At 39.4% G+C, this 72,089-nt stretch overlaps 2 protein-coding genes across 3 annotated transcripts; both read right to left on the bottom strand.

Annotated features, from left to right (window-relative positions):
- Window positions 1-15,406: 15,406 nt before the first annotated feature.
- On the bottom strand, window positions 15,407-32,528 carry postna (periostin, osteoblast specific factor a). Of its 2 annotated transcripts, XM_086308866.1 has the most exons (23): window positions 32,231-32,528; window positions 30,735-30,833; window positions 25,941-26,005; window positions 25,678-25,835; window positions 25,410-25,574; window positions 25,148-25,294; window positions 24,881-25,022; window positions 24,024-24,236; window positions 23,800-23,934; window positions 23,465-23,613; window positions 22,943-23,079; window positions 22,202-22,332; window positions 21,900-22,030; window positions 21,452-21,554; window positions 21,296-21,363; window positions 21,157-21,202; window positions 21,032-21,067; window positions 18,254-18,634; window positions 18,115-18,144; window positions 16,582-16,626; window positions 16,288-16,374; window positions 16,166-16,201; window positions 15,407-16,083 (listed from the first exon to the last, which is right to left on the bottom strand). In XM_086308866.1, exons 1-23 carry the CDS (start codon window positions 32,347-32,349, stop codon window positions 16,028-16,030), a joined length of 2,679 nt encoding a protein of 892 aa, XP_086164992.1. In that variant the 5' UTR covers window positions 32,350-32,528; the 3' UTR covers window positions 15,407-16,027. The 2 variants fall into 2 exon arrangements, with proteins under 2 accessions (XP_086164992.1, XP_086164993.1); XM_086308867.1 differs by lacking the exon at window positions 16,582-16,626.
- A 3,548-nt stretch (window positions 32,529-36,076) lies between these two features.
- On the bottom strand, window positions 36,077-71,672 carry trpc4a (transient receptor potential cation channel, subfamily C, member 4a). The gene is made up of 17 exons (XM_086308865.1): window positions 71,434-71,672; window positions 71,082-71,131; window positions 67,605-67,834; window positions 66,480-66,698; window positions 58,507-58,647; window positions 56,883-57,059; window positions 55,311-55,511; window positions 46,831-47,176; window positions 45,400-45,539; window positions 45,109-45,309; window positions 44,873-44,994; window positions 44,345-44,540; window positions 44,057-44,248; window positions 39,974-40,015; window positions 39,467-39,556; window positions 38,164-38,873; window positions 36,077-37,880 (listed from the first exon to the last, which is right to left on the bottom strand). Exons 3-16 carry the CDS (start codon window positions 67,761-67,763, stop codon window positions 38,193-38,195), a joined length of 2,907 nt encoding a protein of 968 aa, XP_086164991.1. The 5' UTR covers window positions 67,764-67,834; window positions 71,082-71,131; window positions 71,434-71,672; the 3' UTR covers window positions 36,077-37,880; window positions 38,164-38,192.
- Window positions 71,673-72,089: the final 417 nt, after the last annotated feature.

Here is a 72,089-nt window from a genome sequence, read left to right as displayed (position 1 = left end):
ATGAAATTCATTATAAGAGATGATGGTTTATTGATTGTTGTATGAAACATGGCATTAGTTACTTGTCTTTGTTATTTATGTATTTATTTTGTCACAGCAGTAGAATACTGTTTCATTTTCTTCGGTGAATGATAATTTATGTTTTTGACCTTGTTTAGGTCAGGTTTTTTTTTTTTTCTCCCGCGATCAGCCCTGATCAGCACGAGATGGCGAGCCACCCGACCACCGCTACGTTGCGGTAGGAATCGTAAACCTATGGACTGAATTAAACTGTTGACACATGACCTATCACAGGTCCATGGAACTGAACTAAATCTCATACTGGACTACACCTCATCCCACCTCCTTTTGGAACCTAATAAGCTGTTTTGTATTGTCAACATTATTTTTGTTTGTGATATATATGCATATTTTGGTTATTATTTTGTACATCCGTCTATACATTTCTCATAACAAACATAATATATATATTTTGAGCTCTACTTTGGCTTCCTGTGTTTTATTCACACACTCAGGCTCCATAGTCGAAATGAATTTTGATAGCTCATTGTCTATGAAGCTGCAGTCAGGCGCCCTGGTCCTTTAACCGCGTCACACTGGCAATGTCTTTAGTAATGATAATAACAATGACAATTTTATTTATATAACACAAATCTCATTTACTCTACATGGAGGAAGATGGCATTAAAACTAGAGCAGGGCGATATGGCCAAAAATATTTATCACGATATATATTTGAAAATTTGCGATAACGATATAACCGACGATATAATTGATGCGAGACAAAATACAACTCCACAATATTACTAGTGCAAAAAGACAACCTTCCATTTATTTTCACTTAAACAAGAAGCTGGTTTTTATGTACATTAAAGCTTTATAAAAATGTAACAGTGCAAATGCAAATTCCTTGCTGAAAGTTTAACCAAAAGGCATTTCCAGTAGAAATGGGCTGACATATCCTGAGCATAACCATGTATAATATCCACTGATGTTAAAAAGAGGTGCTTTGCAACATTAAACTGCAGTGTGCAGTAGGGCTGGGCCATATTATACCGTTCACGGTAATACCGGTATAATGTTAGGCAACGATAGGAAAATGAAATATCGCGATAGAATGGGAGTAAAACGCGCATGCGCAGTGCCTTTGTTTTCATACGCACATGGCCGATTGTTGAGTGAAACAGATGAACCAGAATTGGTTTGTAAAAATGGTGCAACTTCCGTGATGTGGAACTGGTTTGGTGTTTGTCCGTCAGATACACAACAAAGCACATTTGTCGGACTAAGATGCTCTTAAATCTGGGAGTAATCTGGGTCCTAAACTCCGTATACTTCAGGTCAAACAACACTGCAGCATCACTTAGAGTTAAAAACTGTCTAAATTCTTTCATCTTTAATAAAACGATCAGCATTGCTGCTTTACCAGGTGTAACTATAAAGTTTAACTTCCAGGCATCCATGAAAACAAAAGTTATTACATTTAACGGAGTTAGAAGTTAGCAGGAAGCTAGCGGAAGTTAGCTCGCTAGTTTCGCTAGTTACCTAAGCATGATATTGCATGTTCTGACTGAGAGATTTCTGAAAAAAATCAAACGTACAGCTCTGCTATCACTTCCAACATAAATGAAGACAGGAAACTAAACAGCAGTGACGTTTGTAGGGTTACTGAAGTTGGGCTAGCTGGTATATAATGATGTGCTACGTGATCGCTAGCGACACAGCTATGTTAGCATAACATAAACAGTGAAGCTGGAGGACGAACACTAACACTTTTCCACTTATAAAAGTTAACGTGAAGGTTCTTCATGGTTAGAAACAAATGCAATCGCATGGCAGGATGCTGTAAACGGACCAAACTTCAGTCAGGTGAACAACTGAGATAATCCATCCACAATACGAGGTTAGTCATTACTATACTGCAACAACATGGGAATAGAGCAGCTGCCAGAGAATTCAACATTAATGAATCAATGGTACAGAAGTGGAGGAAGCAAGAAGAATGAGTTTAATAAAGTTTGATTTATCTGACTGCTTTGTTTCGCTTAATGTGCCTTATAATCCCGTGCACCTTATGGTCCGAAAAATGCGTACTGCACACTGCAGTTTAATGTTGCAAAGCACCTCTTTTTAACTTCAGTGGATATTATACATGGTTATGCTCAGGATATGTCAGCCCATTTCTACTGGAAATGCCTTTTGGTTAAACTTTCAGCAAGGAATTTGCATTTGCACTGTTACATTTTTATAAAGCTTTAATGTACATAAAAACCAGCTTCTTGTTTAAGTGAAAATAAATGGAAGGTTGTCTTTTTGCGCTAGTAATGTTGTGGAGTTGTATTTTGTCTCGCATCAATTATATCGTCGGTTATATCGTTATCGCAAATTTTCAAATATATATCGTGATAAATATTTTTGGCCATATCGCCCTGCTCTAGTGTGCAGTACGCATTTTTCGGACCATAAGGTGCACGGGATTATAAGGCACATTAAGCGAAACAAAGCAGTCAGATAAATCAAACTTTATTAAACTCATTCTTCTTGCTTCCTCCACTTCTGTACCATTGATTCATTAATGTTGAATTCTCTGGCAGCTGCTCTATTCCCATGTTGTTGCAGTATATTAATGACTAACCTCGTATTGTGGATGGATTATCTCAGTTGTTCTCCTGACTGAAGTTTGGTCCGTTTACAGTATCCTGCCATGCGATTGCATTTGTCTCTAACCATGAAGAACCTTCACGTTAACTTTTATAAGTGGAAAAGTGTTAGTGTTCGTCCTCCAGCTTCACTGTTTATGTTATGCTAACATAGCTGTGTCGCTAGCGATCACGTAGCACATCATTATATACCAGCTAGCCCAACTTCAGTAACCCTACAAACGTCACTGCTGTTTAGTTTCCTGTCTTCATTTATGTTGGAAGTGATAGCAGAGCTGTACGTTTGATTTTTTTCAGAAATCTCTCCGTCAGAACGTGCTATATCATGCTTAGGTAACTAGCGAAACTAGCGAGCTAACTTCCGCTAGCTTCCTGCTAACTTCTAACTCCGTTAAATGTAATAACTTTTGTTTTCATGGATGCCTGGAAGTTAAACTTTATAGTTACACCTGGTAAAGCAGCAATGCTGATCGTTTTATTAAAGATGAAAGAATTTAGTTTTTAACTCTAAGTGATGCTGCAGTGTTGTTTGACCTGAAGTATACGGAGTTTAGGACCCAGATTACTCCCAGATTTAAGAGCATCTTAGTCCGACAAATATGACAATAACGACGGCCGCTTGCATGTTCTGCAAAAAAATGTGCTTTGTTGTGTATCTAACGGACAAACACCAAACCAGTTCCACATCACTGAAGTTGCACCATTTTTACAAACCAATTCTGGTTCATCTGTTTCACTCAACAATCGGCCATGTGCGTATGAAAACAAAGGCACTGCGCATGCGCGTTTTACTCCCATTCTATCGCGATATTTCATTTTCCTATCGTTGCCTAACATTATACCGGTATTACCGTGAACGGTATAATATGGCCCAGCCCTAATTAAAACATATGTAATTGATCTCATGTCTGCAGGCAGGTTGTTCCAAAGTACAGGATCACAATAACTGAAAGCACTTTCAGCACACTGGGATGTTATTCTGGGAACAATTAAAAGATCTGAACACGATGCCCTGAGAGTCCTGCAAATATGAAATAATTAAAGCTACTTGATATGAATGCAAGTAATGTAACACCTCTGTGTAACTTGTTGTCTAAGTATCAAAGACAGTTTATTGTTTCCTTTAGGACTCCTGTATTACATCAAATTGTGAGAACTGGCAAGTTGATTACAAACCAAGAACACATGTAACTCATTCTGCCAGGATGCCGTAAAAGCCAATTTGTCATGGTCCTGGGTCGGTGACCCAGTGTTTTTGGTTGTGTACTTTTACTTTTGATAGTTTTTGTATTATGATTGTTGTGTTCCCTCTGTTTGGTGTTTCCCTGCTTGTGTATCCCCTTAGTGTAGTAGGTCTCTGTGTTTAGTCCGCGTCTCTGAGTCTGTGTTTCCTGTTTTACGTTGAAGGTCTGTCTTATGTCAGTGTGTTCTGTTTACGTTGCCCCTGCCTCGTCAGCTGTGATGTCTTCCAGGTGTGTTCCCCTCCTGTTTCCCATCCCTTGATTCCTGGTGTGTGTATTTCAGGGGCTGTATCCCAATTTAGGGTCTGCAGCCTTAAAGTACGCAGCCTCAACGGTCTTCAAGGGCCGCGTACTCAAAGACCGCTGAGGCCGGAAGTGTGAGGCTTGTGAAATGGGACAGTCTAGCCTCCGTCGCGCTGCCCAGGTTGCCTAGCAACCATGATAGCTGGAAACGTGTGGTTGACAGAAATGAAGGAGAACATATTTTGTTCGTTTGTTTGTTTCTACATGAGCTTTGTGTGATTTAATAAGTATCTGAGGCTGAGACCACAGGACTGTAAAACATGATTATTGGGCTTCATTTCTGTACTGAACAGTCATTTAAGATTAGCTAGTAAATAACAAATAGTTAATGTTGTTCATGAGACTAGAGTCAGTGTAAATATGATATGGCCAATATTATAGTTATTATATTAATCATTATTAGTTATTACAGCAATGAGTTTGAACTCAAATCAAATCACTTCTATTGTCACATTACATGTGCAGGTACACTGGTACAGCACATGTGAGTGAACTCTGTGTCAAATACTGAGCTTCAGTAAAGATTCAAGTTGCAGCTATTTATGTCCTATCACCTTAAATCTTCACTCAAAGACACACAAGTATCTTTGACAGTGTGTATTATATATGTATTATATATAAGAGACAAATGTTGTTCCTTCAGTATGTTGGCATTATTACATTTGGCTCAATGCTTACATATATGTGTAAAAACAAAAAAAAATAAAAATAAAAATGCGAGCTGTGATAACTGTCTGATAGAATGAAGAGTAGACTGATATATGAAATATTCCTTTATTGGGTGAGAAAATCAGACCATGTCATAACTGCTTTAAGTCATACAGAATAGATATCAGAGCCTTAAACAGGCTGACTTCTGCTAAATGGGTCAAACTGGGCAGAAAGTCTACAAACACATAACATCCTTATAGAATATGATGTAACACTATAGATCAACTTAGCTCAGAATATATAAAACATATAAACAATTACAGCAATATGATGCAACAAACACAGCAGTGCTACTAATCCAAAATACTCAAAGCTTCATAGAAGTGGAACAAACATTTATTTTTAGGTCCATTCTGCTGCTGATACATACTTTAGGTTTCTGAATATTACACTTGTTGCTGCCTTTCATAGTGTGTAACTTGAAGGCCCTGAGTACTTTTTCCCACACTGAAAACACTGGAATGATAAAATGATTTGAACATAACCTAATAAGACTGATTCAGGACAGACAATTAGTTATTTTAAACTTTTCTAGCAGTCCTTTACAAACAGGGAACAGTCTGTCTATTCTCTCCATCTGTCAGCTGCTGCTGGCTCTTACTCCTCCTCTTCCTCACACACTGCTGAGTTTGTCCTTGTGGATCGTCAGGGGTGCAAAGCCTCACAGATGATGTGCAGCAGTGGGTCCCTCAGTCTGTCCTCACTCTGGACAGACACACTTGCAGTTGTCACACATGGAAATCAAATGTGTGATAAGCTGCAGGATTCAAACACAAGTGTAACTTATAAATACATGTTCATACTTTTATTACACAATCAGAGAGAAAGAAAAAGAGAGAGAGAGTGCAGGACAGACAGACAGGTGACAGTCTCAGGTGCACACACTGCTACAAAACAGCACAAAAGAAGGAGGATTTAGTGTGTGTGTTATTACGAGTGCTAAACAAGAAGAATTCCCAGATGGTACAGTGGACACATGGGTGACTCCTGTGATTAAAGCATCTTTCTTTCAGCTTAACGAGTGAACCGTCAGCTCGTTCAAACACACGTTAAAGTCCGTTTGGCTCAACACCACCGAACAGAGGCAGCAATATAACATAGCTAACATTAACAGTGCAGTGGATCCTGCTTGTGCCGTGATATTCAGGACTGCAAACCGAGCAGCATCACTGACTTTCAGCTTGTTGTGTTTGTGGATATATGACTGACTTTAATTATCCACAAAATCATCACATTCTCTGTAAGATTAAGGTCGACTATATATATATTTTGAAGTAGAGGCTTTAAACCCAAGTTAACGCTGCAAGTACAAACGTCACTAATGTCACACAACTTTGCCGACATGTGGCCAACAGTAACGTTTTAATGTTCTTCGTTATTAAACATTCGCACATAAATAAGTGACATCATATTCAGTACTTACTTTTGACAGTTCACTCTTCGGCCGGTCCCTTCTGCCGTATTTTGCGGCAAAATGAAATACACCCACCACCGCGCTATGAATTGTGGGATATATGGGACCACGAAGCGTGCACTGGACCACGCTTGATATTTGGGGAACTCGACGGCGCAGTTGGAGTATGCAGTTGAAGTACACTTCGAATTGGGACAGCCATCGTCGCGTGGCGGTGACGTAATCGCACTTAAAATGCGTCCTTAATGCGTGCAGACCCTGAATTGGGACGCAGCCATAGTGTGTGTTACCTCGTCCTCGTTGCTGGTTTGTCTGCGTCTCTCCGTCCGTCTTTCTGTGTATTTCCCCGTACCTCCCTGCATCTTGGTTTCTGTTTAGTTCTGTTAGTTTTCCAGTTTAGGTTTTCTTAGTTTCATGTTTCACCCGCGTCATCCCTGTTGTATCCACCGCTGTTTAATAAACTCACTTGCACCAGAGCTGCCGCTTCCTGGGTCCTAACTAATTCACACGCTTGCCCCGGCAACCCGTGACACAATTTTTATGAAAGACCTGGAGAGCTGGTATGCACTGTTTGTTATTCTTTTTATTTATCAATTCAACTTACATTATCCTCTTATTTAAAATCAATACCAGTGCAGAAAACCCCCTAAAAAGATGATGATGGAAAAAATCCATAATTTTAGAAAATAGTGTGTATTAAAACTAGTGCTGTCAGCGTTAATCTCTCGTCTCGTTATCTCGTTTAACGAGATTAACGCTGACAGCGCTAATTAAAACCATTACTGTTACCTAAACAGTTCAAAAACAGATGCCTTGAAATAATCAGCAATTATGACCACAGCTTTCTGAGAGTTGTAACATATTAGCCAAATAGAGAAGGTTGTATCACAACTGATTATTTCAGTGAGTTACATCAACGAGTAATTGACGTAACTCAAAGTCAGCTGAGGTATGAGAGAAAAGAAAGAAATAATCGCAGATCTACCCAATGAAACTGTCATATAAAGGGATAGAGGGGATTTCCACTTTTTCTGATCAAATGAAAAACAAAACACAAATTAAGGCCTGTGTCAAGTTACATTTGCTCACTAGCCAAATAGAAATACAGAAAAACGGAGCCCCCTAACCTACTGTGTAATCAAGAAGTAAAGACAAGGAATTTATGCAATTGTTTCTTCAGTATTTTAATGACATGGGGATACAGGCAGGGTGGTATATTATGTCTCACAGTAAGAAGGTCCTGGGTTCAAACCTGCTGCCTACCTGGCACCCTTCTGTGTGCAGTTTCCATGCTAGACCTACCCCAGTTTCGGGTCTCTCAGGGTGCACTGGCTTCCTCTCAAAGTATAAAGACATGCATGTTAGTGGGTGATTCTTTAGGTGTGAATGTGACTCAGGTTTGTATCCCACCTCTTGTCCTATTACAGGTGGGGGCAGGCTTCGGCCAACCCTGAATTGGATAAGTGGAAGAAAATGGATGGATGGTGATACAGGCTAAACCAATAAATACAACTAAATAAAACAGTTGCAGATTACACAGTGTGCAACAATGGCAAATAAAGTTAATACCATTCTAATAAAATGAAAATGTGAAAAAAATGCTAATCTAGTTTCAATTTCTCCAGCAACATATACAGGTAGAAATTGTGAGGCCTCCCTTTTAAGAAACCTCTGGATCTGAAAAACCTCCAGCTCGCACTGGAACAGTTCCTGAAAAACCAGGCCAACATGAAATGCCAAAAAAATTGTGGCCCCCCTTATTTGGATTTTATTTCTTTTTATAACTCATCCATCTGGATACTGGAGTTAGGAATATGGCAGCTTTGATTGAAAGGTGTCCCAACAGAGGGCCTGTAGCTGATTAATGCCTCCTAGCCCTCACGACTGTAGACTGGAGTCACTGGAGTGAATCACTCCATCGCGTTTTTGCCGTTTGCTGTTGTAGTGAATGAAAGTCTGTTGCTTAGCATTATGTCTATGCATTGCACCCGTATTGTTCTTCTGCAAATACAGTGTCTACAATTTTCAAGATACGATGTTCTAATTTTATGCAACAGTAGATACCAATAACAACTTGAGTTGATTTAATTTAGGTGAACATCGGGTCAAAGTCGGTTCGCATTTTTCCTTGATCCTCATTGTTAGCTGCCAAGGTTAAAGTTGACCTTGAAAAAAACTTCTAGAAACCATATAGAGTAATATATCTCATGAAAGGGGACAGAGAAAGCTGTACACACAAGTGTAATTTTTTTCAATACGAAGCCCGACAGTGTTACAATTACAGCACAAAGCTTTGCAAAATTGCATGCTGCATGAATATATCTTAAAATCTGATGTTGTAACGGCTTATAAAAGCCAATGATTTCAGGGAATTCTCCTCCACTTGTATGTGTAAAGATAAAAAATTATTATGTAATGCTTCAAGGTCATAGGTTATAGGTTTGGCATCCGGAAATTGTTATAAAAGCAGGCTGACGTCAGCATGTTGTCATAACAACATTCTAAAACATCACAGTTTCAGTATAGCCCTTGCCCTTAGGGGGGAGTTGCACTCTCTGAGTACTCTTGTTTATGCTAAGGAAACTATTTTTGAAGTGATGACATAAATCAGCCTTCAACCTCTAATCCAAATTTGCCCACTTATGGGAAATGCTAATAATGAATGATTTCAAAACATCCAAAATCCATGGGTAATGTCTATTACCTCAATATTTACATTTTATACAGTCCATGGTGGTTTTCCACATAATTTTGGTAAAAGGAACACGTCAGTTATTCCAGACATAATGAATAACACTTTTACAAATGCGTGTGTTTTATGTTTTATGTGTGCATGTGGGAACGGCTCACATGCATACATAAAACAGGTGCTGTGCATGTCTCTGTATTGCCACTGCTATCAGCAACTGAGATAGCCAGCACCCAACCTTCCTTCCTTCCTTCCTCTGTGTCCTCATAATACTTACACAATCTGTTGCACTTTTCCTGCCCGACTCCCTTGTGATTCCTTGGAAAATTGTTCTTGTGAGCATGGCTGGTAATGGATGAGCTCACTGTGCATGTTCTGTGTTAGAGGCTAGTCAAGGCTTAGATGTAAGATCAAATAAACTTTCATTCTACACAGTAAAGGTAGATTTAAATGAGAAAATTGCCAAATTATAAGGAAGTTTTCAATATATCTATATCAATATCCATCTAAATATATATATTTAACTATCTCTTTCTCTCAAAATAAAAAACAACAACAAACACGTCCATGAGAGTTTCAAGTTTCCGTTCCCTGTCTTGTCACTCAGCTCACACACAGAGAGAGCCTCTTTGGCTTGTGCTCTCAAAGGGCATCTCCAAGGCCTGACATCATCCTCTCCACAGTCACACCAATCACATTAATTTCACCCTCTATGGAGGAACTACTGGCCAGGAGCACAAATGGCTCCAGTGATTCTGCACAGGAAATTCTGCTTTACTTAAGTTTGAAGCTTGCACATGTTACTGTCTGTTGAGTCTTGGCAGTCATAGCCATCCTTCAGTGATGTGGAATTCTCCCAGACAGACCACAGCATCCATTCTCCAAAATCTGCTGGATCATGTGGTTTAATGCTGCAGCACCTGCAGTGTTTATGACTGGAAATGTTTCTCTACTCAGTGTTGTTTTCTTTAAATGATTATAGTTTAAATTCATTTTTTGTTTGAATTACAGTTGGGGCTGGGTATTTCATTTTTGGCCTGATATTCTTGGGTACACGAAAAACATGTATCTTTTAGATGCTTTGGAAGACTCAGTTTTTACTCTTCTATATTTATTTGCACCATGATAAATTTTCACAATCAAAGATATTCCTGATGATCTGTTTGCACAGTGTACAGTACAGATGTACTGTATGCATTTTATACTTATTTGCTATTCACATATAATATGGCAACCTTATACATATCCAATGTTATGACATTTCATATCTCCTCTACTACCAATCTATGATGTTTATGCCATAAAAGTGAAGACATTTCCTTTTGATGTTTTCTTAATTTAAATTTTTCAAGTTCTGGTTTGACTCCTCATTTGTTAAAGATACCACCTGTAAACACTTTACTTTAATGTAGCATAGTAGTCTTTGTATGTAATATGTAACAGCAGAAAGAAATCACATAGTATGATTAGTAGCAGTGACATATTTGGAGTCATTTGTAAATGCTAGATGTCACAGTACATTAATCTTAAAGTGAATCCTGGATGCCACTTTGCTGTTTGTCTCTGCAGACTATCCTTGAGTTCCATAAATTTTAGATCTGCAGCTATGGTCAGCTGGTTTTAATTTAGAGTTGGAGCATCAACAGCAGAGCTGTCTGGCATTGATGGGGAAGAGTGTACGGATCCTTTGGGTCAGAGCCCAGGAGATATAGCGCAGTTTCAGTACATAAAAATTTGGCCAGAATTTGTCTACATGATGGAAAAAAATTGTACAGGGATCAATGCAGGGAGCAGTGCATGTGGCACAAAAGTAATAACGATGATATATCTTTGCTAATCAAGCAATTAAAAAAAACACATTTTGGGGCTGATTTATTATGGATGATGAATTAACATAAGAACCAGATTTAAGAGAAACATTGCCTCATTAAATTATTAAATTAAATAATCAGTTTTATTACTTTGCAATTATTCAGGGCTGATTTTGTTTTTTGTTAATTTATTATGCTCTTTTGTGTATGCAAAGTTTGATCTTCCTCTATCTAACTTTCAATATTAAATGTGTTACACTGAATCATAACAAAGGAATTATAACAAATGCAATATGTGTGTGTGTGTATATATATATATATATAACACCCAGCACGCCACTGCGGGCGGTTTATCCTTCAAGCTCGGGTCCTCTAGATCTGCTGGAGCCACTCTCCTAGCTTGGGAGTCACCGCACCTAGCGCTCCGATTACCACGGGGACCACTGTTACCTTCACCCTCCACATCCTCTCGAGCTCTTCTCTGAGCCCTTGGTATTTCTCCAGCTTCTCGTGTTCCTTCTTCCTGATATTGCTGTCATTCGGAACCGCTACATCGATCACTACGGCCGTCTTCTTCTGTTTGTCTACCACCACTATATCCGGTTGGTTAGCCACCACCATTTTGTCTGTCTGTATCTGGAAGTCCCACAGGATCTTAGCTCGGTCATTCTCCACCACCCTTGGGGGCATCTCCCATTTTGACCTCGGGACTTCCAGGTTATACTCGGCACAGATGTTCCTGTACACTATGCCGGCCACTTGGTTATGGCGTTCCATGTATGCCTTGCCTGCTAGCATCTTGCACCCTGCTGTTATGTGCTGGATTGTCTCTGGGGCATCTTTACACAGCCTGCACCTGGGGTCTTGCCTGGTGTGATAGACCCCAGCCTCTATGGATCTTGTGCTCAGAGCTTGTTCTTGTGCTGCCATGATTAGTGCCTCTGTGCTGTCTTTCAGTCCAGCTTTGTCCAGCCACTGGTAGGATTTCTGGATATCAGCCACCTCCTCTATCTGCCGGTGGTACATACCGTGCAGGGGCCTGTCCTTCCATGATGGTTCCTCGTCTCCCTCCTCTTTCTTGGGTTTCTGCTGCCTGAGGTATTCACTGAGCACTCGGTCAGTTGGGGCCATCTTCCCAATGTATTCTTGGATGTTCGTTGTCTCATCCTGGACTGTGGTGCTGACACTCACCAGTCCCCGGCCCCCTTCCTTCCGCTTAGCGTACAGCCCCAGGGTGCTGGACTTGGGGTGAAATCCTCCATGCATGGTAAGGAGCTTTCTTGTCTTTATGTCAGTGGCCTCTTCATGGTTCCCATTTGCCTGCGGGATCCCCAGGTACTTGTAACTGTCCTCTATGTCTGCAATGTTGCCTTCTGGTAGTTCAGTCCCCTCAGTTCTGACTACCTTCCCTCTCTTTGTTACCATTCGACTACACTTCTCCAGTCCGAACGACATTCCAATGTCATTGCTGTATAGCCTGGTAGTGTGGATCAGTGAATCGATGTCTCGTTCACTCTTGGCATACAGCTTGATGTCATCCATGTACAGGAGGTGGCTGACAACTGCTCCATTCCGTAGTCGGTATCCGTAGCCAGTCTTGTTAATGATCTCACTGAGGGGGTTCAGGCCTATGCAGAACAGCAGTGGGGACAGAGCATCTCCTTGGTAGATCCCGCACTTGATGGTGACTTGTGCTATGGGGAGCTATGGGGGAAACACCAAGACGTTCTCAAGCCAGCCAAGAGATATAATCTCTCCATGATGTCCTAGGTCTGCCCTGGGGCCTCCGCCCAATGGGACATGCCCGAAACACCTCACACAGGAAACGCTCAGAAGGCATGCTGGAACCACCTCAAGTAGTTCGATGTGGAGGAGCAGTGGCTGTACTCTGAGCCCCTCCCTTAGAAGTCCCCTCCCGAACTTCTCAACCTATCTAAGGGAGAGGCCAGCCACCGTTTTGAGGTAGCCCATTTCCACTGCTTGTGTCCGGGATCTCGTTCTTTCAGTCACTACCCACAGCTCATGACCATAGGTGAGGGTAAGGATGCAGATTGTGTGGTAAATCAATGATAAACTTTGCTTTTACACTCAGCTCTCTCTTCACCTCAATGGACCAGTACAGCTCCCGCATCATCAATCCATCTGTTGATCTCCCGCTTCTTTCTCCCATCACTTGTGGACAAGACCTCAAGATACTTAAACTTCACCACTCCACCACCTCTCCAGGTGCTGAATCTCATTCCCACCACTTCACAGTCAGCTGCGAACCGTTCCAGTGCGAGCTGGAGGCCATCACCCGATGAAGCTACAGAACCACATCATCTGCAAAAAGCAGAGATGAGATTCTAAGACCACCCAACTGAAAGCCTTCCGCCACTTGGCTACGCCTAGAAATTCTGTCCATTAAAATTACAAACAGAATCGGTGACAAAGGGCAGCCCTCACTGAGTCCATCATCCACCGAACCCACGGAACGAATCCATTAAATTGCCGGCTATGTGGACCAAGCTCTTTCAACGGTTGTATAATGAGCGAATGGCCCGTAGCAATGGGCCAGACACCCCGTACTCCCAAAGCACCTCCCACAGTACACTCTGAGGGACACGATCAAATGCCTTCTCCAAGTCCACAAAACACATGTAGACTGGTTGGGCAAACTCCCATGCACCTTCAAGTATCATTGAGAGGATAAAGAGCTGGTCCAGTGTTCCACGGCCTGGACGAAAACCGCATTGTTCCTACTGTATCCGAGGTTCAATTAACAGAGAGACTCTCCTTTCCAGCATCCTGGCATAGACTTTCCCAGGGAGGCTTAGGAGTGTGATGTCCCTATAGTTGGAACACACCCTCCGGTCACCCTTCTTAAAGATGGGAACCACCACCCTGCTCTGCCAAGCCAGGGGTACTGCCCCTGATCTCCATCCAACATTGTAGAGGCTTGTGAACCAAGGCAGCCCTACGACATCCAGAGGCTTCAGAAACTCACCCCAGGGGCTCTGCCACCAAGGAGTTGTTTAACTGCCTCAGTGACCTCGCCCCCAGAGATAGGCGAGTCGTCCCCTCGTCCCCAGACTCTGCTTCCTCCACGGAAGACGTGGGAGTTGGATTAAGGAGTTTCTCAAAGTATTCTTCCACTGCCTAACAATGTTCCCAGTCGAAGTCACAGCGCTCTACTCCACACAGTGCAGGTAGAACATTGTTTTCCCCTCCTGAGTCCTCTGACAGTTTTCCAGAATCTCTTTGAGGCAGTCTGAAAGTCTTTTTCCATGGCCTATCCGAACCTCTTCCACACTCGAGTTTTTGCTTCAGCCACTCCCCGATCTGTGTTCTGCTTGGCCTTGGGTTACCACCATGACAGGCACGAGCCACCTTGTGGACGCAGTGGCTTCAGCAATAGAGGTGACTCAATGTCCCAAGTCTCCCCCGGAATGCTGTTGAAACTCTTCCCGAGGTGTGCGTTGAAGATCTTGCGGACCGGGGCCACTGCCAGGCTTTCCAAGCACACCCTCACTATAAGTTTAGGTGGGCCAGGTCTGTTATGTAATAACAATAACAATAATAATAATAATAATAATAATAATAATAATAATGTGTCTCTGTTATTATCATAAGTAATTATCCTCATAATAACAATATTCAGTATTTTTCCATGTCTGTGAATGAAAGAAGAGAACAAAAAACATGCTGAAAACACAGAGTAAGCTGCAATTTGTTTTATCAGGGCCTTGTGATGTTAAGCAACCATTCCTTGTGCAAACTTTAACTTTTCAGAGGCAAGTTGCCACCAGTCATTTAAATGATATTACTAAAGAGCTACACCATGGACAGAAGCTTCTTGCGTAATGGTGATTCTCAGAAGCAAAAGTAAACCAGGAAAACATGAGGTCAATCAGTGCATGTGCTACAGTTAAGACACTCCTTGGTTGAAATCCAAAAGTGAAATTGGTCCAAAATTTTGCTTTCAAAATATTTTGAATAATTTAGTCAGATAAAGATCGTAAGATATGACAGCAAAGTCATCACAGCTCAACAGGTAGCTGCCAGGGCTATTGTCAGATTTGCAGATGAAGCATGCTTGATACTACAATTCTTGAAGCTGTTACCTGTACATTAGTAGACACAATCAGGACTAAGTACACAATAATAACTGTGTAAAACTTTTTTTTTGTTTCTTTTTAACCTGCATGTTATACTCATATTAACATATTAAAAATATACTGTAAGTGATAATACTTTGGATAATGTAATAATATACATGAGATATAATTGTGAACATTTCTTATTTAAACCATTTAAAAAATAGTAAAAACGTTATTCAGTTTTACATTTGATTTCAGGTCTATGGACTCTTATGAAAATTAAACTTAGGTTTATAGACATCTGTCTGAGGAAGTGATAGCTCATCTGATTTAGTGTCAATACTCTTGAAAACCTTTTGATTGCTTTATGCTTTTTTGGGTTTTTTTTCACCAGCACTTTACTTTCAGTATATTCATATACACGATGTAGCTCTACAGACAGAATAGCCATGTTAGATAATGGAAAAGTAGATGAAAGGAATTTCTTTAGTCATAATCTGCATTGTATTCACACATTTATTGGTCACTTGTTTGTAAGGTACAAACATAGGATTGTAAAGTCTGATTGTGTATAGACATACACGAGTCAAGTTCCCGATCAAAAGTATGAAACATCTGTCGATCTATCGCCATCATGATAGAAAAAACCCCATCGTGGCATTTTAAAATGATCATGCCATAATTTACAGAGGTACAGTAGAAGATCTACCGGTAGCAAAACACTATTTAAAACAGAGCACCATATGACAAAAAACAACAAACCAAAAGAATACAAAACTCTTTTGTACTAATCTGTTTGCAAAGTGATATCGAAAAAACAAACAAACAACAATTCTCGTACAATATACCTCACCTTTCACCCTATTTTGCCCCCACACTAAAAATCACTATTCCTTACACACCAAAATTAGGGAAATAAAGAGTTTAATCGTATGGCTATTACACGAACTGTGCCTCAGATGGAATAACAAACAAACTTAATGGTTCTTTGGATTAAGAAATGGCTAAATTAATTTAATCTCAATCTGCGGTTTTTCAATCCACCACTGCTCGACCAGGAGCGCTGGAGATGCATACAATCCTTGTGGTGAGCCCTAAGCATTTATCTTTCTGCAAGATTCACTCCCTTGGCTTATGGTGACGCCTGACCAGCCTTGCCCGCCTCTTCATTCCAGCTGAAAAAGACGAAGCAGAGCGAACAAAATGTATTAAGAAGATAAAGGCTGTGAATGCATCAGCAAGTAATTATACTGTTACCTGGAGCTTTCCTGGCAGCAGCAAATCTACCTCCTTCTGCGAATTTAAGAGATAATATGGTTAGTTTGTATATTAGAGATATACAGACAAGTATGTCACAAAATTAAAGTCAAAGCACTTACCTTTAATGATTCTGCTAATTCTCTCAGACTCCTCATCGATCAGACTTGGGTCTCCGTGGATTGTAGTGATCCTGGAAAAGTCTGGGCCTGAACGTTTGAAACAAAACCATTACATCTAAAATCCGAAATCATGTTCTGAGTCAAATCAGTTTTTAAAAAAGCTTCATGATTACTTTCCTACCTTGAGGTATCCACTTGCACTGAATATAGATTTATAATCATGATCATTTTAAGGAAATTAAACATTTGAAATAAACCTATTTGGTATAAAGTGTTTATGGGAGGACACATTACCCTCAATGATCTGAGGCTCGTTCGCCGTGGTGTGTCTGGCTCCACCTTCAGACCGGCAGCGGAGAAGGGTGTTGAAAGTCATTTAACGACTTAGCAACTGTACAAGTACTGACTGACAAATGGACAGACTGACAGGCACATACACCCCATAAAATACTGTACCTCCTCTGCCACCACCAACACAGAGTCAAGCACACATGGGTAAGCTTATGAACATACACAAATTGCACACAGACGCACAGTACCATTAGCCCAAGAAATAAGCTGCAAGACACCAGAAAAGCAGCTGAAAGATCACCTGCTATTGTACCCAAAAGACAATGGCCCAATGGTCTGATAATATAATAATATAATTTGCACACTGCACAATTCTCACACATACATGCCACAACATAGAGGATGTGCAACCTCCCCTAAGAAACAACAACATCTATACTAGGATGGAATTGGATGTCTATCCAGCAGATGGATTGCAAAAATGAACCTATGTTCCTTGCATGCTTGCCAAAGATTGTCGTCATATTCTGTGCAATCCCATGAACCAGGCTGTTAAACAGGGCTTTCCGAGCACAAACAAACACAAAAACAATAAAGAGCAGTTTGATGTATCCAGTCCGAAATGAGGACTAATTCATTTTTGTGTAAATCTTGCTCCAGTCAACACTTGTCCGTCTTTTGGGTACCTCAGTCATGAGCCTTACTGCTGAGTTAATTGCTAACTCCTCTCTCCTTTAGTGTTTTGCTTGTATGTTTTATCTCTAATTCCAAACTCAAATTATGATCCAGCCATCTAAACCGTCATCAAACAACACCTCCCTGTCTGTTTAGTTTGTTGATTATGTTGATTAGTCTGTTGAAGGATCACATTTCCTTCCACCACTACAAGACACTTTGAAAGTGTCTTGTAGAACCTTGCAGCCCAGTTCCTGTGATCTCTGTCAGGATTTGAGTCTGCCATTGTTCACCCCGTCGAACACAGCAGTCGTGGATGCTTTCACAAATCTGAGAAACTGAGATGACAGGTTCAAGCAGCAATGGCGGCTTTGACTGCCACTTAGCCAGCCAGAGAAGGACTGGATGTAAACGATCCACATCCCTGGTTTCATTCTACCGGCAGTCAAAATCCAAACTTCAGGCCTTACAATAAAAAAAAAAAATGTTGAAGACCATGGCTGAACAACTGTGCTCAAAAGAGCCAAGTCAATGCATGTGCTTTACAATCCCTTCTCTCTTCTTCTGGTCATCATTATTCTTAAGAAATGCAGTATACACCATAGAGGAAGAGAGAGTAGTTACTGAAGATGAGGCATTCACAAAAGGATCAACTCAAGACAAAGAATGGTGCAAACAGTATCTGACTTAGTAGCTGATCACCACACAAAAATGTGATTAAAGGTGAAATTAAATCTGCATTAAAAGAGAGTGACACACAGTGGCTAATATCATCATGCAGATCTGTTAGAAGGTGCATGAACGCTCTAAGATTAATGCTACTACAGTCTTCAAATCAGTAAACATGCAAAGGAAACTCACCTGTGCTGCCATCTCCACCAACACTAGCACCTGTGATTCAAGGCAACATCATCAAATCTGTTCCAAAAACTTTGTTAGCTTCAAATTTGATCATCTATGATGGAAAATGAATGATATAAGCATTTTTTATGAAAATTACCATCAATAACTCTTGTAACTTTAGTAATAGAAGGCTGTCCCTCAATGACCCTGGTGACTTTGGTCTGTGTAGGGTTTCCTTCAATGACCCTGGTGACTTTGGTCTGTGTAGGGTTTCCTTCAATGACCCTGGTGACTTTGGTCTGTGTAGGGTTCCCTTTGATGACCCTGGTGACTTTGGAAGCTGCAGAGTCCCGTTCTATGACTCTGGTGACTTCGGTAAGTGTAGGGTCCCCTTTGATGATCTTGGTAGTAATTGAAAAGTTCGTTTTGATGTCTTTGAGAAGTGAAGGGTCCCCTTCGATAACTCTTTTTACGGTAGTGATAGATGGTTCCACTGAAATAACCCGGGTAACATTGCGGATCACTGTTGACTCAGGAACTGTAGAGAGGGAAAGGTAATTTCAGCATCGGTCAAGAATGTAGGGAATAAGGGTGTAACTCCCTCAAATTCTTTATTATGGAGGAGTCTGAAGGCACATTATGTGTAGTTTTCCAAGCAGATAAGAACATGCATTCAAACCAAGAAGATGGCATGAGCATGGTAAGTGATTGCAGCACTGAAAAAAGGAGGCCTTAATCAGTCCTGCACTTACACACTTTGAGAAATAATCAGGACTGTATGAGAATTTTTCACTTTTTTCTTTAGTTGGTTTAGAGTCTTTCAGCTTTAAAAACTACTGGCTTAAATTATAATAAATGAGATGTGACATCTGACAAAATATCCCCATCTAACCCCAGAACCTTCCCCAAGAAACGTTTGCCAAAAATATCACTTTTTGTGTGTGTGTGTGTGTGTGTGTGTGTGTGTGTGTGTGTGTGTGTGTGTGTGTGTGACAGTATATGTACAAGAGCCAGCTGAAAGGTGAAAGATTTCCATTTTTATCAGAAGGCTGCTCTTTGGCCTGAGGTTGCTTGATAAGTGCCCTTTTTAGTAATCAGAGCCAAGATCATGTCCAGTAGAGGGTTTTGATACAGGCGACACGGGCGGTTGCCCGGAGCGGCATCGTTGTGGGGGGCGGCAAAAAAATAAATAAAAAAATTGCTCGTACTCATGCTGCCCCGACATCATGCCAGCGCATACTGGGGATGGCATAGGCACCGATCGGTTTTCTATTGCCCATTTGCTGGGAGTAAGGGCGCCCTCCGTTTGCTAGGTGCGCCTGCTGCTTGCGGCACAAGGAGGACAGGGCGGGGCGGTGGGGGGATTCTCTGGCTGGCTGGAGCAGCATCTAATAACCAGCTCGCAAAATAAAACGAAATAAAAACAAACCAACAAACATGAAAACACCAGACATTATGATACAGACTTACTATTTGCGCCGATGGTTTTTTGAAATTCTGTATGCGAGACGTGAGTGCGAGAGCCCTCAGTGCGCCTGATAGTACAGTATATAGAGAGACGAGACGACGAGGCTCCAGTTACAGCAGTGCAAGTAAACAAACAATAAATATAAGAAGAGTAAGAAAAAAACTATACACTAGGGATAAAGGGATCAATAACAATTTAAAATTTATATTTTATAGTTTGATGATTTAAAGTCTCACACACAACACGTCGAAAGGGGAGGGAGACCTGCTGCTTCCAAATAGACCACATTTCATTCATAATGTTTTCAGTCCAAGCACATATGTATTCATGATTTGAATCCTGGGTTGTGCAAAATGGCAGAAATACACCCTAGACAAAGTGAACTAAGGTGTAGGTTTATTAGGTTATGTTGTGGTGATCCTCGGGTTGAGGGATGGGTGTTCATACTGCAGTGCAAAATTAAAACCAAGATGGACAAGAAAAGTTCAAAGCCATCAGGTGCTCAGTTTAGAAAAAAGAGAAAAGAAGAGGAGGAGAAACGAGCAAAAGATGCAGGTAAGCAGATGTGTCATTGGATAATGGCAGGTCATCCTGAAACAATCAGAATCAAAATACTTTATTAACCCCTAAGGAAATTATGTGGGTTACAGTTGCTCCAAGAAGAAATGGTAAAAATAGTAACAGTAACAGACTAAACTCCAAACAATACATTATATTACAGATTTTAATATTAATTAGTCGTTGTCAATTGTTGATTTGTCCTGTTCTCATTGTATAATGAATTATGATGGCTGTATGGTAGCCGTTTGCATACTATGCATACTCTCTCTCTCTTCATGTGTGTGTGTGTGTGTGATTTTATAAATACTTCAAGAATGATAAAGTATTTAGCTTACGTAGCTTAGTATGAGGAATAGTTAGGATTCTCTACCCAGATGAGTAATCGCACATCAATTGTATAATCACTGTAAAGTTGTATTTTTAGATTTAGTTATTGTAGCCCTTAAATCTTATGAACATGGTTTCTTAAAAGATAAAAATGAAAATCCCCTTGAGATCTGAAAAACCCTTTGTTTTCTGAACCCACCCAGCAAAACAATGGCCTCTACATAAGTATTACCACAAAAGATCCAAGCAAAGACTGATTTTTCCTTCTTATATTCATTTGTTTGATTAAAAAACATACAAATATAACAACAAATAATATGTCTTAAGACCTACAATCCCTGTCTAATATACAAGTAAGAGTGTCCAGACTTTTAACTGGTACGTACTTACTTCTCTGAGAAACCTCCTATGAGACATGAATTATTAATGTCATTGCAAGACAGATTTCACTTTATGCATATTTGTATTGTTGAGCAAAGAATATGCATTTGTTTTAAAGGAATGTCTGTTATTTATGATCACTGCAGATTGTAAATCAAATAAGTGCAGACTCAAGTCCTTTGTGTAGTTAGGTCTTACCTTCAACAAAATGAGTAGTTGTTGTGATAGTCCTTTCTGAGAAAGTAATAAAATTAGTTTTAGGTTCCTGCTCAGGCAAAAATATCTAAACATAATACAGTGATAGTGATATTATGGGAACTTACTGATGAAGGTGAGCGGGATCTCAGTGTAAGAAAATCCAGAGACAAACTAAAAAACAAAAAGCATAACAGAATGAAAGCTTCAAAAGTCAACCAGTAAAACCTCTACACAAATACACAGACAGGGTTTCCCCTTCACTACCTTTATCTGAATGTACTTAATCAGCTTCCTCAGGAGGATCAGGAGGTCCTGACGGCCCACAGGAAGGTCTGTAAGTAATACACGTCACATTTAATATATATCAAACAAGCAGAATGCAACCAGGCATACAGGTGAACACACAGCACACGTTCTTACCCCCTGGATAAAGAACATTCTTCACAATATGGATCACACCGTTTGTTGCCATCAAGTCACTGTGTGGCACATCCACAGAGTTGACATGGATAGAGCTGTCTACCTGGTAAAACCAAACACAATTAAACGTTACCTTCACACAAATTTAAGAATATTTAAGTCATTTAAGAAGAATGCAGTGTGAGAGCTGGGAATTCCATTTATTAACGTTACTAATATCCTACAATTGTCCAACATGCAAAACTGAGGCAAATCACACTTTGAGCTGAGTTTGAAAAGTTTTTCTGCCCGTGGGCTGAATTTTAAACATTAATCTAAGAGTGATTTCATGAGTTTCATTAGCTGATACATCTGAAACTAACGCTCTATGACATTCCCAGAAGGATTTAGAAACTCGTTGCTGGCTTTTTTATTAAAAAAAAAAAAAAAACTCTAAAAGATGACATACAGATTTAACTTGCAGGTTCTTGCCCTGGAAGGTTTTGAGCAGATTGGTAACTCCTCCCTCTAATCCTCCATTGATGAAGGTCCCATTACTGAAGTGGTACAGCAGGATGTTTCTCAGAACAGTTAGATCACCTGTCGGTGTCAATATGAAGGAATTATAATTCATACTTTGCACAATGTTAAACAATGGTTTTTTCTCATTTCTGCATCAAATAGTTCCCTATTAGATGAAGATACATTGACAGCATTGCTGGGTTTTTCAAAAGATAAGTGCATATGTGCTCACTGCAGTGGGGTACTCACTTTTGAGCAGAGCCATGTCTTCCTTGCTGAGGTCGACAAAGGCATCGTCCGTTGGTGCAAAGACGGTGTAAGAGCCTTCCTGCTTTAACAGATCATACAGACCTGCTGTTTCCATTAACGACAGGAATTTCCTACAGTCATTCAAATAACAGAAAGAAAAGAAGAAAATCAGGGATGCAGGAATAAAATAGGCACAACGTTTAAGAGCAATGTACAGTTTAAGTGTTTACAATAATTGGTTAGTGGAAATCAGGTGATTTTAATGGTCCACTGGAAGTATATTTTCACCACAGCCTTAGTGTTGTGGTTCAGACAGAAAGAAATTTATATTCTATATTTGTGTATTTCCACAAGCAAAATGGTTCTAACTGCAATAACACAATGAATATCAGAACAGATAAAAAAAGGTTTCCCTTTTAAGCCGGGAGGATTATAGTGTTAGCAGGGAAGTTCAGGCAGAGGGTTTGAATGAGATTTGCATTCTCGTGTGGTCCCACTGAGTCACAGATTTGTTTTCCTCAGTTCTTCATCACCAACCTTTACTGGTGCCTTTAATTACACAGTGAGAAATGTTCTGCTGAAAGTGAATCATCAACAGCATCAGAAAAAGATGTTTTATTACGCACACAAGCAATGTGCGATCACTGTTTCCATCCCCACTACTGGAGATAAAAATCTCACTTGACTCAAAGAGAAATCATTTTCAGCAACAAGTATTTTAGAATGATACTTTGCTCTTACTTGAAACGTCCGTCAGCAATCAGGAGCTCATAGATAGTTTTCTCAGGTGGTTTGATAAGAGACCTCACAGAATGGAGCATCCCATTGCTCCCCTCCTTACTGCCACGGACCATACATGTGTTTTCTATGCACACAGCCTGTCAAAAAAGGAGCATTCATAAAGTTAAGCCACAGGTTTAAAATTCACTGTACAAATCTGGTAACTATTTGCTTGTGTGGAGGAGGGCTGTAAGCCTTTCTTTTTTTTTGATTGTCATCAATCACAATAAGACAATGTTTCTGTGGAAAAATTAAACCCAGCTGACTCTAATATGCTATCTAGTGGAGCAGAAACACACTTCATCTGCCAAAAGCTGGAGTAATTAGATGTTTACAGATTTTTAAAGACAGCAACAATATACCACACACTTGGTAAGGCTCACATAAATCAGACTAAGTTACTACTTTCTGTGGTTTCTCTCTTTTTCTTTCAGATTTCACTTGGTTAATGTAACAATACACACACACACACAGAATTCTCACAGTGCGGTAAATGAAGACTCGTAGCAGTTTTCCAGCGATTGTTTCCAGCGTCTGTTCGTTGTAAAGCTCACTCAGTTTCATTTTTGTCTTCAAGATGTGGTTTTCCAAAATGAGTCTCAGCGTGTTTGTGTCCATTGACATCACTTCACCTGACAGAGAGAAATGTCAGAGATTTAAATAAGATGGATAGTTTTAGATCCTGATCAAATAAGGCAAAATGCCTTGCAATTTAAAAGTGTGGCATACATTATAATATTTTTGGTTTGTAAAAGACAAAATATTATAACCACAAAAAAGTGCTACTTTTCTATAGATAAGAACATGTTTCAACTCACTAGTGAAGGCATTGTTGAAAGGAGCTAGGAGGGTGTACTCTGTCTTTGGACCCAGGGATTCAGCTAAGGCCAGTTCAGACAACTTGCTGCTGAAAGTGCTCTGGGAGGTTTCCAGTAACGATTTCACTTCCTTGGCTGACATGAACAATACAAAAAAGATATGCCTGTGACCCATTAAAAGGAAGACGCCAAACGATTTAAACAACTTCAAAATGTGTTTGTACCTGAGTCTGGGATCAGCATCTGGTCTATCAGGTGGATGACGCCATTGGTCGCTACAATGTCCTTCTTCAGGACCATCTTGATGCCGTTCACAGTCAGACTGTCACCGTCACAGCCAATCTCTATGCTGCTGCCTTCTGCAGTCTCATACATGAATCCTACCATGATTGCTTCTGCACACTGGACACTCTTTAACAGGTGGTAGTTCACCAGGGCTGACAAGGTTGGTCAAAGTGTGAAAGAGGCTAAATTAATTACATTTAATTGAGTAATTAAATAAACATAAACACAAGTTGAACATAGGTTTGCAACTCAAATTACACACCTAAAGTATCTAATTATTATGTGAAGCCTGTGCTGTGATGTGTTATTCAGGAATTACAGGTATGCAGATGAATCAAACATCAATGTTCTCTGTGCTCATTATTCACATTTAGGCATGTATTTATGCCACAGCTGAGCCCGACTATCAAGCTAAGCCAACAAATTTAGCCTGCAAAAGCAATGCATTAGAAACAGAAGCAAAATTTGTATTGTATTTTATTCCAAGAAGAAACCTGTCACTGACTTCATGCCTGTATTCATGACTCAGCAAATAAGCAGATAAGCTGTTTTTTGTGTGGTTTTTGGATTTGTCAATTCAAAAACAAGTTCAAAGTTCAAAGTCCACTTCATATCAATTTGTCTGCGGGCCTACTATGAGCTGTGTGAAGCTGCCGCACACGCTCATAGTAGCTCATAGTAGCTCATAGTAGTAGTGGCCCTTTTTTTTTAGCATATTTACCAGGCCACAGGAACAATGTGAAAATGTTATGGTTGTACTTTATGCTCTCATTAAGGCATCACATTTTTACTGTACCTTTAACAACAGCTGGGTCTTCCATGATATTCTCCAAGTAGTCTGGGTTCATTTTGTCAAAGGCGTCATTAGTTGGAGCAAACAAAGTGTATTGGCCAGGCTCACCCAGCTTGTCCATCACATTGGAAGCTAATGCGATAGCCTGGGGAACAAGACACGATGTAAACATTTTTCTAAGAATCAGATGCTATAATGAGTTGGATAAAAGTTACTGTTTGTTAATGGTGAACTGTACAACTGTAAACTTTTTTGAGAATAGTTTCATACACTAAAAGAAGAAAGGTCTTCATTGAGCTCCAAGTGACCCTTGATGGTGTTCCCCACGGCCTTGATTACCCGATCGATGACATGCACCACACCATTTGTGGCCAGCTGGTTAGCATTGAGAATCCTGACACAGTTCACTGTAACAACCTTAGGAAGTAAATATTTTATGAAGATCAAACAATCAATGGCTTAATTGACTCTTATAGATATAATTGTAATAATCATGCAGCATTGCGCTTGTCTACACCGTTCATAAACTGACCCCATTTGGGTAGTGGTTGAAGTGCAGTCCCTCTTCATTGTACATGGAACTGACAGTCATGCCATTCTTCATGTCTTTGGTGAGGACACGGTGGTTTACCATGTGGTAATGCAGAGCGTTGTAGAGTTCAATGTTCACATTGTTCTCTAGTGCAGATCGTTGAGCCTTTAAAAATCACAGTGTTAGTTTCATCAAAGTATAACTGTGTTTGAGCAGACATTATTGTAAATGCATTTCTCTCTAAGGTTTTAAACACAGGTTTACTCACAGGGTCCAGCTCATCCCAGGCATCATTGCTAGGTGCAAACAAGGTGAAGGCGCCTTTTCCCTCAATTTCTTTTCTCAGTTTAGAGACTTCAGCATATCGCTGTGTGGTTGTAGCCTTGACAAAGCCCAGTGTACCATACACATGGTCAATGGGAGCCACTGGTGGTAAGGTTGAGAGTTGTGAGAAACCAGAGGAAATATTCATATTGAATATATTGTAATTTTTAGTTGATTTTGAATGAATCTGTTGAGCCATCCACCTACCTGCAGTGCATCCTTTCGTACCCTCGAGTTTCATATAACCTGGACAGCATTCATATACAACCACCCTGCCAAACCATTAAAAGAGCAGTGAGTTATTCAATAAGTAGATAATCATTAAAAACATAGATTAATTTAATCCAGATATAAAATGTCAAAAATAAAAAATTTAATTGTTCAGGGTTGTGCATCTTTATCATATAAATTTCAAACAGAGCAAGAGTCTACATGACTCTAACACAAGGTGATGAACCGAAACAAAACTATACCATCTCAACAAACTAAAATAAATGAGTCATTGAAAAAAAACCTGTGCAGCTGTGAGATAATGAGGAGCCCTGGGAATGAGGGCATTGAAAACAACAAATGAGGAAGTAACTCTTGACACTGGCTGACCTGAAAACCACATAGTAAACTTATGAAAAAGTTTGACATGAATTAAACATAAAAAAAACTGTCAAAAAACCAACAAGTTAAGCAGACTGGAAAGGAGAAAAAAACATTTACATGGTTTGTGTTTCCACAAGAAAAGTGACAAAGAGCTCAAAAAGTCCCAAGAGGAGGTTAATCGAGAAAAATTTGGTGACTGGGAAGATCTCTAGTAACTTTTTTTCTGTCTTAAAAAGAAGAAAGAAAAAAATTACAGGACCATGTGTAAGCACTATTATCAAAAAACAGACTGTTATCTGTTACATTTTTATGGACAACTCTAAGTTACTTAGTTTCCTCTCTTCTTTGTGGTACACTGCTGTCAGACGTCTCACTTGTCAAGTCGAATCCTGTAGTCTGTAAATTTTCCAGAAAACATTTTCACAGATTTTCATTCTTTAATTTCACTTCTAAAAAAAACAGACGGGTGTCTTCATTTAGATTTTAGGTGGAAATAAAGGCTTATCAAAACTTGTAAAAGCGTAACTCAAAGAAATGTGTCATGGACCTGGATCTGGTGACCCAGGGTTCATGAGTGTTTGTGGACTGTTTTTTTTTTATGGGTTTGTCTTGGGCTGTTTATGTGTGGTGCTTGTGTCCCTCTTTTCCTTCTTTGTGTGTGTTTGTGTGTATAGGCGTTTATATGTGTGTGTGTGTATCCGGATCACCGTCAGGCCTGGTGAGTGTGTCCCCGCCAGGCTGGCCACACCCGAGGAGGATGATGGCACACACCTGCTGCTGATCAGCCTCGTCTGGGGGAGCTACTTAGAAGAGTGGCTGAGCTTCCCGTGGATGCTGGATCGTTGCAAGACTTCCCGTCAGTTTCCCAGTAAGTCAGTCGAAAGGGTGAGTCTATCATAATTGTGGGCTTTCTAACCAGCAGCAAAAGCCTGCATGCATTCATTGGTCAGCATATTTATGTCTAACTGCCTGATCAATTTTTCATAAGCACTTTTTAAGTATGTTTAGGGTTAGGGTTAGGGTGATTTCTACAAGAGGATTGCAAAGACAAGAGGGCAGCGAGCACGTTGTATGGAGGCACAAAGGGAGCAGAGACACAGAGCACGGACACTGGGGAACGCGCACGGGATTGACTGTCATGTTATTATTTACTGCACTGTAAATACTGCACTGTAAATACACTCACTGTCTGCATCCAAGAGTCCCTTGTTTGGGTCCTACTTTCCCCGTTCCATGACAAAATGCAAGATAAGCACCAGATAAGCTGTGCTCATAACAGGAGCTCAGCTGGCACTCTTTTGCATTGGCATGAATGAAAGAATGAGGTGTGAGAAGGCTAATATAATGAGACACAGGACAGTACTGTAGCTCTAATGTGAGAAGTTTTACTGAGAGTAAACAAACCATAGATGGTTTGACAGCATTTGATTAGGATTAGTCCCCAGTTAACGAACATTTTCTAAGACAAACTAGGAAGTGAATAACCTGTACTGGGGTTTAATTTGAAACACTTCCTGAGTTTTCAGCTCCGGAAATTAGTTTCGACTTTTTCTTTGAGCTCATTACACTTTCATTACATTTTGCAGAACTTGAGGTTTTCCTGCCTTTTTCTCATGGAAAAATTGTATTTCCACATGTGCACATTAGTTTTTCATGATTTACAGTAAACCAGTCTATCAATAGTTTGCTTTCTATTCAGGAATCGCCAGTATTGATAAATTACGCCAAAGCAATACTTTTTTAAAAAATAGCTTACTGCAAGTACACCAACCTCAACCATAGCTTCTAACTGCATAAAATGTAACATAAAAATGTAATTCTTACAAACAAACAAGCAAGGAACACAACCACAGTCAGTATGCAAGTAGATTCAAGTCCCCTCAACTGAAAACCTTGTTCACACACAATCACACATGTGCATGTACACACACACTTTCTACAAAGATTCAAGCTTGGCAAAGTTAATCCATTTAATTAGTATTTGTGTGTTTATAGATAAACGTCTCTGTGTGTGTTTGATTCTGCTGAATGTGTTGAATTAGTCATTTTGTGCAAAGAGGCATGTTGCTTATAGAGCAATCCCTCTTTGCCTTGACACTAATTTCGGTAATATAAAATACATAAATACCCCTCCACGACTGGCCGTCAGGAAGGTATGAAGTCATTGCTCCCCAGCTACGCTCTGACAGGATAATAGATTCAACAGAGACCTGAAACAGAATTAGCCAGTGCACTGTAGCCAAGCCCCTGGTTGCATCACAGCATGAAACAACTCAATGTGGCTTCCAGAGGAGCAGATGTGCAAATATGGGGCTTTGGTGCACGCATACACGCACGCACGCACGCACGCACGCACGCACGCACGCACGCACGCACGCACGCACGCACACACACACACACACACACACACACACACTGTACTCATACAAAGGCTTTAGGTGGGGTTTTCTGGCACCAGATAAAGACATTGGAGTGTTTTTTTAAATCCTCTGTAATCACTAATGAACAGTCTCTGTTCCATCCTCATCCGTCTGGTCTTAATATTGTGTAGAAGAGCTTTTTTTCTATAGATGGGTGTGGACTTCATCTAAATACATCTTTAAGAATCTGACTTTTACAGTGGTTTGTTATAAAGTCCACTTAATTTTAATCACACATCCTGTGCTTCCTGCAAATAGTTTTCTTTAACAGAAAAACCGTTTCTTTCATCCAACAGCTCAATTCAAATGAAATCCTCAAAAGATCCTATGGTACCATTATATCAAGAGAAACATGAGCAATTCCCAAACTATGTTAGGTTAATAGTTAATACTTTTAGGTTGGTATAGTGATCTGAAACTACACATGCTTTTAACCCGCGGTGTAAGATCAAAGTTTAGTTTTGGAAATATGTTCAGGATGCTCAACAGCAACAAAACCATTTGAAAAAGATTAAACGTGAAAGTGTGTGTGACTGACCCACTAGCGCTGGAAAAGAACAAAACAACTAACCAAAGCAAAACAGGGTATCTCTCTGGGTGATCCAATCTATCACCAGTGGTGCACTGCAAAGTGAGACAGATGAGAGGAGAATATACTGAACACTTCCAGCTGTTTAGCAAAGTGCTTTCTGTGGGAAAAACGTACTTATCTTTGATGTAGATTTTGCTGTTTGTAACACTACAAACCTTTTGCATGAACTAACAAATTAAGTTATAAACCAGAAAAAAGTTAAATGCATTGAAATTTATTTTTTCGGCTAACAAAATCCTATTTTAGAAATTGTTTAATTTAAACATTTTAAATATGCCATATTCACATTACATAAAGATCTGACAAAAATAATTTGTAAATAGCCTAATGGGACTTGGTAGTGATGTAATGATGAGGCCAAGCAATTGTGTTTCTTATCTTAGAAACCCCTACTAGCTTCTCGTAATCTACTGTCACATGTTTTGACCAGTAATTCCTGGTTGTTTTCATGTCTACTGCTGTACTGTTTTGGGAGAAAATGACTCACCCCTGAGCTCACACCCCATTTTCAGCCTTATCGATACTGCAACAGGTGCTCCAGTTGACTGCATGACTGAAAACAGACGGGTGTATGTCTACATGTGTGTTCTTGTGTGTGCATGTGGGCTAACGACAGAGACTAAGTGTGTATGTTATTTTCTGCTGCTTCTGCACTTAAGTATACCAGAACAGCTCCAACTAAGCCTTACACTCCTTTAGGTGCGTTTCATGTAATATTTTATGAAATTATTTTGCAGGAAATAACCTAAATAAATAAATCCACCACAAGCACCCTAAAGACGGGGCGATCGTGGCTCAAGAGTTGGGAGTTTGCCTTGTAATCGGAAGGTTGCCGGTTCGTACCCCGGCTTGGGCAGTCTCGGTCGTTGTGTCCTTGGGCAAGACACTTCACCCGTTGCCTACTGGTAGTGGTCAGAGGGCCCGGTGGCGCCAGTGTCCGGCAGCCTCGCCTCTGTCAGTGCGCCCCAGGGTGGCTGTGGCTACAATGTAGCTTGCCATCACCAGTGTGTGAATGGGTGGATGACTGGATATGTAAAGCGCTTTGGGGTCCTTAGGGACTAGTAAAGCGCTATATAAATACAGGCCATTTACCATTTAAAGTTTGGTTTCTTATTATTTTCATAAATGCACAAAGACATTACTGGTTTGAACCATGCAACTTCATTTTAAAGCGAAGGTTAAGAGGAGAAAGCGAGATGCTATAGGTTCAGATAAACTGAGGTACAAGTCTGAGGGTGCAGAAAGGGTTTGGTCAAACATATTGGGCTTCTGCTGATAGATGGGTGATGAAGCTGGGTGTGGTTTGCACTTTTGATCAGACCAGTCTAATTCAGTGCAAATAATGATAAAAAGATGCGCTAATTAGATCCATTCGGTCTTTCAGTAAACACTTACGTATTCTTGCCACAGATGCTGCGTTTGTACCAATTCCTGCATGTGCTGAAGTACTTCTTCTTGGTCCCTGTGACTTGCTGCAAAGCACACACATTGGGTCTGTAAGAGAGGAGAGGGAGGAGAGGGTGAGGTGGGAGTAACAAAAGAACGTAAGGAACAGGATCAGGAAGGTCAGGATATGGAACTGTACAAGCGTAGCAGGGGGAAGGAAGGCGACAAGGATAGACAAGTTGACGAAAAAGACCGTGAGAAGATGTGGGGAGGTGTGTATGTATGAAATGGAAAAGAATGCATGGCCGAAAAAAGCGATTTACACATGTCAATATGCAATATTTATGTTAATAAGACATTATATGGACAAAAGTACTGGGTCACCGGCAAATGACGAGTACAGGAGCTGCTCACTCATGGAAACTGATAAGCATGAAGCTCCTTGAGCACACTTTCTGTGCTGATGTTAATGTCAGAGGAGGTTTAGAGCTGTGCAGTCATCAGAGTTTTGGTAGCTTTTAAACACTAAGAGCTGCAGGACAGGAATCACATCAACTCTGCTACTTCATGGCTGAGTTGATGTGGTTCCTAATTGCTTCCACTTTACAAATATACCACTTACAGTTCATTGTGGTATTTCTAGGATGGAAGAAACTTCATGAGCTGACTTGTTGCAATACTGTTGTCTTAACACAGTACCATACTTGGATTCAGTGAGCTCTTAACAACAACGTTTCCCATTCACAAATGTTTGTAAGGACAGGCTGTGTGAGTAGCTGCTAGATTTTATACCCCAAACACGTGAATTTAAAGATAAAGGGGTGTGGTCCAGTACTTTTGTCCATACGGTGTATTACGCAAAACCAAAATTTGATGCATGTGCATTTTTTGTCTGCTTTGTGGGGTTTTTTTTCAAGTTAGCAGACATTTATTTCAGCAAGTAATAATGGTGCTTTATTAATCAAGCAGACAAAGCACTAATGTACAGTATCTGCTACAGTAATGTGTGCCGCAAGTGTACTGTACTTACAGTAAGGTCAAAACCACCCAAGAAGCGGAACGAATTATTTGGATCATTTTGGCATCAGTCTTAATCCAAAATATGATTTTAAAGAAGAGTCATCTTATTCAATTTACATGTGAATTTTAAATTACATTAATTACATAATTAATAAATACACAATTAATAATATTTGGAATATTTCAATAAGAAATACACTAAAACTTTTTTAGAAAGGGTTATTTCTTACAATATTTGGATTTCTCTGGACTTCAGTTGTTGATTTTTGCATGTTAAATATGTTGATGATCAAGCGGAATTTCCTATTTTTCATCAATATGACTGATCTGTTCATGAAACTGTAGTGCTCAGTAAGATTTAAAACCATATTAAAAATTGACGTAGTCTAACCTTTTACAAATGCTACTGTTTTATTGCCAGATCATACAATTTATGTTCTTGCACCTGCAAACAAGGTGATAGGAAAAATACTAAGTCTACCTACCCTTGATCCCTGGCCCGTATGCGGCTATGGGTGACTATCTTGTCATAAGCTGAAAAAGCTGTGGTCTCCAGACTGCAAAAGGCCACCAACACTAAGGTCACCACCAGAAGCCGATGCATCCTGTGAAGTTATCAGTCCTCAGTGCTGCAAGGGCTCAAACACACACTGCTCTTGTCTTTCAAGTGCACACATACACACACACACGCACACACAAGCAGGAGTCCACAGAAACACACGAGATATGTGGGAACACAAATGAGAGAGGGAGCTTTTATATGAACAAGCTTCTCTAACACACCCACTCCCTTTTTAGTTCTTCACTGTCTATTCCATACCATTATATCCTTCTCCCACCCGCATACACCCTTCTATTCAGTCGAAATCCTTCCTCCACCACTAACTCTCCTCCCTCATGTTCGTATGAATTTTGCATGAATTTGCAGACCACCGTCACATCCCAGAGCACCAAGGGCACCCTGTACTTCAAACTTTACGTTGCTGTACAAGCTGCAGTGCCCGCCTGTCTCCAAACTGTGAATTGTGTTTAAAGTATGCAAACCAGTGATGATTTGTTCATTGTATGTAAAATATTAGAGGATTCATTTTTTTCTGAGGCTAACACCCACAGAATTTGCACTGCAATCAAAAAAGATGCCAATAAAGATGCATAAAGAAAAGCAGATTTTAAGATACAGATCCAAACACTAGTTTGACAATAACACCTAAACACGGGCTCTAAGCATACCTCTGATCTCTCTTCATGACACTTCTGGCAACAAAATGTAAATAAAATTGATATAAAATGCTATAAAATAGAGGTGTAAATCATGCATGAAGACCTACTGTGGTGAATCTGCACAGTCTGGTATTTTACTTGACACCCTTGAAGGAAACCTGACTGTATTTTTATCACACCTCCCCTGGGACCCCACTGTTCTCCCCTTTAACTTTTATCACATTGATTCATCGTTTCCATCAACGTCCCGTGAACTCCCTTTTGCGCTCCTCTTCTCCCATCATCCTCCCTGCTGTCATGTTCATCGTTATCAGCTCAACTTTTTCCCTTCAGCTGTCTCTGTCTCCCACATTGAAGCCAGATCTGATACAGCTCCAAAGAATAAATTAATCATGAATACAGGCTTTCCGGACATCCTCGTGTACAGTCTTGACTTTTCGACAGGTATGCTTCACACTTTACACATGCAGGTCGAGACAACTCAGACAAGGCTGATTTATTGGACCAAGAGCCATTTCTTTCATTGCTGTTGTTTGAAAACGGATACGCCAAGAGTGCGTGTTTTATTCTTTTACAGTAAATATAGTAAAGTAAGAGAGGGGGTTAAGGTTAGGGGTTAGGGGGTTAGGGATTGGGATGAGAACTATGTTTTAAAAACAAAGGTTAAGACAGCTTTGCTCTGAAACTGCAAATATGTACTCGCTCTTATGAACTCACACAACCTCTGTCTTTCCATGAATGACAGATGAACAGTCTCCAAGAGTCTCCTGACTTTGGAAACATCTTTCTGTCTTTGAGTCCGCTGTTTTTGAAATTTTGCTGTAATTGTAATTGTATTTTAATATTAACAGGTTATCCTCTAAAATCGATAAATGAAGCTCATGTGTATCTATAGCAGTTCTTTATACAGTAAGTATAGTGCTTGGATTTGTCACTCTACCTTCTTCAGGAATCACAGCAGGAAATTTGTGCTATGTATGACGTCTCCCCCTACTGGGAATTATTTGTCAGTACAGTCATATGTAAGGACAGGGACTTACATAAAACCTTTCACAACTTCATACATTTTTATTAGTAAGTTTTGACTAGGTAGTAAATGTTAGACTTTGAGTGTTGAAGAGCGGGCCACAATTTCCAAGGAGCCAGCACAGCCTTTACTCTAATAAATCTAACAGAACCCTGAGTGTGCGAACATTTATAACCACTGGCAAGCTTTGCAGTTTGGTCCTTAGGTTGCTAGATCCTTGAACATATGTTTTTTTTTTTTGTGGGTTAGGTAAATTGCTCCTATTATATATATAGTTTTTTCTTATAATTAAATAAAATGGTCAAAATGTTTCTATTTATTAATTCTTTATCAATTATTTCCTTGAGAAAACAAATCACACTCAATTTTAAATGTAAAAGACTTTTCAGGTTATTTAGGTCATATTTAAAAGTCACATCAGTGCTCTTAACCACGAGTATGCTACTGTATAAGACTTCAGCAGTTAAAACACGTAATTGTGAGTCATTTAAATATGCAATGATAGGAGATATCTATTCATGTGTTTCTGTGTCTGTGACAGCTTGGTTCAATCAAGTTGGAAGATCTATCATAAGCCCAGGAGCATTTCAGTACAGCCTTTTGATCCCACATGGAGCAAAATTTCATCAGCTGCTGAATATTTCATTTCCTTTTCACTTGCTCGGTCACTTGTTCACTGAAATTAGAAATTAGAGGCCAAGCAGCACAAATAGGAAAGCAACAGAAAGTTCAGAGAAAACAAAAAATATCCAGTCTGTGGGGAAACATATGCGGCAGCTGATGAAATTTTAAATAATTTCATAGTTTTACAGAAATTGTAAAAGTTTTGAACTGTGTTTTTATGATGCAGACAGTGCATACTATAGTTACTGTTACATTGTGTAGAGCACAGGTTTTCTATTAATTACAGTGCTTAAACCCCATTTCTCCACTTTTTGTACAAGTGTATAATCACTGTAATACATGTTCACACTCATGATGTTCTTAGGAGCAGAAGAGATGTTAAAGTGGAGCAAAAATATTGCCAAATTAGCCCTTGCAGTGTGTGGTTTTGGGAAACTGATTGTGAACTAATGGAAATGACATTTCACGACAACTGTTGCTGAGGCAAAAAGAGAAAAACATGAAAGGAGTTCTGTACAGTACTTTAGCTCACCTTATGTGACATCTGTTCCAGGAAGTCACGTGTTTTAACCACCAGTACATGACAATACAGCAGTAGTGTTTGGTCTGTTCACGCTGTTGACAGGGTGATAAACTTCATAAACTTAATCACATTAAGAATAACTACTATTACTACTACTACAGGCTTAGCTGGCAATGTACTGCCGAGGTGCTACCAGCTTTGAAAATTATTTCAGCGGAAATAAGCACAAAAACATCTTAGGTAGTGTTTCACTTGGAAACTTTAAGTAAGACTATAACTTAACAGTTTAGCACTTTAGTTTAACAATACCTAAAGTTGTCTTGTTTTTGTGTGTGCCAGGGAACCACTTCAAATTTGATATTGATATCACAACCAAATAAAAAGAGGCCCAGTAGCACTGATATCAATACTTTCAACTTCTTTGTTCTTCTGAGATGAATCATCACAAATTTGGAATTTCTGAAGACATTTTAATGGCCATTAAATCACTGTGATTTTTGTTTTCCAAAATAATGAGTTTACACAGCAAATCACCCTCTTTAGAGCTTTTCATGTATTTTGAAACTAGGTTGTTGTTTTTTTTTGAAGACCTGTAATGTAAATGTGTGTCTCTAATGCACCCCTACGGGGTGACCGTGGCTCAGGGGGTTGGGAAGCGCATCTGTAACCGGAAGGTCGCCGGTTTGATCCCCGGGCTCTCTGTCCTGGTTGTTGTGTCCTTGGGCAAGACACTTTACCCTACTGGCAGAGGGGCCGATGGTGTAATATGGCAGCCTCGCTTCTGTCAGTCTACCCCAGTGCAGCTGTGGCTACAACTGTAGCTTGCCTCCGCCAGTGTGTGAATGTGAGAGTGAATGAATAGTGGCATTGTAAAGCGCTATGGATGTCTTGAAAAGCGCTATATAAATCCAATCCATTATTATTCTCTTAAGGTGCTTCTTCTGTAGTTCAAATGTGCTATAGCCTATAACACAGACGTGACAGCCAACACAAAAAGTAGTATACGTTTGAAGTATATTTTTTCATTTACAAAAAAACACACAATCAATTTAACAGAGTGGATTAGATACTGAACTTAGAGGATAGAAACAACATATCAATCCTATCATGCTAGTACTGATCCGATACAAATACCAGCATTGGTATTGATACTAATGATATTTGGATCAATGTGCTCACCCTTACAGAGAAAAGGCATGGTATTGCTAATACCAGTGATATCACAATAGTTTTATATGAATTTATACTAGTATTATCACTGATGGTATGACAAAGCACTACTTGAAACCCACCTCTACTCTGCAAACAGTATATGGTGAGCTGAAGGCCCACATCCATTTAAGGAACTGATTTTCAGATAGTGTTCATCTGAATGTAGATAGTAAGGAGATACATGATATGCCCATTTTTTGGCTACTAGCTCTTTGAAAGTCACAAAAATACTACTTCGTGGCTGCCAAACTATATTATCTTTGCCATTTGTCAAAAATACAGAAAATCCACAAAAAATGACAAAAATTATGTGTTTAAAAAAAATTAATTAAAAAAAAAAAAAGCCAGGCTGCTAGTAACAAAGTAACAAAGCCTAAAGACACGCCTCAAGAGTAAAATAGACCATTTGGTGATGCTTGTCTGACTCCTTTAAATAGAAAGGTATTGTGTGACCCAATTAAAAAAAATATCAGTTTGCATAACAACTATTAACCATTTCATTATTTTTATACATATGCATTTGTTTCAGCATAACCTCATAATCTACTATGAAGATATACAGTTAACTTTTGACAGTATCAGTTACTGTGTTTATGCCTGTCTGGGATTTGCAATGAACAAAAGAGGAGACAGGAAATTAAGAGTGTATTTCTATATTTATTCTTGATTTATGTTTCAGTTTCTATAATGCCATTCATTCGAACTAACATGACATCTTAAACTAACAGTTAAAAACAGCAGATCTGTTCAAAATAATGAGTTTATTCTTGAGTGACAAAACTTGAATAATACGTTGCTTTAAATAATTTATCGGCTGTGTTCATAATGTCTATCTCAGATAGTTTGGCCACGCCCTACTTTACAGAAAATACTTGGGATGAACTGTCAGCGCTGAATTTACAGTCGGCCTAATCAGTGTGATGAGAATCATGATCCACAGTTCTTGCATAGAAAACTTTGACAGAATTGCTGTTGCAATGATCAGAGTTTGAGCGATCTTTGAAAAAACTGTATGCCATTTTAAAGTGTGTAAAGTGCAGAAACAGACAGAGTAAGGCAGAAAGTCACGTCTAAAACAGAACACATCTATTGCTCTAATAAGATACTGATGGGGAGAGTTAAATGTTCATGGGTAGAGGGAAAAAAAAAGAGGTAGAGAGAGACGGTTATATGGTAACCAACAGGACAATTTGAACTGAAATGCACATATCAGCTGGGAGAAAAAGCTTTTTTCTTTCAGGAAATCATTATTGTCCAATCACCTCTGGGGTCTTAAAACGAAATATAGTAATCCTTAAATGTGATTCCTCGTAATGCTTACACGGAGCTTCGAACAATGTTGCTGCATTTCCACTGCTAATATAACAGCGTTTAAAACAGTTAAACCAAAGGCCTCCCTGAGTCTCCAAAGATCAAAGCTGATCATAAGTTTAGTAATAACTGGAAAAGTTCGACTCATGTTCACAATTCTCACTCGAGGCTCACGTTGATTGTCAGTCTCTCTGTCTTCAATCCAGCATTACTGGGCCTCAGAAACGGCTCTAACCAATCTGGCGCCCTAGGCAAGATTTTAGGTGGCGCCCCCCTACATCAGCAGTGTAGTGTAATGTTGTAACAAATAATATTTCTATTAAATAAGCTTTACTTTGCATTTTAATTAACGTGGGATTATTTTTTGTATTTAGAAATAATAGTACCAACTTCTTCTTCTTTTTTTTTTTTTTCAACATTTGTGGCACTGGCACCCCCTGATGGACGGCGCCCTTAGCATTTGCCTATACGGCCTATGCCACGGGCCGGCCCTGCTGGGCCTGTAGTTCTGATCACATCGCATCACATCTTAGGCATCGTCTTTGTATGAGCCAGACATACATTCATCAGCTACTGAGTCAGTACAGGTTAAATCCTTGTCTCTTTCCACGGTTTCTCTTTCTTCACACTGGTCCAAGCATTTTTTGCTGTTCGACTCCTCCTTAATTTCCTCGACTTCTTCCTTCTTTTTTGTTTCCAGGAGTTTCCTCTCACTCTTTTCTCCAGCGATATGTTCCTCTAAGTCTGAGTCCCCACACTCCCCTGCTTCTTCTGACAAAGAGTACATCTCCCTCGAGCTTTCTGCTGCGCTTGATGAGGCTTCTTTGTTGCCCCTTTGGTGTTTCTGAAACAAACCAAAGTCAGATACATCTTTGGAGTTGCTTCTCCTCTGGCTTGACATTTCACCAGAGCTCTCATCAGAGACCAGGGACATGAATCCATTAGGTAGACCATTGGAGGCTTCAGGTGGCCTGGGTGCAGCTGTTGAACTGCCCAGCTTGAGGATGGATGTAGCGATTTTGAATCGATTAAATTTGCTTTTCATCTGGGTGCTCTGTGGGCAAGCAGAGACCTTGAGTGAGGAATTAGGGTACGCAAGGCTGGATTCCACTGAGCTGCCACTGGCCTTTGCCACATTTAAAGCTGACTTTCCTGTCTTCATCATTCCCATCACCTCATAACGGAAACTGGAGATATCTTGTTTCAGCTCCTAAAAAACAAAGAGCAGCTTGACTGTGAAATTTATAACTACTAGCTGTTGGTATCAGCAAAAACTGAGCTGTATTGATTTAGCTAAAAAAGCTATCTAGCTAGCTTTGTAACTAGTTAGCTAACTAGTTAGCTAGCTAGCTTTGACTCAAAAACAGTTATGAGACAAAGCAACACTATGTCTCTAAATGCCTGTAGTCTAGACTAATAATTGATGCATTATTTATCTTTGTATGATCATGGTTATGTCTGTTAAACTAAGAAAAACAGTCACAATGCCCTTCAAATACCTTTGAACTATGATGAAAATCTGGATTAGTGAGCACTTAAACCATCTCCTCATACATCCACATATATATTGTCTTATCATCATTATCTTGTCAGAAGATGACTGTTATTAGTTTGTCTGATGACTTCCAGGCATGTCCTTAAAGGATTTGCATTAACAGTCAACGCATTACAATAATGGAAAAAAAGATTAAATATAACCAAAATGCAAAAGAAAAATATACAAACATGATGATAAATAACATAACATGAATGTATAATGAATGAATGAATAACATGAATGTCATATTCATTCAAGAAGACTACCTTGAAGTTGTCTTCAGTCAAGCCTTCCTCTGTCTTGGCATCTCGAATCATGGCAGCCACATAACGTTTCACCAGGTTCCTCAGTACCTCCTACAATAATAAAAAAAAAAATCTTGAACACAAAAGATCTGAAACTTTATTCAATACAAACTTCAAATGAATGAGACAGGAAACAGACAAATGTGCTCCTCTACAATGAAAAGTGATTTAAATCCTACTGAGTTCAGTTGTTTGGCTGATTTTGTGAAACATCATAAAAGCTTTTTATGGAACGTCCGCTTCAGGGTGTCAGCCCTGCGTTGAACCTGCCCTGTGTGTATCCACCTCTCACCCTTTGACCCCCACCTCCCCTCCCCCCTTTTGTAAAAGTAATTAAGAAAATGAACAGATGAAAACTGAGTGCTGGAAACCTAAAAAGGCCAATTTGTGTCTGCCGCACACACTTACACAGACAGTGGTGAGAGACTGTAATTATTTTCAGCTTGCTTTCAAAGAGACTGCACTTACCTGGTACTGATGGTTTATCCTCAGGTTCTCTGCAGCTCGCCTCTACACAGACATCAGATGCCAGAGGTTGGTTAGAGAAAGAGTGGGAGATGAGTTAAAAAAAAACAAACCTAAAACATATTTTGTTTTTCTTCACAGTATCACACTTTTCTGTAAACTCTGCTATCTGTGAGGCTCGATATGTGTCTCCTGAGTGCTGCACCATCAAACACGAAAAAGTTTCCCTCTAAAATTAGGCTGCAATAAAGTGAAAATTCTACTTTCTACAGAAACGAACACTTATTTCACTGGGTTATTTCGTTTAGTGTCATACAAGACAAAGCAGAGCAGCAAATCTTGGCTCTCTCTTATAAGTAAAGTTGCCTGATTATTTTTTAAATAAAATTCAGCTCAAGTCATGGAAATTCAGCTCTCAATCACCGCTATTATGCCTGGTCATATCAGGAAGCACTCTGGAAGCCATTCCTATACAACTCCAGACTTCAACATTATGAGTTCAAACAACTTTGTTTGTATAAGTACAAGTTACTCTCCACAGTAAAGCATATTTTACATCCATGGACCGAGAGGGTCCAAGAAAGATGTCCCTGCTCCAAAACTAAGACTTTCACCTTTGCCAGAAAGTTTTATGGTCAGGTGCAACAAACATTGAGCTTGTCACAAGAGGTACAAGTATGTCTGGAGGAGTGAAGGTAAGGCTTTCAAACCTAAGAACACTGTACCAGGCAAAAAGCGTGGTGACAGCATCATGCTCTGGGGCTGTTTTGCTACTCGTGGTACTGGTAATTGTACAAAGTGGGTGGAACAATGAAGGTGGAGAACCTCCAAATTTTACAATTACACGTAAAATCAGTAACTAGAATGTTGAAACTTGTACAATTGGGTTTTCCAACCAGACAATGATCCAAACACACATCAACTGGTTTTGGAGTTGATAAAACCTTGAATGGCCTTTGTAAAGTCATAAACCTCCAACCACAACTTATTTACAAAATATGAATTAGTATAACTGAATTTCTCAGTTATAAGTGTCGAGAAGGGAAATTATGCTGCTTAATAAAAAATGACTGAGCTCATTTTGCTGAGGGTGGAGAATCTGACGCGGGAAGCTCCACCATTGGCAAATATATGGTGTGACTGCATGTGAGTGAATGTGTGACTGGATGAAGGTGAGGATGAATAAATGTGGATAAACAATTTGCTTTTACCAGAATAATTTTTGTTTTGTTGACTGGGGTTAGATTATGGGATTATAGTATATTGTTGGGAGAATGCCAAATGCTAAAGGGGAAATATTTTTGATGTAACTCAGTCACCATTAATTGAAGAAACACATGACTGATAACTGTTCTGTTTTAAGTTTATTTTTATGACATAGATTGGATCATGAGTGGGGAAACTGAGCATGTTTAAGTTTTGTATAGTATCTTGACACATGAAATGTATCAAGATAAAGGGGGGTTTAGGGTTTAATAATTTAATTGTTTAATAATTTAGGATCATTTCAGGACCTTTTGGGTTTTTGATCATTTGGATATGGTAAAACTGAAACTGAAAAAATAAGAAACCGGAAACCTAAATTGGGTAAGCTAATAACACAAACCAGAAACGAGGATGCAGGGAGGTCCGGGGAAATACACCCAGAGAACACAGGGAGAAAGTACGGGGAGAACACAGACATAACAGGCTGGGGGAAACATGGAATAAACACAAAGAGAGACGAGAGCTCATAAATAGACAGAGGGGCACAAGGGGGTAAGAGTCACAAAGGGAAAAAATACTTAGGGAACACCACAACAGGACACCTCAGAAAACCTGGCCTAAATAAGGAGCGAAAATACAAGGAACCAAGAATACTGGGCCAACATGGCCCAGGACCATGACAGAACTGAATCCTGTTTAGAAGATACAATGCCGGTTTTTCAAAGCTGTGAATAAATCTTAGAGGGAAAATTAGTGAGGGTTGAAGGGGTAGAACAGGTTTGATTTTTTGATCTTTAGAAGAAGTGGTTATAATGTAGGCTTACACATACAGATATTACATAGGAGGTATTTTTAGGATAAAGGGGGAGCTTAAATAGAAATGATTTTTATACATATTGCATTTTGTGCTTTTAAAGGAGTTGTGGCTCAAATTTGTCTCTGGAGGGTCACGAGCCTTTGGCTAGCGCTATGATTAGCCAATCTACTGTGAGGATAATATGAGTTCATGAAGGATTGCACACGCTTACAGACACAGAGTTAAGAAACACACATGACAGTATTGATTCCAGGCAAAAGGCCTCAAATTGATTTAGTTTTTAACTGAACTTAAAGAAGGACCAAAGAGGAAGGAAAGCATATATTTTGGTTAGGTCTGATAAACTAGAATTAGAAGGTATTGTTATATTAAAAGGAGCAAAATGAAATAAAGAGGCTATACCAAAACAGGTGATAACATAGGAAATGTGAGGTTAAAATGAAGTTAACACATAGGAGTTGTTTCAGGGCAGCATTTAGCTATGATGAAATGTATACAGGAGTAATTGCTTATATGCTTAAACTTAATTGATTAGAATGGTTGTTTTCTTTTGGATCTTTTAGAGTAGAGGAACTTGCAGCAGCGACAATTTGTGCACAGGATGTTGATGATCAGATAAGGGAAAATAGAGCGAGCAACCGGACGTGAAAGCAGGGCTTAAAGAGTTTTAAAGGGATGAGTAATGTTGAAGAATATATATAAATACAAGTCAATAAGTTAAGAAGATAATTAGGATCAGGCTTTTGATTAAAGAGTCCCAAATAGGATAAGTTAGGGAGATGCAGGAAAAGGTGTTTTGTTTCTTTTGCAGAAGATCGATCTCGGCGACCACAGGAGGGGCGAGGATCCTGGAGATCTCGAGGTTCGAGACCACCAGAGAAGGGTCTGCGTGAGGACACAATGTATTGTGACCTCTGGTGTTCCAGAGGTCATGAGAGGGAGTGTCGAGAAGGGAAATTATTTTACTGCTATAGTTAAATAATTGTCATCATTACCATTGCATTAATAATAAAATCTGGAGTTTATATTGCATTCAGGGGTTAAACAGTGTCTCTTTCAGAAGGACTGAGTTGCAGGCTGACAGGAAGTTGTATGCAGAAGTGAAAGCAGATAGTTATTTTGAGCCGCAGGCTAAGACGAGGCTTTAACAATGTAACAGATAGCTTTAAGAAGGCCTTAAGCAGCTATGACTATTTTATACACAATGCATATCTGTGCTTATTAAAGAGTTGGAGCTCGGTCAATTAATTGGGGGTCGGAAGCTTTGTTCGGCGCGATGTTCGGACAATCTATTGTGCAAGTGACTTGGAGCCATAGAAGGAATTGCAATACATGCTTACAAAACACTTATATATCAGATCATTTTATATTAAGGTTTTAGTAGAGGTTCTTGGTTAAAACATTTATTTAGTAGAAGACATACACATAGTCTCAGTGAGCTTCTGGTCTGGTAAAAGGTCAGAAGTGCAACAGGTGAATTGAGAAAGAGCATTTGAGGACGAGACACAGACAGTAGGTGAAGAGGTGACACAAAGAGCATGTGAGGTCGTGACACACACACATAGAGTTAAATTTATTCAGAGGAACCGTTTCTTGGTGTCTCGGCAAGAAAGAGGAACAATTCATTTTAAGATAAGAACGGAAAGTACCAAGCCATGAAAATAGAAGATGGTTTTCTGGGTGAAAAGTCATGATGATGTTGATCTGATCCATGTATAAAATGTACCGGTGACGCATGAAGGGGCGTCAGTAAATAAACCCTGATGCTATAAAATATCTGTTCATGCTTTGATTAAGTCGAAGACTACTTCCTGTCTGCGTACAGAGTTGTCTTCCCACGCGTGTATTCATTAAAATCATTGTTTGACCAAAGATCCTCTGGACCATGGGTGGTGTGTACTCTCCTTCCTCAACTTTGAACCTTAACATAAGTTAAAAAGATAACAGCAATAAAATCTTTCAGCTTATTATTCCTTATGTTCATTTTTTAAACCAACCAACCAACCCCCCTTTTCTCTCTCTGTATGTGAAAACCATACAAACACATTTGACACCAGCCTTACCCCAAGGGTACCAATGGTGTCAGGGTGCTTGGAGCTTGTCCTCCACACCTGCTTCTTGATCCAGCACATGAGGTACCAGAATGATTTGGGGCTGGGGATGATGTTGAAAGGAGCTGGCAGAGTACCCCCTTCTTCAAAATAACTCATCCACAGTTTTGTCCTTGCAAATTTCCACTCAATGTCTGCATGGTCCTGAAATCAGATTGAGGTATATTTGATAAGAATGAATGTTTTGGTTGAACTGTTACACTTACATGACTGTTTGCAGTGTTTTTGATTAGTGCTCACAGCAATGTGCTGGTAGGAGTTGTTCATCATAGCTATGAGCATGTTGAGGAGGACCACCAATGAAATGATGTTGTAGGCCCCGAACATGTTGGCACCGACAAATTCAGTGAACTGGTGGTCAGCATCCACATTGGTCACATACAGGCTGATCAAACCAAAGATAGACCAGAAAAGAGACTGCAGGGTCTCAAATAATCTGCAAGACAACGTATGCGATGTAAGCCAAATTTGCTAAACAGTACAGATACATGCAGTAAATAAAATGTGTCCTTGCTAGTTGAAAATGTATTCAGTTGCAGGATGGTTTAAAAAAGACTGAAGGAACCCTTCACTTAGTGTTAATGAGATTCTGCTAATACACCAGCTTTTCTTAGCAACTGAAAATTTGACTGAGTTCCCACATTTTGTAACAAGTAACAGCGATATACACGAACGCACAGCTCTCTGATTCTTTGACACTCTCTCTCACACACAAGATCACACATTCACACTACTCGAGCAAGCAAGACAGGATTCATGCAAACTCACGTGGAGAAAGCGTTATTCTGATGCACACATCGGATGCCCTTACACTTTCCTTTCTCATCTGAAGCCTTAGTGTCATAGTAAAAGTACAGCTGGTTCAGGCCATTAGCGAAGGCGAGCAGAACCTGAAAAGAAATGCAGCGTGTGGGCGAAATTATGTAACTTCATTCACTACTTCTGTCACATATAATTTACTGTTCCACTTCTTGTCTTTGTTCTGCTCGTGCGCAAACATTTACCAGGCAGTAGATGAAGAGGAACTTCAGGATGTCGAGCAACATTCGCCCCAGAGAAATCTGCAGTGGCCCCAGGTGAGAGTTGGCCGTGAACAGTGAAATGAGGCGCAGGGAACTGAAAATGTTTGCAATGGCAAACACTGCTTCAGCAACTAGTGTCGGGTGCCACATTTCCCACTGGTTTCTGGGTTTACTTCCGCTGTACTGGATGAGCAAAAAAAGAAAAAGAAAAGATAACTTGAGCATAAAGAAAGGTCACAGCCTGTTTAGTCTATTGTCAACACTAGTGGTTACCTTAGTATAGGCTACAATCTTCAGGGAGATAGTGGCCAAGTACAGAGAGTTCATGACAAAGTCCATCAGGTTCCACCAGTCATGAACATAGTCTTGAAAACCACCATCCCACATTTGCTTGATCTCTGCCCAGATGAATCCTAGAAATTAGATTATAGAAAAACAGAGCATGTGTCCAGTATTAGCATTTTATATGATTGCATATTATTTTAAAAAATTGAGGACTGTAAAGATAAAAATACTCCTTATGTTCTCTTCAATCTGCAGCTACTGTAGCACCCCTGACTCAGGCTGGCTATTTTATTGACATGCCCTTTGAGGAGATGTGAGCTACTGTACATTAGCAAACAAACATGTCTACCAAATTTCATTATCACAGTTTACAATGTTCCCATGTTGACATTTACAGGCTGGCTCGAACACATGATGAAAGAGAGCTAAGGCTGCGGTAAATGCCATTCAATTTTGTATTTGATTATAAACCAAAGTACTGAACAGCTTAAAAAATCAAAAAAGCATTTTCACAATTCTACTTGACGGACACCCTCAGTCTCATGATATTTCAATGGATGCAACTGTCATTATTTTATCTGGATAAATAGAGGATGGAAGTCCCACTGAGATTAAAAATCTCCCTTTCAATGGACACATGGTATTTAACTCAAAACTAAAGAAAAGTAAGTTAACCTCATGGCAGTGCAGGAAAAGAAAAAAAAAACAATCAGGAAGAATAATACATTATGCCTGAACTACAAACAGTTGATCAAAAAGCTACTTTCAGCTACTTCCTTATTCAGAAGCGGTCGCCACAGTGGGCATCTCTGCATGTTTGACTTGGCAGATTTTTTTGTGCTGGACACCCTTTCCAATACAACCCCCATTGGATTTGTTGGCTGTTGTTGAAGAGATTATTTTGGACCAAAGGTGATGGAAGGACTAAAGTCAATGACTAAAGTCATGTTGGTAGCATGGCTAAAAAGTAAATAGTAAAAACTGTGGAGGGCAGAAAAGCATGTCAACAAGAAGCACTTAGTCACTGAGCTCAAAATCTGCTGCGATGCCCGAGGCAGGATGAAAAAATAACATTTTTATAGGCTTAATGTTCATTCAGCACTTTGATCCAGTTCTACTTTGTGTAGTATTTGGAGTCGATCAGCAACGAAAGAAAAATCACTTGTTCCCATTAACAATTGTAAAGTTTGGAAGTTTGGAAAGTTTGGATTTGACTTTTCCATAGAAACATCAGCTGAGGTGTATGGTTGTCATAGCAAGAGTAATTTAAACCCAATATTTAAAGATTTAGTGACATTAACTGACCACAAATAAGCTCTCTACTTTTTTACCTTCAGCAATTCACCAGTACATTCACCATCAGTACACTATCAAACAGTATAATCATCCTAATGCAGAGTACAAAACCACTGTACTCACCCAGTACCCAGGGCAGGATCATCCACTCCACAGCGGTGGGTGGAGGGCCCTGCCTGTCCTGCCTGTTCTGCTCCATGATAACAATGTGCTGGGAGGCGAGGAGCAGCAGGAACAGAAAGGTCAGGTAGGACGCCGTGTGGCAGATGAACTTGATGAAGGGCTTGCGGATGAAGAGGCCATAGCGACTCTTGGGAGCGATGAGGTAGCAGAGAGCAAACACAGGGAAGAGGAGACCTATGAAGACACAGGTGACAAACTTTCCCGCCCAGTGACGCCGCCTCCAGCCAGGGAACTCATCATACCAGCGTGATGCCAAAAGCTGCTGACAGTTGGGCTGAGCTACAAACTTAAAGGGGGGATATAAGAAGGGATGGGGAGAGGTTTAAATGTTTCATCTATGCTGTTTGATTTTTTTGTTTTTAAATGGCTCAAAATAACTTTTATTACATTAGCTGTGTATAGCAGGCATATAGGCCTGCTTGGAAAAATCATCCTCAGCCTAAGACTATTTAAAGGTTTTACACCGACCATCATGCCCTTGTGTCAGTATCCTGGAATTAGTACCTGCAGCAAGCTTCAGTTAACGGAATACAAAAGACTGAGTAGGATGTGTTGGTGGTGTAGAAAATTGAAGGGTTATCATGTACACGCATGAGTATTTTAGACTGAAAAACATATTGGCTGTCTTACAGAAACAAAGGTGGCTTTAAGCAGGCAGGTGGGCCATCTCAAATATTTCTACATGTTTAAAAAAGAATGACTGCATAGGATTTTTCTGAGATTTTCTTAAAGCCCTGGTCTGAATATGATTGGAACTTAATTTAAAGACAAATACCTAACGTGACTGTGAATGCATGTGAGTGAGCAGAAATAAAATGTTCAGTAACGCTAAAATAGCGATGCATCAGAAAAGCAGATTAGCTTCAGTGCTTCTCGCCTGAGTGTATATGGAGGCATACCCGGTTAAAGCAAAACAAATTCTGCTACAAATGAGGGTTACATCATGAGCATGCATGCATATGCAAGCAAATTATGCAGGAGCACACAATGCTGTGAAAAATCCTGATGAGCTTCCATATCAGTATATCAAGTGTTGACCAGCACCGGCGGGTGCCAATTCACCAACTCTGCAGCCTCGTTTCCATGGGAACCACAGATCCTTATCTGTGTTGGGGTCTGAAGCAGAATGGCTCATATTTCCATACTTCAACTACAGTTTTACCTGAAAATGTGAGAGGAAATGCAGAGCAGAAGGATAGAAAGGGCTGAATTTTATGGATGAGAGGAGAAGAAGAAGTGGTATACTCGTTTTTTCTTCTTCTTTTTTTTTAACCAAATTTGAGAGCGGGATAAAGAGAAAGGGAAGACTGAATGAATGTGTGTGAGAGACAACGACACTGTATTTGAAGAATAAAGAGAAGAAAAAGTCCCAACTTTTTCTTTTCAGATGATTTCTTTGAGCACGGGCCTTACTGCAGTGAACCCATGGGTGCAGACTGAAGTAAAATAGAAATAGTAATAATGATAAAAAATAGAAAGTCTTAAATTCTACCACAGCTATAAATATAATTTACCACTATTTAAAAACCGCTTTTGTCACTTATTCATCAAACCTGCGTCATTTCAGGTCTTTAAAGTTCTGAGTGTTCCATTTATAAACAGAGGAATTTATTTTTAACTTGCATCTTTAATTAAACATCAGAACCTTAATCCTGATTAAGAACTGTAAACACTATTTCCTTGGGCTTCTTGACGTGTTGCGATAATCAGCACGATACATTAAACACTGGCAGTGATGGCGAGGCAGGAAATTATGCTAATTAACATGATATATAGGAAATCAATGTGAGTATTTACTCAACACGTGGGCTGAAATTAGAAAGTAATAAATGCCTGAGATTGAATTAAATTGTCTGGTATAAACTAAAAGACTGCGTTCTAAGTAAGATGTTGCTGGCTATTTTATTTAAGAGCCAGGTTAAAAGAACAGGTTTTATTCTCTACAGAAAATCTCTCTGGCTGTACCTTTGATTGCTCTTAAATAAAAAAAGTTCACCTTTCTATTGAAATATTGTACAGCCATTTCTCATCTGTCGCAGTCACTTACCAAAACCAGCCACAGTAAAGTGACATATTTGCTTTAAGTGGCTTTTTTGCACAGCTCAAACCATCCAAGTCTAGTTTGAAAAATGTCTCCTAGCAAACTGCCTATCACCAAGCCTAAGATGCCAGGAAAGTGCCTGTAACTGTGTGAGAGCTGTTGGTGCTTTCTAGCTCGGCAAAGACATGTTCCCCTGCAGCTCTACCGACATAAAAGAACTGCTGAAAGTTTTTTTTGTCGCTATCACAGACACACAGTGACAAGCAAACAGCATTCAGATGGGTGTAGGTTGAAATACAGGTTATATGAAATCCATTGTTTTGGTCCACTACTCTCTCAGAGTTGCAAGGGTAATTACATATCTAAAAATGTAAACATCTAATATCTGTCATTATAGTTAAAATGTGTGTATTATGGAAGATTTGAGTTTATAGAAGATTTTGGTGCACACTACAGTTACCTATCCATCATCTATGCAATACTGTGCAAAAGTCTTGAGCATTTCTTTATAATTTGCTGCTAAGTGGCTTTGAGTTCATCAGAAATCTTTGGCTCTTTTTTCAGTGCAGTCTTTGTACCTGACCACCTTCAAAGGAATATTTTGTTTGTTAAGCAACTTAACACTGAGCCATGAATCATTCAGCAATAAAAAAAATAGCTCATGATATTAAATAGTATATTGTGTAAACATAAGAGACAATTTAGCAAAGAAACAAATTTAAGTTGTATCTTTCACACTTTGTTACTAACAGTCTGTCAAAAACACATCACAACACAAAGATAAAACAGTTTGTAAAGTATAGTATTTTTCACCAACAAGATGCCAAAGAGATATTGTGTGCAGCGTGTCCTTAAAAAACTTCAGGAACCTGGGACAATTAAAGACAAAAGAAGAAGTGGGAGGTCTAAAAATCTATTTACAGTAGACACACAGTATCTGAAACTCATGTCCTTAAGAAACAAGAAAAAAAAATTCAAGTAAAGACCTGACAGAAAACCCAAGAGATCCATCTGGCCCCTCTGTTGATCCTACTACTGCAAACTTGTTAAACCTACATATGTGAGATACAATTATTGCTTCCCTTTATTTCTGAGTTTTACAAAGGCTGAACTTTTGGTCACAGCAAACTGACTTGTTAAATCAGATTCTTGCTCCTGGATCAGCTGAGCACAAATGTTTTTTTCCCTACACAACACTTACTACTCTTGGTGCAATTTAATTTCTACTTAATGGGGACATTAAGATGGCTTGAAAATCTGAATTGCAGTTTTTATGAGATATCACAAGGGGGCAACGTCAAACTACTGCATGTAAAATTGATGGGTTCCCCTCGGTGCCTCAGACAATTTTAAATATTAAAGAGACAGTCTGTTTATGTTTGTACTGTGATTTTTCAGTCTACTCACCTCACCTACATTTATACCAAGAATATCTGTATAAAATTTAAGTAATCAACATTTGAACGCTCCAGGGAGAGAAGATAATCTGCTCTTTAATGTTTATGGGTTACTGATCACATCTATCTGATTTGACCTCCTGCTGCATCAAAGCGCTGCCTGCCCTATGAGTTCAGCTCTTTAGACAGAAAACCTATGGAGATTTCTCTTCAAACTGTTATAAATGGCCTTTTTAAACCCTGGGAGCACATCAGCGCACAGAGCCAAAAACACACACAGATGCGAGGATAAATGCACAAATGTAAACAAGCCTATTTGCACTTTACACAAATGAGAAACGTCCTTCATTTTGTTCAGCCGAGGGTCAAAAACAGACTTTTAATGACTCACATTCATAAACAGAAAGCACTATTTAAAAAAAAAAAAGTCTTCCATGCAGACTGAGTGTCGTGATTATTGTGAGAGTTTTAAAAGGTTTTCAGATCAGAAACCAGTGTTTCAAAGCACTGAGCAGAGATCGCACCACAGACAATGAACACTCTAACTGCTCTCTGCATGAACAAACAAGCTTTTCCAGCCCCAGTAAGTGTCCATTTAACCCTCAACACTTCACTGGGGGCAAAACTTTACGGATCATCTCTCGCAAACAAAAGGCATTTCCTATTAAGAACTCTGCTTATCTGTGTGCGTGTGTGCGCGCATAAATGTGCACTATACAGATGTGATTTTCTGATGTGAAGCAGCAGATGAAAATGTTTTTCAATGGCCGATTCATGCCATGTTTCCGTTTTCCAAACGAATGAGAAGTTTATTGAAGAAAAATCTCCCCAAATGAGGTTACAGTTTATTGAATATTGTCTTGCGCCTTAAATTCATGTAAAATCCTGTTTCATGTCTTTGCGAGATGACTCTGCCTCTTCTACACAACAAAAAGCACTACCTTCATAACTGCTGCATATACTCCTCAATCAAACAAGAAATCAGGCATAAAACAGAGTCCAAAATGAGTTAAAAATAACACAAAACACCTTACTGCTCAGTTTTTCCACATGATAGTTTTTCTATCATAGCAAAATGAAAAGAAATCTGTCAGCTCTGCTCTTTGGGCTAAAGTTGTAAGAAATAAATGTCTAAAATTACGGAAGAAAAGCTGATAGCTCATTCCCCAGACTGTCCTGTAATTATAAAACACAAATTTGTCTTTTTTCTGTGAATCCATTGTAAATAAAGAAATTTCTCTAGTAGATAGGAACATTTAATCATTTATCTGTTACTAAATTACTTTGACGTAGCATAAATGACTGTGGGGGTGGTCTTTATTAGCTGGAAAACCTGTAAAATATATGAAAAGGTAGTTAAAAGTCCAAAATTAATGCGATGCTTCACATTTTCCAAGGCCGCCCAGTCGGCCAAATTGGAGTCTTTGGTGGATCAATTGTGGCCCCCAGGGCTTATGTTTGACACCCCTGTTCCAAGAGAACAAAAAAGTAAGAGTGAAAGTATTAAATTTACTGAAATAGAAACTTTTCAGGCAGTTTTACAACAATAAGACTGCAAAGAGACAGCAACAAACTTCTTAATCAAATTACCACATGCTATAATAATTTCTCACAGACTGAGCATTTCCAATGACTTCATCTTGAAAGGATTCTTAACAACTCCAGGTGGCGAGGACATTTATCATTTGAAAAGGGCGACTGGGTGGATTGTTACTCTCATCCTTGACACTCTGCTCTCCATCAAAATGCTGGAGCGACTGAAAGCTGCTATAGATAGCCGATCCAAGAGAAGGGCACGTTGGGACTCGATAATTAAAACACTGCTGGGATGAGGAGATGCTAGGAGGCACAGTTGCGGCAAAAGCAGCGCGAGGCTTGTTTGTTTACAGTGTGTGCAGAGAAAGATTTACTGGCAACAGCAGAGGGGTTCGGTAAGATGACAGATCATCATGTCCACCTGTGCACTCGCACGGCCCCAAACTGTCCTTCTGTGACTCAACATGCTCATCCGCCAGCCTGTTTGTTGATGCGCAACAACTGCATGGATGAAGGAGGAAAGAGCAGTGTCATAAAATGAGACTCCCCCAAAAGTGCATCATCTCTGACAGCCACGCAGGGCTCCCAGCTAAAGACAGCTGAATGAATTATTAGTCGCTCCTGGGAGGGATGCGTCTGCTTCTTCATCATTTCCTACCTCACCTTCATATGCAGCGTAACAATTCTGTTGTAGAAAATCGATTTAACCCCTTCTTCTTGCTTTTAGCCATCCCATAATTTAGCAAGTCACCGAAAAATCCCCTACATTCACCATCCCGACACTGGAAAGCGTGATCGGCTTTTGCATTAGCCTTTGGGTGTTACGATAGCTTTTAACACTAACAGGAACATTCATAACGACATGGACCTAACCGAAGGGGAGTGCCACATTAATTAGAGACGAATGCTGAAGATTGAGCAGATGCAAAAATCCACAGATACACTTTACAAGAATTAAATCAACTTATTTGCATGTTTATTGTTTATGGCTCTACCCACCGGGGAAGGTTTTACATCCCAGTGGAAATAAAAGGATGAAATCAGCAGACCAGAAAACTGAATATTGTTTTGGAGTTACCACGTTTGGACCATTTCCACCACAATTATTTGCATCCATTTGAATTGCAATGCAGCGCCTACAAAGCTGCTAAATAAAAGATCCCAATTTACTCCCTAGGAAATTCAAATCTGGACTGTGAATGTAATCAGTGTTTATATGGCATGTTTACAGCTCCTTCAAAAGCAGTTGCTCTGTATTAGACTTTCCAGATCGTACAGGGAAGGTGGATACATGTAATTAACAGTTCATTGTCTTTTCCTTCACTTAAAACCAGTGTTGGTCAAGTTACTTGAAAAAAGTAATCAGTAACTAATTACTGATTACTTCCCCAAAATAGTAATCCCGTTACTTTACTGATTACTTATTTCCAAAAGTAATTAATTACTTAGTTACTTTTTAAAAACCCGATTTACAACCTGAATAGGTAATAAAGTGATAGATCTTTCAGCCCAATTCTACTTTTTCTACATAATCCATCATACAAAATGTAATCAAATGGAAAAGTCTCTTTTTTTAAACTTGTTTTATCAGTTTTAATCTTTTAAATTTATGCATCAAGCAAAAATTTAATTATATGCAACATTCTCTGACTTGAATAAATTAGTTTAACATTGAAACCTATTTGCTACACATTCCAGCACATAAAATAAAATATTGTTTGTGTTTACACTCACTCTTTCAAATAGAGGCAAGTAAAACACAGCAGAAAATAAATAAAGTCAAAGACTCAGCGGTCCTGTTGCTCTATTTTTACCTGTAAAGCAGGACTAGGGTAGGCGGAGGTTTACCCTGGTGCAGGTGTGCCGCGGTCAGTTGAAGAATACGCGAGTTTCTCTGTGAGTTTCCCATTACGCCGTTGCACACTCGGTGCTTGCTTGGAAGTTTAGGGTTTTTTTTCGCTGTAAAAAGAAGTTTTCTTCCCACGCACGATGGACGCTAATGTTTTTGTCACTTTTTATGGAATCAAACTCAAAGTAAGGTCAGTACTTCCACGCTTTAAACGCTGCACGCTCATACTCTCTCCCACAATCGATATGTGATCCACTGTTGATCTGCACACAGCTGTTGTCACTAACGGCGCACTCGCTTACGTCACTGTCATGAGACATTCTCGCAAAAAATCATGGTTTTAGTAACGCAGTAACGCAGCATTCCTACGGGAAAGTAACGGTAATCTAATTACCGTTTTTGCAATAGTAATCCCTTACTTTACTTGTTACTTGAAAAAAGTAATCAGATTACAGTAACGCGTTACTGCCCATCTCTGCTTAAAACCGACCCTAACTCAAACCTAAACAATGAACATGAATGTTGAGCTAAATTTCTGACATGCTTTTTTAAGGGTATTAGCAAACATATTCAGTCTACAGCTACAATACAAACATGGATTTATTTATTAGATAGTTGCCTTGCAACTGTAATACTCTGGTTATTTAATCCGGGCATCTTCATTCCCATTTGTTATCTGTGTGAGCTGCCAAAGGGAAAACAGCTAAAAACCTTATAAGACCTTTGCACCTCATGTCATTAAACCCGAAGCTAATCTAACATAATTACAGCACTTCTCATCAGCTCACAGTGGCACAGACGAGACCACGTTGGCTTGGTTCAGCAAAACTCTCACATTTGGCAGGTTGACATTTTATTACAAAAATCTAAAAAACAAAAACAGCTATACAATAGATCACGAAGAAAACACTGTTAAGCAATGTGAAAGAAAGAAAAATACTAGTGGAAAACCTGCATAATTTCCTATTTTACACAGTTTGGAAGGCTACAGCTGTAATATTATAGTCTTATCTGACTCTCATTGGCCTTAAGGTAAAGGAGGGCACACTTGACTGAGATGCAGTGTTTGTGTGGGTGTGTGTGTGTCTGCAAAAGATCATTTTGTTGATATCTAACAGGATGGCATTCTCTGCTTCCTTCCCCTTCCTGCAACCCCGGCAATGAAAAAACAAACAAGCAACCCATCTCATTGCCCATCTGGAATTTTACACATTACCATATGTCTGTGTATTAATGGTATAAATTAAACGTATGAAGGCCTGCCATATATCAAAATATGACACTCATGTCATACACCCACTTCGGTATTAGTATTTATTCAGAGGCTGAATATTACTATACTTTTCCCTGCTCCCTTATTTCCAACGGGTTGCCACAGCAGACGGCTTTTTACAAAAGATGCTCTTCCTGATGCAACCATCCGAATTATCTGGGCTGGGACCGGCACAGCAAGTTCGCCAGCTTGTGTCTCCTCCTGGTCTCAAACTGAGGCTCTTTCATGTTTAAGGTGAATGTGTTACCCACTACAGCATGGAGCCACATTACACATGCAATACAATGCAACCATTGCTGGATAATAATTTTACTTTGCACATACCTCTTTTTGGTGGTATTTGATAGCTAGCTTGAGTCTTGCCAGATCATTAGCGCCCTCCTCTTCCAATAAGCTGATATCATCTTTATAGTTGAGGATCATCTCCAGCTCTCTGGAGCTCCTTGTTTGGTCCAGGAGGTCTTTTGCAAACTGCTTACACTGCTGGGACAGCTCTTCATACTCAGATTTAAACTCATTCTCCACCTGGAAGCAAAAGGTGGAGTAGATTTAAAACAAACACTGTAGTGCTGAAGAGCAGGAGTACGTAAAATGTGAGTAAATATGTCAGGAAAAGCCTTGGGGATGTGAAACTCATTTTACATCATGGGACACATACAGATGATTTTGATCGTAAGTGGGCCAAACCAGCGAACCTCCCCTTTCTGTCAATGTAAACTCGTCTAACTTTGTGTTTAATCCCATTACTAAAAGAAAAAGAAGGGCAAGTTTAGCAGTACGTCTCAGTTTATCTACATAAAACTAATAGAGCTGTAGTAAATGAAAGAAATCTGTCCGCACAAATAAATACGTTTTTTAAATTACAGAAAAAGTTTCTTGTAGTTAACTGCCTGGACATACACACATTCACTGAAAATGTCCTTTTTTGCTCCTGTGGACCCTTTGTAAAAAAAAAAAATAAATTCTATATTAAATAGAGAAAAAAACAGGAACTTTCATGTGTTTAATGGTTATTGTTTATCTATTACTTAATAGTAATAGATAACTTTCTGCATCAGGAAATCTCTTACGTCTTGCTTATACACCTTTTATGGATCACCTCTATTAGCCATGTTCTCTTGGAGGAAAACAGTTGACCTATCTAACTAAAATGTCTGTAAATCGTAGAGCACATACATAGATAACAGCATTTTATTATATTTTAGCTGGAGATATCAATAATATATATATATATATATATATATATATATATATATATATATATATATATATATATATATATATATATATATATATATATTATATATATATATATTATATAATATATAATATATATATATATATATATTATATAATATATAATATATATATATATATATATATATATATATATATATATATATATATATATATATATATATATATATATATATATATATATTATATATTATATATATATATATATATATATATATATATATATATATATATATATATATATATATATATACATATATTATATATATATAATGTTTGTCCTCTACACCCCCCCCCCCCCCCCCCCCCCCCCACACACACACACACACAACTTTTGCACATGTCGAGGAGCGTGTCAGGTTACATTTCACTGTGTGTTATACTTGTATAACTATGCATGTGACAAATAAAGAACCTTGAACCTTGAACCTTGAGCTTAATAAATATTAGATTCAACATAAGGGATTTATTTGAATTCTTATCTAATAAATTGAAAGGTCATTTTTTTGTTACACAGTCATATTATATAAAGTTTAAAAGGTTAATTAATATACATACTGTTGGTATTTCAGCTCCTCAGAATCAAATCTTACCAACTGATGCTCAAGCTCCACTATTAGCTGCCTCTCTTTCCCTCACCTTGCTGAGCTCCTGCAGCTCCCAGCTGAGCCTGAATGCGGTTAGGAAGGGGTCTTCGCTGGAGAGCGCAATTAGTGAGGGACTCGACAGTGCTTTGTAGATGTTGAGTCGTGAGCGCGAGTGCCGCAGGCTGTCCACATCCGAACTAGACACACACTCCACACAGTTGCAGCGCACCTGCAACATCAAACAAATTGTTGACGCATGGACACATTTTAATGAGGCTTCTCTGTGTTTAGCAATGGCTCATCTTCCAGTCTTGCAAATCAGCCGCTGTTCTGTCAAGGTATGATACTCAGACCTTCAAGGGACAACCTAACCTGTAGATGTATGTGCACATTTTTACATTTTATAGAAATACACCACCACATTGGATTTTAAATTAAACAAAGTGCATACTTTCAGCTTGGGTTTACCAATAGGATCACAGTAATAGTTCAGAAATTACAGCCATCTTTTTACACAGTGCCCCATTTTCAGATGCTTTGTCTTTAGTACTGAAAGGCATGCTCTGTTGGATAAATACCATGCAAATGACTTTGAAGAATCTCCCATTTATTTCTCTTGAGAAATGCTTGTTTTGCGTTTGTAGCACCCTTCGGGTCATTGCCCATTTGCACTGTAAAGCATCATCCCATCAGTTTTGCAGCATTTGGCTGAATCTGAGCAGAGAGCAAAGCCCTGTACACTTCATCACAATTCATCCTGTTACATCTATCAGCAGTCATACAATCAATAAACACTAGTAAACTGGCTCCACTGGCAGCCATACATGGTCATGTCATAAAAATGACTGCACCATGTTTGACAGATGATGTTCCTGCTTCGGTTCAGGACCTGCTTCTCTCCTTCTTTATTCTCCTGTCTTCCCATCATTCTGGCACAAGTGAATCGTAACTTTATCTCCTTTCAGAACTGTGCAGGCTTTCTTAAATTCTTTAGGAGAGGCTGTCTAACCTGGACTTGTTGTGTTTTTTAGACAGTGGTTTGCACCTTGTCTTAAAAACTCTCTATTTATCTCTGTCTTGATTGTTGACAGTGATTCTTGTGCCTCCTTAAGAGTATTTCTGACTTGGTTTGATGTTTTGAATTTGTTTTTCTTAACCATAATTCTCACTAATGCTGTCTTTTGGTGTTGTTAAGCTGGTCAGTGAACTCTTTCTTTTTAAGAATGTAACAGAGTGTTTATTTGGCCACACCAGCTAAAGTTTTATGATGCCTCTAATAGGTTTATTTTGTGTTTTCGGGTTAATGATAGCCTCTTTCACTCACATCAAGATCTCTGTGGACCTCATAGTGAGAATTCAAATTAAAACCTAATAAATTTAAGTTAATCTTGTTATCGAATCCATATATTTTATCTACTTACGTTTTCATGGAATAACCAGGAAACAGGCATCACCTGGTTATAAAACTGTTTATTACCCCAATGACTTCTGAGCCTCTGCAAATGGCTTTAATTACTTTTATGAAACCCTGCACTTCAAGCACATATTATGTTTGTTTTAGAATCCACTGTGGTGGTATACAGAAGAAAAAATCCATAATTTGTGTCTTTGAACCCACACTTTTATATGTGTAACTATGGTATCTTGCATAGAGATATTAGATATGGTTCACTCACCTCATGTGGCTGTGGCATAGACACACCTTTCTGCACCAGAAGCTTGATAATTTCATAGTTGTTGGTGTGTGCAGCAAGAATGATAGGAGTGATGTCAGGGGTGAAGTCAGAGAACTGCTTGTCCAGTAGGATCGGTGGAACCTTTGCAGGGAGATGAGAGAATGACAGCACATGTGAACAAAGCTGTCAAAGAAATACAATAGACGCTGACCTGCACAGTACCTGGGGCTTTTAGCTCCTGGAGGTAAAGATAGTTGAAATCCAAACAAGAAATTGTCCTCTTGGAAAAAGAAAAAATGCCTTACATATCAAGGCTAAGGGGCACCAGTAACAGCAAAGCGAGATGCATCAGCGTTTAACACATTTCAGAGGGAATTATGCTCAGAGAGAAACTCATTCTACCTATCCCTCTTATCACCCACTCCAGCTAAGTCCTTTTTCAATTCCCATATCATTCAAGAGGGGGAATACAGGTGCGGGCAGCAGAGGAGTAAGCTGTGCCTTTTTAATTCTTTTAATTGAAGGCCTGTTATCTGATTCTGTGGTGAGGGAGAATGGGAGAAGAGAGAGAAGACAGCTCAAGAATGATTGGAGGGTAAACATGGAATAGGTAAGGACCTGCTTAGCAACTCAAGGCAGAATAATGGCAGATGGGACTATGACTTTCTGGTTTTACTGAAAGAGCTTTGCCAAGAATGCTAAAGAGACAAGCTTGAGAAGGCTTGGTCTAAACTTTAACAACACCGGGAAAATAGCAATGTAGTTGATATTTTACACCTTTTGAGTCTACAGACTGAGTTTTGTTTAAGCTGTCTTGCTGGTTCAATAAAACAAAAACAAAAAAACTGCATATATACAGAATTGCATAGGTAATTTAAATGCAGTTCATCCATGCCAACTCACAAGTGAGAAATTTGCCACACTGCCGAGCTAAGCTAATTAGCTTAAGATAAGGAGTTTATGCGTAGAAATGGTCTGTGGTGTATGGTAAATGTTAAATGTGACACTTACTATATATTGTGCCTTTCTGCCTCACTGATTCAGTCACACACATTCATACAGTGCTTGCCTTAGTCCATGCCTAAGCTCTTCTAGACAACATTCAGACACACACGGATACTCTGACGGATACATCAGGGGAAACTTGTCATTCATTACCTTGTCCAAGGATCACCTACCTGAGCCACAGCCACCCAGTGGCAAAAATGGTAGACCAGCATTATAAAATTTCATATAATTATGAGATTATAAAACCCACTTAAGTGGTAGTGACATTTAAAGTTATATCAACTTCTATTTATTTTTTTTAAAACAGCATGTTACATTATAAACATTTTATATAAGATTAAGGTTTAGGGTTTTTCCTTGCTCAAAATGGGCCCATGGAGGGTATCACACTATTTGTAAGGTACTAAAAAATGATTCTATGATAGAAGAGTCCTGCATTATACAGAATTAATATAATATAAACCAGCAGTTATAGTGTCTTGGCTTTGCAGGGCAGTCGCAGCTACCTGAATTTAATTTATGTAAATTAAAATTACCTCAGAGTTATTACCTGCTCACTGTTTCTGCCAATCTAAACCCTTACAATCATAGTTAATTATACACTCAGTGTTTTTCCATTAAAACAGCAAAGGGCACTGTATGATAGTCTAACAAAACTCCTCATTTAAATCATGCCCTATAGATATATACCAGCGCCTCTTCTTCTTGAGGACTCTGAGGAAGAACCACCTGTCCTCAGACATCCTGGTGAACTTCTATCGCTGCACCATCGAGAGCATCCTGACCAACTGTATAACAGTCTGGTACGGGAACTGCTCTGCCTCGGACCGGAAGGCGTTGCAGAGGGTCGTGAAAACTGCCCAGCGCATCGCCGGAGCACCACTTCCTGCCATAAAAGACATCTACAGGAAGCGGTGTCTGAAAAGGGCTGGGAAAATCATCAAAGACCCCAGTCACCCATCACATGGACTCTTCACCCTCCTGCCCTCTGGGAGGCGCCACAGGAGCCTCCGGACTAAGACCACCAGGTACCGGAACAGCTTCTTCCCCACAGCTGTCAGACTCCTGAACTCTGCCTCCTGACATCTGACCCACGTTAAACTCATGGACTGAACATACACACACCCACAATGGACAACTGTACCCTCAAACACAATAATAACATGGACTGAACCACCACTCACAACCACTAGCACTTTATATAGCCTCTGTAGAAACTATCTACACCCTCACTTATCTTAACTGCACTACTGTATAGCTCTGTGTAAATAATCATTCTGTACATTCGATAATCTTTAATCCTACAACTGTTTACAACTTGCATAGTTCCCATTTCTGTATAGCTGTATATCCCAGATTCTGTAAAGTTATTTATTTCATATTCTGTATAGTTTTTCATATTTATATCCTGTTCATATCCTGTACATAGCTTGTACTCACTACAGCCTGTACATACTTATAGTTATAGAATATTCACAACATACTTCATACCGTGTACATTATAACATACCATAATAGACCCATTTCTGTAATATACTCACATATCTATATTATTGCTAATATATATTGTAATATATCTATATCACTAAAGCACTTCTGGATGGATGCAAACTGCATTTCGTTGCCCTGTACCTGTGCATGTGCAATGACAATAAAGTTGAATTCTATTCTATTCTATTCTATATCTGCATTTTTCCCATTAGTTCTGATGTATTTTGATCTGTATGTGCTAACACTGACATACACTCAGGCGCCACTTTATTGGAAGCACCTTGCTTGTACTTGCTTGTATCTTTGTGGCACAGACCCAACAAGGTGCTGGAAACATTTCTCAGAGATCTTGGTCCATATTGGCAGCTGCTGCAGATTTGTCAGCTGCACCTGCACAAAGTCCCGTTCTGCCATATCCCAAAGGTGCTCTGTTGGATTGTAATCTGGTGACAGCGGAGAACAGCGAGTACTTCGAGCACAGGGAGCTCACTGTCACATCCAGGAAACCACTTTGAGGTGATTTGTGTTTTACGACCAAGTGTGTTAACACTGATGTCGTAACGCAATGGATATGGTCAGCAACAAAACTCAGGTAAGCTGTTGTGTTTAAACAATGCTCAGGTGGCCCAAAGTGTGCCGAAAAAATATACCCCTCCCACACATTTATACCACCACCACTAACTAAGCCAGGTTGGAGCCATGCTTTGATGTCTTTTGCACCAAATTCTGCCTCTATCTGGGTTTAACATTCTATCAAATGTTAAAAAAGACATTTTCACCCATAGAAAAACCACTCACTGGATATTTTCTTTTTTCAGGCCGTTCTCTTTAAACCCTAGAGATGGCAGTGTGGGAAAATCCCAGTAGATTATCACTTGAAATACCAGCCAGTGTGGCACAAACAACAATGCCATATTCAAAGTCACTTAGATCATTTTTTTCCCCATTCTGATGCTCTATTTGGACTTCAGCAGCCTGCAGTGACCATGTCTATATGCCTAAATGCACGGGGCTGCTGCCATGTAGTTGGCTGATTACATATTCATGTTTAAAAACAGCTGAACACCTATATTTTAAAAAGATTTCTTTCTATCAAAAATACGTACACAAAAAAGAAAGTAAAAAAAGACCTAGACTCTTTGGTATTTGCAAAGCTAAATAAAGCTATTAAATCCTAAAAGACCAACTATAGGCATGACAGTATAAGTCACAGTTAAGACATGATGTGAGATGTTTTAAAAATATTTCACTTGCAAGCAGCCAAGCAGAAACAGAAATAGTAAGCCTTTGTCACCACTGCTCACTGAGGAACAAAGCATGAAGAATTGTTCTCCAGGGGTTTTGGTTCATTTTCTCCAAAATGTTTCATCATTCATATAGCATCCAAAAATCATTATATCACACAGGGACACCAATTACTTGGGTAGCTTACTCTCAGAGCAGTCACAGTGCAGCAGCAAGTCTAAAGCGTGGCACAGAGCCATGTCTAAGAGTCGCCACATTTCGCAGAGGTGGGTGATCTAATAAGCTACAGTATATATATTCTGTTCTCCATGTGGGAAGAGGTGGGACATCAAATAATCTACATCAAACAGCCTTGGCCTGTGCCCAAGCAAACTGATATATGTGAAACTATGGTAATTGCGGAGAAAGGAAAATAAAAAGCCCACTCTTCTGAGTAACACATATTTGTTACTCATAGGGAATCCACCATAAGCATATTGATTAAAAATACAACAATGGCATCTGCAGCAGCAGCAGAGTGTGCGGTTACTTTTGTTTTTACCGTGCTCTATTTTGAGCCTCCCTGCTGGTTTTCTACTGCCACCCGACATCATCACAAATGTTTAGATAGAACTGGTGTAAAAATGGGACACCGGGCGGTTTTTGAATTACACTGCGGAAAATAAGCTCAAGTCTCAGATTCAAGCGAGCATGAATGCATTTACTCCGCATCGTGCTCTGTGTTATGTAGGAAGGAGAAGGATTTCCTTCCATAAGCGCCCTTATATCGAAAGGCTGTCGGAAAAAGACAAAGATGAAAAAAAATAAAATAAAATAAAAACAAAACTCAAAACCACCCGAAGGTCATGCAACTGAGAAGCTGTGTGAAATCCATTGTTTGCCATTGACAGATGCATATCTGCTCTCAGAGGATAATACATGGAGCTATTTAAAAAGCTGATATCCATGCGGTCCTCAGCAGAAAACAAATAAGCCAAAACACTTGTGAGATTATTACAAACATGTCATTCAGACGGCTTAAAATAGAGAGACAAATATACACAATTCCAGCCAAGCGCAAAATGAATCTTGGTATTAATAAATCTCAGAGAAGACACTGGCAACAAATACGATGTGCTTTTTCCAAAGAGTTTTTTAATATAATCAATGAGCTTCTATTGGAGTGATATGGTGGCACTAGAGTGATCTGTTTTCACAGCCTACTCAGTGGATGGGAAAAAGCACTATCTTACAAAGGCAGTAAGATAAAGTGTTCCACCTGATTAATGTCACAGCTGAGCAGTTCAGACTGGAAATTTCATCCATTTGACAAACAATCCCAATCTCTCTCTTTGAGCTCACGCTGCCTTTCCCTGCTTATTATTTTCCCCTTTCCTTCCATTTTTCAACAATTGTTCAACTTAATTTTAACTTGAGCTTACTTCATTTATTAAAATTCTTATTGCAACAGGTTTAGAACAGGAGGAACATCTCTCCATCATTACTGCTCACAGGGAGAGGAAAAGAAGGACGTATGTGTGCATGTGAAAGCACACAGAGCAGTAAGTCAACAGAAACTAAAGCTCTACACATTTTGTTCCTGTTCATTACTATAAGTGGAGTATTAATGAATAGCGGTCCACAAACTAATGTGAAACCTTCCTAGAGTAAATAAGAGCAAATCTAAATTAAACAGTGTATTTTCTCTGAGTGAACTCAGTGCTCATTAAACCTCTCTCTCTGTAAGACTTGTTCCTTTTCCAAAACACAGAAGGCTTATGAAGCAGCTTTTTGGAGTGTCAGCTTTTGTTGTTGCCAGCAATACTGGGTCAGTTAATCTGGATGGTCTAAAAAGCTCCAGGCAACTGCATTCAGTTTATAAGCTATACAGTGAGTAGCAGTACTTTACTGGGACTGGCAATCACACTTTATCATTCAGTCACGAAAATCCCTGAGCTGCTGAATGTTGTTTTTAGATTTAAAACTAAAGTATCCAGAAATCCTTTACTGCCATTGGGTAGAAATTCAATAACAACCTTATATGTATCTATACGTAGTGTAATTCAAGCGGTTGGAGAGGAAGCTACTTCTGCACATACTCTTTGCTCCACCACTATTATTTAGAAACTCTTGAGTGTGGTGGGAGACTCTAGCCAATCACAGGGTTTTCAGAGAGCGCTTTCCGTACTATGTATGCAAATCCATACAGACTTTCTTCCCAATAGTACAGGAAAGGTTAACAACCCTGTATTTAAAATAACTGCACACAATATGGAACAAGGAAGATGGACTTAAATTATCATTCATAATGATCATCCATCTACCGTATTTTTTGGACTATAAAGCACACTTAAAATCCTTTAATTTTCTCAAAAATTGACAGTGCGCCTTACGTATGAATTCTGGTTGCGCTTACTGAGCTCGAACTAATTTTATGTGGTACACGGCGCTCAAAAATCTGCCAAAAATGTTTTGGTATGATTTTGGTAAGCTACGAAGCCACACCGATCTGGAGTCTGGGTCCAAACTCTGCTTCCAGTCCCAAAGTCAAACGAACACTGCGGCATCATTGAGAGTTAAAAACTGTCTAAATTCTTTCATCTTTAATAAAATGATCAATGTTGCTGCTTTACCCGGTGTAACAATTAAGGTTAAAATCCAGAACTTAAATTTAACGGAGTTAGATGTAAGCAGGAAGTTAGCTCGCTAGTTTCCACCTAAATATGATATAGCATGTTCAGACTGAGAGATTTCTGGAAAAAAAATAAAACGTACAGCTCTGCTATCACTTCCAATGAAGACAGAAAACTAAACAGCAGTGACTTTTGTAGGGTTACTAAAGTTGGACTAGCTGGTATATAATGATGTGCTATGTGATCGCTAGCAACACAGCTATGTTAGCGTAACATAAACACAGTGAAGCTGGAGGATGATCGCTAACTTTTTACCACTCGATAAGTTAGTGTGAGGGTTCCTGATGGTTAGGGACAAATGCAATCGCATGGCAGGATGCTGTAAACCGACCAAACTTCAGTCAGGAGAACAACTGAGATAATCCATCCAAAATATGAGGTTAGTCATTATTATACTGCAACAACATGGGAATAGAGCAGGTGCGAGAGAATTCAACATTAATGAATCAATGGTATGGAAGTGGAGGAAGCTAGAAGAATGAGTTGAGTAAAGTTTGACTTATCTGACTGTTTTGCTTCACTTAATGGACCTTATAATCCAGTGCGCCTTATGTTCCGAAAAATACAGTACCATACTGAAAACAGGACTGCTAACTTAGTCAGTTTGCATGTGGTGTCAATTAGAATACAACGCCGTTTAGGACCATTATTTGTCTTATTGCTCTACCATGCTGTGCTTAGGAATGATTTCTTGCCAGTGGCAAGACTCTGATTTACCTTTGAACATCTCTATTTGACACTGAAAGAAAACTTTTCAAAATTCTGTGTTTGCAGGACGTTTCCCTCTTTTATCTAACCATATTCATAGTGACTGGATAGGTTTTGTTGATGAAGGTTAAATGTTTGAATTGAATGTTGCAAATATTTAAGCCTTCTGCAAACGGCATCCAAACAATCAGGCACAGCTGTGTCTAATTCAATTTAATGTTGATGCAGCTCACAGTATCAAAAGTGCTCTTTTAGTGGGAGGGCCTGAGGGTGGAGAGAGTAGAGGGCAAAGGGAGGATGAGAGCTGCACCTGTATATTCCGGCTCTTTTTGCCATTTGCAGCTTTAAGGTGGGAATACTTTGGAAGTAATGCTCTAAACATAAAGAGTAAAGGATTTTTTTAAAAATGTTAATCATTCATTAATGCAGGCATTCAGCTTACGATAAATGATAAAGGCGGTGCATTTATTAAATGGTACACTGTACTAGCCAGGAGAATTTTATTATGTTGGCTACAAATGAAACTGGCACAGGTCCTGGCACACAAATGGATTAAACACTGCACTTAAAAACAGCAAAAAAAAAACAAAAAACCAAAAAACAAAACTCAAAATTTAAAAATGCAATTAACTACTAAAAGGACAGAAACATAAAACAATTCGTTGGAAAAGAAAAAAAAACAAAAAAAAGCTAATAACTTGGAGAGAAAATAAATGTCAACTATTGTTTCCCTGCTAGCATGTCTCCAACCTGGACAGCCGAGAACAGTCTCGGCAGAGAGGCGCTTGTGGCTCTTGTAAATTTATGTTAATATGCAACTCTTTCCACTTTCCTCAGTCCCTTCCTCACCTGCATGCCACCACTCGGCTTCTTGTGATTTAGCAGCAGCTCCACAGCTCCCACCACTTCCTTGCGAATTGCATGCAGCAGGGCGTCACCGACATACACGTTGAAGCTCAGCAAGAGTTCGATGATTTCCAGGTTCTCGTTCTCAATGGCGATCAGCAGAGCTGTGCGGCCGAGAGGGTCGATGCAATTGATGTTGATCTTGAAGTAGATCTCAGCCTCCTGCCAAAATAAAGTGATTGAAAGCCAGAGTTTGTTTCAAGACATACTCTGGGACTCTGGGGTTCAGATTATGGAGGAAGACACACAGGGAATGAACATTTTTGAAAGGAACTGTAAACTCTTCGCACCTTTTGTAACTGAACAAGCTACTAAAAGTTTGTAGTTTTTCCTCTGAATCTGGAGGAGTGGAGTGGGAGTGAGTTTACCAGATCTCTGTAGCTCACTCTTTTGTATCTGCATTTGAAGCTAGCAGCACAAGACTAAGCTCGCCACTACTGATGGCATAACACAACTCAATATCAGTTGAACTGTTGGCAGTCACGTTGAATTGTGGGGAATGTAGGAATAAGAGTACCCCATGTTTCTGCTGCATTGATTTTACACTTTATACTTTTCTTTTTTAACTTACTGTTTTGTAAGTAGCTTTCTGTCATTAGCTGCCTACACACGCAATATTTTAAGAAATATCACAACAAAAAGGAAGTTGTAAGAATGCAGATGTCCCTTCTTAATCTCTATATGGACAAGCCAAGCGGGCAAACTATCACAAATTGTTATTGTGGATCGTGATGTCATTTGTCACTATATTGCTAGATGACATGTCCTGATATATTACAATTTTCAGCCTCTCCGTTGCTACGGGACTACAAAGCAGCTGCTCCCTGCCAACACTTTGTCTCTGCTACTGGTTTCTATAAAGAGCCTGCGTATTATTTGAAATGCATAGCAATTATTGTGACTTTGCATCCTGCCCATGAATCTTCCAATCTCTTCCACGTCAATCAAATTACATTAACGCTTTAATATTGAGCCATTCCCTCATCCATAATTTTGAGCTTGATGCATCTGCATTAATTCGTCCCTTTATCAGTCAGTTTCTCCATTCCTCCACCCAAACACACACACCTCAAGCGCTTGCTTGACACTCGCATAGTCCCCTTTCTCGACGGCTCCAAGGTAGGCTTTCTCTAAAGGTGACAGCTCCGACTCGGCCCGCACAATTCTCAACGGGATTCGGTCCCGGTATGAGGAGCTGTCAGTCCGCCGGTAGTAGAGCTGTGACATCTCTCTAAGCTTCAGCTGACCAGCACCCTGTTAACACTGCTACAGCTGCTGCTGGGCTGGCGGGGTTCACACTAGAGAGGATAGAGACAAAGCTGTAGAATAAGCTTGTTGTTGGTTTTTGCATAACAAGTAGGAAAAGAAGGAAAAGAGAGGACAGCGGATACACATGCAGAGCAGAAAGGGCTGTAATACTGAGATGAAGCTACATTAGTAGTTGACCCCTCTCCATTTATTACATGCGCTACATGATCTAATTAAGAACTGCCTGTTTATAAGCGTTTTCCTACAAACTGTGCAAGAATTACGGTTGAATAAAAGGTCATTTTAAATGTAATATAAATAATGAAGAAATATAATATAAGATGACAAGTAGACAAGTGGAATAAGACAGTCAGGAGTCAGCTGTCATCGGGTGAGAGGTGGAGAACAGTCTAGACAGATGTCGAGCTCAACACATGATAAACCATTTAAATATTATGGTTTTATTTGGAAATAAAGAAAAAATTGCCTTTTATTGTTCTTGTAGCATTTAGTAAGTTTCAAATGCTCAGAATCTAACGCCAGGCAATGTTTACATGCTGGCAAAAATCAAGGATAAAAATGTTTAAGTTGTGAGGTAGGAAAGAAATCAAAAACACCTCCACTGCATTGTTTTCCTCTGGTGTCCTGTCAGAGAGCTCTAATATAAAGCAGAAAGATCAAGTGTAGACATGACAGCGGCTGCTCCTGCTGAACATGTTTCACAAACAGCCATCACGATACACAGCACACACTGCAGGAAATACTTGCAGCTGCACTGGATGGTACGATTCATTAAATCTCAAGTTTCTAACTGCTTTATGTAATGTGCTTAATCATTACTAGTTGACTGACACGTTGCATCTTCTCAAATAATATGCACTTTGTTTTATTTCCTCTGGTCCCTGGTTTCTTCACAATCTAAAACATCTCTAAATATATTGTAACATTGAAATACTGAATGTAGATAAAAAGATGAGATAATATTGTTTAAATCATGTGAAAAGCAGCTTTAGTACAATGCTTCTGTCACAAACCCATTTTAAAATTCAAAACTGGAGCAACCATAATAATGACTGAAAACTAGCATCTGTGCGGATGTGTCGACTGTCACCTCTGAACATATGTCCAAGATATTCTGACAGCCCTCTGAGAATTTAAAACTGAAATGAGCAAAGCAGACAAGAACACAGAAAGTGCTGGAGATGAGGGCGAAATATAAACCAGGTGAGTCAAAAACAACATTAAGTGGAAAACGTTGCACAGTCGTAAACATAACAAAAAACAAGAGGTTCAAGTAGTTAGTGCCTAAAGGCTCCCCTCTCTCTCTTCCCACCATCTCAGGACAACTCATTACTGCATCTATCTGAAAAATAATGATTGGACCCGCAGCAGCTAATTAGTTTATGAGAACAAGCCGAAATGCAGCGATTTCTTTAATAAATATGAGTAAAAATATTCATGCTGTGCCCATAGTCCCACATCCTAAAATAGCACATTTAAAGGCACAGTTCAAAACTTTTGATGCTATCATTATTGGCTCTTTTACTGATATGAGAACATGGTAGGTTTGGATATAGTTTGTTTCCCCTGTTTCCTGTCTTTCTGAGTTAATCTGCTTCAAGTGGTCAAGTCCTTCTCTCATAATCATCAGTGTGATATCAATCTTCTAGCATTAGCCACAGTTAAAAGGAGGATAAGGGTACTTTGTAAAACACTGTAACAAAGATTTAATTTAAATAAACAAGCTGTGTGATTGGTTATGCTTTCAGTTTTAGGTGTGAGAACTTTTTTTTCAGTCTGCTGTTAAGAATTCAGATGTTGAACATGATTGATCATCTATAGGAGCAGAGAATGTTTAAGATTGAGGGTAAAAGTATTAAAAGTGGATAATATTAAAGGAAAACAATATTTTCCTTTGATCCTGCCTGGACCTGCATTTTGATGGCAGCACTTCATACCTCATCTGAGATCCTTAGTTTGATTTTACAGAGACCAGTTTACCTGTATAAGTAATTGCATGCAACTGTCAACATAAGGAGTCTGTTTAGCAGAAAACTAAACTCTGCTTTCAGTACAACAAGTGGTTTACGATAAAAACAAGTAGCAAAGGACAAGCCAAACAAAACAATGTATATCTGTGTTTAAAAAAACAAAATTATAATTTAATTTTGCTCAAAAACAACACAGTAAGTTACGTCATCGGGGTTCTCTGTGACCTAACTATATTGGTTTGCATTTGTTTGCCAAAATATTATAATGTTTTAGACAAGAGTGTGTTTTAGTGTTTATCTGACACACAGATTAGATCAGGCTACATATTGCAATGTGAGGGTTATGTTATATTTTCTGGTGCTTGCTTGAACCTGCGACAGAAATTGCCTCAAAAGACAGCCGCTATTAAGGGAAGCTGCCAACCAAGCAGAAACACTACAAAAGGTACGGCCTGCTCATAGCTCTGTGTGCAAATACTGAAACGCACACGCACACAGCAAAATCTCCAGTGTTAAATTAACACTGGAGAGTGTCTATATGGGTCCACGCCTCTGAGTGTTAAATACAACACTGTTGAGTGTTAAATTAACACTTTTGACAGTGTTTAAAAGTAACCTAGTCAGTTTTGAAGATTAACAATGGCTAACACTGAGCAGTGCTGATTTTCTAACACTGGAATATTTCTAACATTTTTAGTTATTTTCCAGTGTTAGAAAATCAGCACTGCTCAGTGTTAGCCATTGTTAATCTTCAAAACTGACTAGGTTACTTTTAAACATATAACACTGTCAAAAGTGTTAATTTAACACTCAACAGTGTTGTATTTAACACTCAGAGGTGTGGACCCATATAGACACTCTATTTTGCTGTGCAGGCGCCCACGCTCAGTAGCGCACGAGCCAATACACACAACCACGCACGCACACGCGCGCGCACATACAGAGGTAGCCTTTCTGTGCACTGGCTCTCTTCCCCTAATGAGTTTGCCGAATTCAATTCATTACTTGGAAATGGGAAATCTCAGCTGTTTGATTACACGGTGCAGCAGCGCACCAACGCCACGGCAGGGAATCTTTTATTCTGAAAGTTGTAGTTCTCAAGCAGCATCGAATGGATTTCCAACAGACCATGCAGCATATTTAAAGCCCATCCTGCGCTTACAGTACGAGTGAAAACAATCATTAAACTGCCACGGTTTTAATTTTTTATCAGAAACCTTCCGAGGGTAACATGCCTTACTCTTGTCTGCTGAAGAGCCTTATATAGTCAAAGATCAGTAGTAGTACACAGAAGCAAATGACAAACCTTTGGGATGATGGACATTGGAACTTCGCTCAGGGAGCTCAGTGGTCTTCCTGTGGAAAACAGCATGAAAATAATTCGCCTCAACTTCTTGGAATTTGTATCCCCATAAATGTAGAAACAGCAGTGTTAAAATCCCGCTTGTTAGTGTTAGAGATGTCAGCGCGTCTTTTTCCTGTTGTTTTTTTTTTTTTTTTTAGTGTAGTACGCATTCTTCCTTCTCGTTTTTTGGATACTTCTTAGCACTCCTCCTGAGAATCCACATTTGGTCAGGTTTAATCACGATTTCCATTCCGTCTTTTAAGGAGGAGGTGCGGGAAAAAACGCAGACCGGCTCACACCGCATTAAACTCACCGCGCAACAAATCCTGGAGACGAAAATAGGCAACAACAACCAAGTTCCCTCGGTGGATTACACCTGGTTTTTCAACGCCTCCAGTTTTCCCCAGGGTGTACATCCACCAGTGTTCTTATCCACCTGTTGGAGGTGATTGAGCGAAAAGCAGCGCCTCCAGAAATAAACGCAGAGCAGCCAGATGCCTGGCAGGCGGTCTGCGGAATAATGCTGCTGCAGACGGGTTGTGCGCACTTGGAGACGCATCGAACACAGTGGCACTGCAAGAGGAAAGGGAGAAAAAAAACATCTTAGCAAGCAAGTCAGCCAGGCGTTTAGTCTCACTTCCACTGAATGAAAGTTACACTTGACAAACTACATGATTCCACCTTCACATTCAGCTGCTTATCCAATGAGTTGTGGGAATTTTATTAGCATCAGAAGCCAGGAAAATTCACTAAAAATCACATAAATATCAATCCGGATTACTTATATTCGGAATTCAACTCAAATTGATGTAGAGAAAAGAGACATATGTAGAATATTCACCGGACACACTTACTATTTGAATGTTTAAGAATTGGAATTACTAGAATAACTCTTTGAGATTTATCACCTAATCAGGCTTAAACCAGGTTCACTGTGTTTTACTGATTTGTTTATGTCAGTTATACTAT

The sequence above is a fragment of the Aulonocara sp. 'chitande type north' Nkhata Bay genome, linkage group LG10 (genome assembly GCF_057382095.1).
Source record: "Aulonocara sp. 'chitande type north' Nkhata Bay isolate Kocher_YH1m ecotype deep benthic linkage group LG10, A_spYH_male_GT1.1, whole genome shotgun sequence".
Classification (NCBI taxonomy): Eukaryota; Metazoa; Chordata; class Actinopteri; order Cichliformes; family Cichlidae; genus Aulonocara; species Aulonocara sp. 'chitande type north' Nkhata Bay.
This window is presented reverse-complemented; position numbering and strand designations above follow the sequence as displayed.

Bases quoted from the DNA above. Each gene is read 5' to 3' on its own strand.
- postna (XM_086308866.1), bottom strand. From the start codon at position 32,349: ATGCATCGGCTTCTGGTGGTGACCTTAGTGTTGGTGGCCTTTTGCAGT. The intron at 25,575-25,677 runs GTGAGTAAACCT...TGATTTTTAAAG, and splicing joins CCTGGGATGAGCTGGACCCT to GCTCAACGATCTGCACTAGA. The intron at 16,627-18,114 runs GTGAGTTTCCTT...GCCGGTCTGAAG, and splicing joins TGGTGGAGATGGCAGCACAG to GTGGAGCCAGACACACCACG.
- trpc4a (XM_086308865.1), bottom strand. From the start codon at position 67,763: ATGTCACAGCTCTACTACCGGCGGACTGACAGCTCCTCATACCGGGAC. The intron at 55,512-56,882 runs GTGAGGGAAAGA...TTTTGCTTCCAG, and splicing joins AGCTGCAGGAGCTCAGCAAG to GTGGAGAATGAGTTTAAATC. The intron at 44,541-44,872 runs GTGAGTTTGCAT...GTTGTCTTGCAG, and splicing joins CAGAATAACGCTTTCTCCAC to ATTATTTGAGACCCTGCAGT.